This window comes from Schistocerca serialis, chromosome 1, assembly GCF_023864345.2.
Source record: "Schistocerca serialis cubense isolate TAMUIC-IGC-003099 chromosome 1, iqSchSeri2.2, whole genome shotgun sequence".
Classification (NCBI taxonomy): Eukaryota; Metazoa; Arthropoda; class Insecta; order Orthoptera; family Acrididae; genus Schistocerca; species Schistocerca serialis.
The window spans coordinates 961,346,927-961,419,015 of NC_064638.1; the positions used below are offsets into that span (position 1 = coordinate 961,346,927).

The 72,089-nt window shown below is 39.7% G+C and overlaps 1 protein-coding gene across 1 annotated transcript; it reads right to left on the minus strand.

Annotated features, from left to right (window-relative positions):
• Positions 1–17,861: 17,861 nt before the first annotated feature.
• Positions 17,862–19,836, minus strand: LOC126452302 (uncharacterized). Its single transcript, XM_050091065.1, has 6 exons — positions 19,828–19,836; positions 19,537–19,776; positions 19,348–19,452; positions 19,172–19,277; positions 18,760–19,109; positions 17,862–18,602 (listed from the first exon to the last, which is right to left on the minus strand). The coding sequence occupies exons 1-6, from the start codon at positions 19,834–19,836 to the stop codon at positions 17,862–17,864; spliced, it is 1,551 nt and encodes a 516-aa protein (XP_049947022.1).
• Between the last annotated feature and the right edge of the window lie 52,253 nt (positions 19,837–72,089).

Below are 72,089 nucleotides of genomic sequence, written 5' to 3' on the forward strand. Positions count from 1 at the left end.
ACTGGCGCTTGTTGTAATCAAGAAAATCCTCCTGATATGTTCTTCACTTATTTCAATGAATAAAAAATAGTTGACACTGTTATTCAATATAAAGTTATTCACGCACATATATGATACATAGAGCTCTCAATACTTCATATCTAGAATCGCACATCTTCATCGTCCTTCTACATACGAGAGAGAGTGTAAGAGTAAAAAAAAACTATACAAAAATTGAATGTTTTGTCTTTCATTCGTCTGCACCTTACTAAGCAATCATAATTAACGTCTAAGCAATCATAATTAACTTTCTGGTCACTCGTTTCCTTTTTTTTTTTTTTTTTTTAATAAATCTTAATTTTACAGCATCCTGGGGTCTTTCATCCCATACCTACACAACTGCCCCCAGACTGCATGTTGACATATTATGGAGATGTACAGCGTTTTTTTCTTTTTTTTGTTTGTATTTATATTTGCCGATAGGGGTCGATACCCATTATTGTCAGCTTCCTTTTTTATTTAATGGAATGGATATATCAGCTTACCCTGTTTATATCACAATTCTACAAGAAAGTCAAAGATTATGTACATAATATGACATTTCATTACATATTTGAAATTTAGCAAGCTAACAATAATATTCAGTTTGCTTCATTCTCGCTGCCGGGACAGATGCACTGGCCGATTTGGTGGCTAAGAGGTAGACGCTAATGTTTAACAAGCTAGAAGCTACCTTCGCACATGCATGTACTCGCTTTCTTAGTGTTGATTTCACAGTGAGCGTCATACTTTCACCTGAGTGTCACATGTTAAGGAATTGCTGTGGCATTTGTCTTTATTTCAAGTGCAGTGGGTGGGTGCTTATTGTTCAAAATCTGACGCTGTAGCAGATCTCCATTTTTACGGCCCAGGGGTCATTATTACCCGATGTACTCGCATTTTCAGTGGAGCGAACCCTGACTAACAACATCTGTCAGTGAGGTAAGTACCGGCTCGAAGAACTGTAGTTCACTTGTCAATGTGTCAAACGTTGTGAGCCACAATACTCAGAAGTTATTTCGTTCCACATGCGTGTTCATGTCACCACACTTCACTGTCCATTTGTTGAAAGACACATATAGCTGTCCAAAACGTTGTATAAATTGCTTGTCTGTAAATTTCATTTCTTCATATAGAGTTTGGTTTCCAATGAAAATTCATACAAGAATTGAGTTACAGCAATATACATAGCATGATAGTTCATACGTACATCTAACATTCCATCCATCACTTATATTATGAAAATAAATTTCTTAAGTTTTAAAACGTCATATAATTTTCATTAACTGGGTTCTGTTACTACAGTTTGTTTGTTAGTTCTCTTCGTTCACAACACATGTACAAATTAATTACACAACACATTATTATGACACAAATTAAGCATATGATACATTTACATTTCATTTTATAGATAGGCTTTTATGACTTATAGGAGCTCATTTCTTCCTTAGGTAGAAGAAGGAGAAAAACATTGGAAATAGAACTAAAATATGGCACATTACTGGCCTAACTATGTTTGGCGCGGCCTATTTTGTTTGGGAGGTGTAGTGCCTCGAGAATTTCGGAGAAAATTCTAGAGACACTCGTATTTTCACAGCCTCGAACACACTTCATTTTAGAGATAAGGATGGTAAAGTAGAACTATGTCTACTGCCCCACAATAAGTGTGTACAGGACGGACGTGTATCGGACGGGCCATTGGCATGAGCAAGTAGTCAACGAGCCCACATGAGAAGTTCAACATGCCGCCCATGGAGTAAACACATCATACCCTGTGAAATTAAAAAAACATTGTTGGGATAAAACATTTGAATGCTTTTGAAAAAAGAGACTTTTATTCATTCTCTCACTTAATGCCGTAAAGTTGGGACTCTTGTCTTGTTAAACTTGTAGAGATTTATAAACTGTATGAACTGAAATATGATTTTAATAGAGCCTGCCGGTCCGGAAGGTGTCGATCTTATGAAAAATGTTTAGTGTATGAAAAGTACTACATGTTATGAAAAATACGGTGTTCAAAGCAATCTCGAGTGTATCGATTTATTTAAAAGTAAAGAAAATTCCTCCAGAGTAGCATCTACTCTTCGGAGAAGAAGCTGAGCAGAATATTGCCGCCTGTTATCCTGAGAGAATATCGGTGAAGCAGCTCGAAGTAAGTTCGACAGCCAAAGGGGAGAGAGTGAGTCTTGTACATTAGTACCACACTGCCACCCTTAATCACTGGTAACAGCCAGAACATAGCGACCATGACACGACACGAAAAGGAGGAATTTTTTTGAAGAAGATCGAGATAAGAAAAAGTTGAGAGTTTCCATAGCAACCCATACTAACAAAATGAAGAAATAGCATGCACTAAACATTTCTCGTTAGATCGACACCTTCCAGACGGACAGACTCTATTACAATCATCTTTCAATACATACAATTTATAAATCTCTCCAAGCTTAACAAGACAACAGTCCCGACTTTATGGCAGTAGCAGAGAGTGAATAAAAGTCTCTCCTTTCAACAACCTTCAAATGTTCATACCAACAAAGTTTTTTTAATTTTACAAAGTACGATGCGTTTACTTCATGGACAGTACGTGTAACTTCTCAGGTGGGCTCGTTGACTGCCTGCTCGCGCCAATCGTTCGTCCGATACACGTCGATCCTGTACATACATAATTGTGGGTCAGTAGACATAGTTGTACTTTACCACCGTTATCTCTAAAATAAGATGTGTTCAAGAGAGTTAAAATACTAGTGTCTCCAGAACTTTCTCCGAAATTCTCGAGGCACTACATATCCCCCTCCTTATCTCGAACACACGATATTTTATACATGTTGATTATGTACAATATTATCGTATTTATACACTCCTGGAAATTGAAATAAGAACACCGTGAATTCATTGTCCCAGGAAGGGGAAACTTTATTGACACATTCCTGGGGTCAGATACATCACATGATCACACTGACAGAACCACAGGCACATGGACACAGGCAACAGAGCATGCACAATGTCGGCACTAGTACAGTGTATATCCACATTTCGCAGCAATGCAGGCTGCTATTCTCCCATAGAGACGATCGTAGAGATGCTGGATGTAGTCCTGTGGAACGGCTTGCCATGCCATTTCCACCTGGCGCCTCAGTTGGACCAGCGTTCGTGCTGGACGTGCAGACCGCGTGAGACGACGCTTCATCCAGTCCCAAACATGCTCAATGGGGAACAGATCCGGAGATCTTGCTGGCCAGGGTAGTTGACTTACACCTTCTAGAGCACGTTGGGTGGCACGGGATACATGCGGACGTGCATTGTCCTGTTGGAACAGCAAGTTCCCTTGCCGGTCTAGGAATGGTAGAACGATGGGTTCAATGACGGTTTGGATGTACCGTGCACTATTCAGTGTCCCCTCGACGATCACCAGTGGTGTACAGCCAGTGTAGGAGATCGCTCCCCACACCATGATGCCGGGTGTTGGCCCTGTGTGCCTCGGTCATATGCAGTCCTGATTGTGGCGCTCACCTGCACGGCGCCAAACACGCATACGACCATCATTGGCACCAAGGCAGAAGCGACTCTCATCGCTGAAGACGACACGTCTCCATTCGTCCCTCCATTCACGCCTGTCGCGACACCACTGGAGGCGGGCTGCACGATGTTGGGGCGTGAGCGGAAGACGGCCTAACGGTGTGCGGGACCGTAGCCCAACTTCATGGAGATGGTTGCGAATGGTCCTCGCCGATACCCCAGGAGCAACAGTGTCCCTAATTTGCTGGGAAGTGGCGGTGCGGTCCCCTACGGCACTGCGTAGGATCCTACGGTCTTGGTGTGCATCCGTGCGTCGCTGCGGTCCGGTCCCAGGTCGACGGGCACGTGCACCTTCCGCTGACCACTGGCGACAACATCGATGTACTGTGGACACCTCACGCCCCACGTGTTGAGCAATTCGGCGGTACATCCACCCGGCCTCCCGCATGCCCACTATACGCCCTCGCTCAAAGTCCGTCAACTGCACATACGGTTCACGTCCACGCTGTCGCGGCATGCTACCAGTGTTAAAGACTGCGATGGAGCTCCGTATGCCACGGCAAACTGGCTGACACTGACGGCGGCGGTACACAAATGCTGCGCAGCTAGCGCCATTCGACGGCCAACACCGCGGTTCCTGGTGTGTCCGCTGTGCCATGTGTGTGATCATTGCTTGTACAGCCCTCTCGCAGTGTCCGGAGCAAGTATGGTGGGTCTGACACACCGGTGTCAATGTGTTCTTTTTTCCATTTCCAGGAGTGTATTATATCATCGTAAATAGGAATTATGTATCATATTATTATCATATCATATTATGTATCACATCATCACGAATAGAAATCATATATTATTCATATTGTGTCATATCATTATAAATAGAAATAATATATTACATCATATTATATGTCATATCATCATAAATAGAAATTATATACCATATCATATTATGTATTATATCATCACACCCTATATTGTATCATCCACATCATTTTCACATTGAGACTAGAACGGAGCATGCTGCCAATTCATATATTATGATATATTACCTAATGCTGCAGCCTTGACTCAATACAACAACCAATTTCATTGCGGTGAGAGTGGAGCATGCTGATAATTCATATATTATGATATATTACCTATTGCTTCAGTCATGACTCGATATAATAACCCAATTCCTCATGGTGTATATACAACACGGAATTATAGTGCCCGTGAACCAAGTAAGACTGAGTATAATGATGAGACCATTTACAGCTACCTCCACAAGAAGGAATACGACCTTGATATCAGTGATCTGCTGCAATGCTTGATTGTTCACCCCATTAAGACAAGTTCTAAAGTTTATGATAGTATAATAGGATGGGAACAGAATACAGGATAGTATCAGACTTGAAAAGATCCGGTGTGGAAAAACGAGTAAGGAAGTAACACTGAACCCAACTCGGGATCTGACGGTCCTCACTCCACCTGTTAACATAGATTGTTAACGTCTCTGGGGAACAGATGTGACTCCACCCGGATCCCATGGATCTGATATTAACCTCACTTGAGCAAGTGCATAGCAGTACTTTTCGTTAAATTTTATAGAGTCTCCCCACAACGAAACAATCATCCCTTTACTACATAACACCACATTACAAAAAATTATTTCATGTTCTAATCCGCCCTGGACGAATTTGAATTCTTTCTACGAATCGTCTACAACCCTGTTAGTATCATCAAGTTCCGACACTAAACGTATTGGAACGTTATCTGTGTTTACCCTCTCGGCCACTTTACAGTCGATTAATTCAACTACTACCCTCTCGGCCACTTTCCAGCCGATTAATTCAACTACTCGTTCCTCCAGACCGCTTATATTTATAGTGTCTGAGGTTGGAAGTTTTTCCTTAAAATATCTCTCTACCACATCTACACGAGTTTTGACCCCTGCAATTTGCGATTGGACAATTGGGAACAGTTTGTCTTGTCGTTCAGTGAAATCATTTAAAGTATGTAACCTTTGTTGCACTGTGTCTAATGTAACGTTACACACATTTTGAAATGATTCTAATTTTTCATTAAACTCCGACTCTACACTACTACATTTGTCTTCGATGCCAAATTCTAGTTCCTTGGTCAAATTATGTAATTGTTTGTCCTGTCTTTGGTTAAATTCAGTAAATAATTGATTAACATGAGTATTTAAGGAACTGGACAGTTCACTCTTTTAATCTACTTTCAGATTCTCGACTTTATTATTCAGAGTATCAAATTCCGTCCTTATCAGACTTAAACTTCCATTCTGAGCATCTAATTTACTATTTAATTGGATATTCACTGAATCTAACTTAAGGTATAAATTCGCACTCAGTTCATCTTTCAAAGAAGCATTTTGTGCTTTAATTAAATTTACTAATTCAGACCAGTCTGGCATTTCTCTAGTCACCCTGATAGCTGTGGCCAGTTCTGTTAATTGTTGCTCCTGATTCCTACTCATCTTGCTTCTAGCTCCTGTTAGCATTAAAAAACATCGCCTCTATAAATAATAACCACCTTAGCTCACTTTCAAATAGTTATTATCTTGAGCTCACCTGGCAAAAGATTTTAGTCTGCGTCAGTGAGGTGTATGAACGGCACCGGGGAATTAGACGGGCGCCAGCAGCGTCACACGTTGGTCGCGGCGTCGGCGTCGGCGGGCGCAAAGTCGGCAACTCATGCGGCAACCAGAAATGATGGCGTGTTACTGTGACTGCGTCGGCGTCAGCTGGTTACTGCATCTGCATCGGATGGTTATTGCATCGGCGTTGGCTGGTTACTGCGTCGACTGGTTACAGGATCGGCTGGTTACTGCATCAGCATCGGCTGGTTACTGCATGTGTGAGGATTTTCCTCCTCACACCCAAATTTTCTTGATTGGCTCTTGCTGATTTATTTCTTTGTTTTGTTATTACTGGTTGCTATGGCAACTATTAACTTTTTCTTATCTCAATCTCCTTCAAAAAAATTCCTCCTTTTCGTGTCCTGTCACGGTCGCCACGATCTGGCGGTTACTGGTGAATAAGGGCGGCAGTGTGGTACTAATGTGCAAGACTCACACTCCCCCTTTGGCTGTCGAACTTACTTCGAGCAGCTTCACCGATATTCTCTCAGTACAGCAGGCAGCGATATTCTGCTCAGCTTCTTCTCCGAAGAATAGACGCTACTCTGGAGGGATTTTCTATACTTTAAAATAATTCGTTACACTTGAGATTGCTTTGAACACTGTATTTTCATAATACGTAGCAGTTTTCATATGCTGAACATTTCTCATAAGATCGATACCTTCCGGACCAACATAATCTATTACAATCATCTTTCAATACATACAGTTTATAAATCTCTCCAAGTTTAACAAGACAACAGTCCCGACTTTACGGCATCAAGTGAGAGAACGAATAAAAGTCTCTTCTTTCAACAGCCTTCAAATTTTTATACCAACAATGTTTTTTTAATTTCACAGGGTATGATGAGTTTACTCCATGGGCGGTATGTTGAACTTCTCATGTGGGCTCATTGACTACTTGCTCGCGCAGATCGCCCGGCCAATACACATCCGTCCTGTAAACACATAATTGTGGGGCAGTAGATATACACTCCTGGAAATTGAAATAAGAACACCGTGAATTCATTGTCCCAGGAAGGGGAAACTTTATTGACACATTCCTGGGGTCAGATACATCACATGATCACACTGACAGAACCACAGGCACATGGACACAGGCAACAGAGCATGCACAATGTCGGCACTAGTACAGTGTATATCCACCTTTCGCAGCAATGCAGGCTGCTATTCTCCCATAGAGACGATCGTAGAGAGGATGTAGTCCTGTGGAACGGCTTGCCATGCCATTTCCACCTGGCGCCTCAGTTGGACCAGCGTTCGTGCTGGACGTGCAGACCGCATGAGACGACGCTTCATCCAGTCCCAAACATGCTCAATGGGGGACAGATCCGGAGATCTTGCTGGCCAGGGTAGTTGACGTACACCTTCTAGAGCACGTTGGGTGGCACGGGATACATGCGGACGCGCATTGTCCTGTTGGAACAGCAAGTTCCCTTGCCGGTCTAGGAATGGTAGAACGATGGGTTCAATGACGGTTTGGATGTACCGTGCACTATTCAGTGTCCCCTCGACGATCACCAGTGGTGTACGGCCAGTGTAGGAGATCGCTCCCCACACCATGATGCCGGGTGTTGGCCCTGTGTGCCTCGGTCGTATGCAGTCCTGATTGTGACGCTCACCTGCACGGCGCCAAACACACATACGACCATCATTGGCACCAAGGCAGAAGCGACTCTCATCGCTGAAGACGACACGTCTCCATTCGTCCCTCCATTCACGCCTGTCGCGACACCACTGGAGGCGGGCTGCACGATGTTGGGGCGTGAGCGGAAGACGGCCTAACGGTGTGCGGGACCGTAGCCCAACTTCATGGAGATGGTTGCGAATGGTCCTCGCCGATACCCCAGGAGCAACAGTGTCCCTAATTTGCTGGGAAGTGGCGGTGCGGTCCCCTACGGCACTGCGTAGGATCCTACGGTCTTGGTGTGCATCCGTGCGTCGCTGCGGTCCGGTCCCAGGTCGACGGGCACGTGCACCTTCCGCCGACCACTGTCGACAACATTGATGTACTGTGGAGACCTCACGCCCGACGTGTTGAGCAATTCGGCGGTACGTCCACCCGGCCTCCCGCATGCCCACTATACGCCCTCGCCCAAAGTCCGTCAACTGCACATACGGTTCATGTTCACACTGTCGCGGCATGCTACCAGTGTTAAAGACTGCGATGGAACTCCGTATGCCACGGCAAACTGGCTGACACTGACGGCGGCGGTGCACAAATGCTGCGCAGCTAGCGCCATTCGACGGCCAACACCACGGTTCCTGGTGTGTCCGCTGAGCCGTGCGTGTGATCATTGCTTGTACAGCCCTCTCGCAGTGTCCGGAGCAAGTATGGTGGGTCTGACACACCGGTGTCAATGTGTTCTTTTTTCCATTTCCAGGAGTGTAGTTCTACTTTACCACCCTTATCTCTAAAATAACATGTGTTCGAGACAGTGAAAATACGAGTGTCTCTAGAATTTTCTCCGAAATTCTCAAGGCACTACAGAGGGAAGAAGGAAAATACTTATCTACTGGTTCAAGGATTTATGAGGAAATGTTACTCGTACAGTGATGACTAGTGGCCAAGAAACTTTTTTTTCATTCAAATAAAATGTACCGACTAATTACCCACGTAGTATCATGTTGTTTCTTCATGTGTTAGTGCTGTTTACTTGCATTCACGTGTAGCTTAGTGTGAAACATGACGTTTTAACTGTCATAGACTTATCTTTCTCAAATACCTGCCTTTCATGTGACACGATTAAAATTAACTAGTTTTTGTAAAATCTCATGCTTAAACGTTTGTGTGTACTCTGCAGCAAACAGCTACTGATAATTGTCATGGGGTCATACTTCGACTATGCATACTTCATTTTTCATTTACCTTATGATCTTTGTATAAATATCCTCATAGCTAAATTGTTTACTCAAGAGTCAGCCTATTTCTTCATTTGGTACCTGCTACTCTTGACGTAAATCTCTTCTTCTGCGCTGTTATGGTGCACTGATCGCTGAAAGAAAGATCTTAAAACTAACTTAAAACTAATTGCATTTTGTAGCTCAGTAGCCACTGATACATTTGATCATTGCATACGTCTGCAGATATTTCCATACTTTGTGTAAATTCTTAGACATTCGTTTATTCTGTTATCCATTATGATCATTTACACTGCAAAGAAAATTATTTGACATTTCTCACGGTATTTTGTCGTTAGTCCTTAGCTCGTATAGTTTTTCATATTGCTTCCTTTTGGTTGTAAATACATTGTATATAGCTTAGTATTTAATTAAATCTTTGTGTAAATATATCAATAGGTTCCTTAGTTCTTAGGTACTAGATGCATTTGCATAGCACTTCCGTTTACTTTGTATTTAAGTTACGTACATATTGCATTCCTATTTTGGTTACACCTTCATCCAGTCTGTCACGCTTGCACACAGGTCAATGTCCCCTCTCCTACTACTGACGTCAGCATGTATTGTTGAGTGCATGACAGCTGAGCCATAAGCTAATTTCGTTTATATTTTCGCTTCACATGAAGTGTTGTGTTATTTCTCATTGCTGTTAATTTTTATGCCTACGTGTACAAATCAAAAGAATTACTTATGCCTACATACATTACTTTATCCTAAATTACATTCCAGAAGCAAAATTATACTTACAATTATGTACACTACGTACAGTTATCTTGCAATAAGAAAAAACGTTACCATGCTTCGTCATGCTATAAAGGCTTTTATATCTTTGTGAGGGTGGAGACTCTTGTCTCTTCCTGTTTTCTCATAAACTAACCTGTACGTCCCAGAATATGGTATTTTGGAAATTACATATGGTCCTGAATAGAGTAATTACCACTTCTTATTTAATTTGCCAAATTTTGTCGACTTATGGTGCATCAGTAAGAGGACTCGTTGCCCTTCAAAAAATTGTGTAACGCATTTCAGTTTCTTGTTTTAAATTTTTATTCTATACTCGGCCATGTTTTCTATGGCTTGTTTGATTTTGTCTTGTAGTGTCTTTTCTGTAGTGAGTACCTTTGGTATGGGCGACTCCCACTCATTCGTTTGTTTTGTCCAGAACATCAATTCATTAGGAGTGAAACCTGTTGAAGAATGTGGAAGGTTATTGACCACTTGCATGAAAGGAGTAGCGTATTCTACCCATTGGGTGTGTTTGTGAGGGGTACATGTCCTAATACAATGGTTAAATTCTTTAAAGACGCGTTCTACTGGCTTGCTACTTGGTGGATTTATTATGTGCTTTATGACCTGTGAGGTCACAAATTGTTTCCACTTTTGCCCAACAAAATATAAAGCATTGTCAGTTAGTAGTACCTTTGAAGAATGAAGTTTTCACTCTACAGTGGAGTGTGCGCAGATATAAAACTTCCTGGCAGATTAAAACTGTGTGCCAGACAGAGACTCGCACTTTTTTCCACCACCATGGATCCTTGCTCCTTCCATCTGCATCAATACAAAAAAGTTCCCATATCTCTAGCCAGAACCCAATCCCACATACTGTACTTGTGTTGTTGCGTGGCTCATTGAATTCCCCAAAATGGCCTTATCATCAAATTACCCATCTCCAGCTGCCATCCCTCCTTCCATAATGACCTCCACCTGTTCAGATTCCGCCAATCCTTAGCCCTCACCAACATAGTCCTGCAAAACCTTATCAACCATGCCCAAATCTCCTTGCAGAACCTTCCCTCCATTTGCCAAATTCTCCTATGAGATCCCAAATTCGTGGAATCCATAACACACATCGAAACTCTTGCCCTCCAGGAACTAGGCCTACATGCACAATGCCACTTAGAAACCTCTCCACCCTGCTTACTTCTTGCAGCATAAAAAGCCCTCATTCCTCCATCACACACAGTCTTTTTACTTCTCTCCTTTTCTGCTATCCCCCCCACACCCCCTCACCACCACTCTACTCACACCATCTATCCTCTTGACTGCCTTACCCTCTTTCCACCACATCCCTCTGCACTCACCAGCAGCACATCACTGCCCATCATGCCTACTCTACTATCCATCCCCTTCCTCGCCTCAGCCTCCTCCTTACCCACACCCAAGCACCATTCCTAACACACACCAGTGCTGCTGCTCACAGTGTTGCCTCAAATTCCTAAGACTACAATCTAATGCATACTCCACACCAAATTAGAAAATACTTCCAGGATTGGGCCCATAGAAGTATTACACATAAAAGATTCATGTACGAGACTATTGTGCAAAATTCAACAACAAATGAGCCTATAAAGACAATAAAAGAAGAGGTATTACATGTGAAACCTATAATTACCAGTCTCAGTAGTGACTTGAAAGTTTTGGAAGAAGGTTTTCATCACAATCACAGAAGAGAGTCAAAAGAATTGTGGTAGAGTACACCCTACATTTGTTGCATAAATTTACTCAAACAATTGGGAATACTTATCATGCCATTCCAGTACATTTTCTCACTAATGTGTTTTGTGAACAATTATCATACAGTTTACAGAACAAACAGTAACTATCATCATCATGATACAAGAAGTAAATATTATCTTCGCAAAGATATAAAAAATCTCAGCATAGTAGGAAAAGGAGCAGGCTTATGTTAGTCAAGAGGAAAAGTATACAATAAACCTCCATTTCATGTTAAATCAGTCATTGGAGATAAGACTAAACTCAAAAAATAGCTAAAATTTCTATCCATTACAGGAATATTTTGATAATGTCTACATAGCACTGATATATCAATAGTTGACAGAAAGCTTTTAATATAAATTAGAATGTAAGCCATAAAATTGGTTTGTGTACCCTTCATTACCATAATACTCTTTGTTGTTTTAGAACACTTACATATGTTTCGGATTGTAAGCCTCATGACCATTTACATATGATTAGTGCAGTATTAATGGGACATGTTCTACATCCTAGTGACACCTGCATCATGGATCCATGGAACTAGAAAACAAATAAATAAAACGCTTGCCAGGGTCCTGCAGATATAAAAACCAACACCAGATTAGATAATAAGGAGTTCCATGACAAGTAGACCCGTCTAAAAGAACCAGAACGTTTGCTTGGAAGAAATGACAAAATTCTATTGTCAAACAGCGCCAACACAACGACATATTGTGAAATCAGGACAAAGTAAATTCGGTGAAGAGAAACCACATCTGTTTCAATAAGCTGTTAATGAAGTAATACAAAATAGTTCATATGAAGTTAATATGTACAATTCCATACAGATACAACATCCCAAGAGAAAACTACTCTATTTATAAGTTAAACAGCCAAACAGTGAATGCAGCAACTGAGCACGATCATGTTACATTAATTGATATAAACGCTTTCCTCAGCAGAAATGAGTGTACAAGGCATGGGCTGCATGTGGTGTATAAAGGAAAATTTTTTATTTTTCTAACAGACTGAAAACAGAACTGATGAGGGATGCAGAGAAAAATTCATCATCAAGATCAATAATCATATCCATGGAAGGAAAACAGTTATCCAACGTTTATCTGAGAACAATGACCTTAACTGTGAGGTGTCCATAGTAGGAATTATGATACCATACCAAAATCCAAAATCTGGTTCAGAAGAAGAATCACTATCACTGCAAAATTAATCCAGTAGACAAACCCAACAACAAACAGTTATTCTTGATGAGACTGAGCTGAATTGTAATGCATCTTCGATAGAAATGAAGACAGTAAATAAGATCCCAGAACCCTCAGCAGAAGGAGAGCACATATCACTGGAACTAAGTCCAAAAAAACAAAACCAACAAAGCTGATGAGCAGCAGCAACCAGCAGTTTCACACCGGAAGAAAGAAAAGCTAAGTGAAATTGTGCTACAAGACTTCCAGCAAGAAAAAGGATGGCATCTCAACATCTGCCCAGTGATTTTACAGGTACAGTCAAGGAATGAAAAAAAATTGGAAGTTGATATTAGTAGCAGGAAATATGACCATAGCAATGAAATAGATGCTGAGAATTTCATCATTAAGGAAAAAGAAATAAAGCTCAGAATTCTGTGTCAAAATATGCAATACATAAGCAATAAAAAATTAGAAGCAGATGTAGTTTCAAATGAAACATGTTCACACATAATGTGTATAAGTGAACATGGATTAAAAGAGAATGAAAAACGTAAGTATACTATAGCAGATTATGTTGTTACAAACTATTTCTATGGATCAGAATATAAGGGTGGAGGGCTAACATTATTCGTTAAAACAGCTGAGATTTATGATAGCAGTGTGAATGATACAAATAAAAATGTATCCAGAAGTACAGAAAAGATTTTGAAATTACAGGTGTTGTAGAGTATTCTATGAGTACTGATCACCAAGTGGCAAAATAAATACTTTCCTCAAAACAAGTCCAGTCTACTAGAGAAAAAGCAATGATTGTGTAATATGTGGAGATTTTAATATCGATAGGAGAGAAAGACACAAAGAAAGCAAAAATTTGAGGAAATGCTAATCCAGTACAACATGAAGGAAAATGCAATGGAACCTACAAGAGAAACTTTGGTAACTGACTCAATTATTGATAGTATTATCACTAAAATAAACAGCGACGAATATACAACAAAGGCTCTTCAGGTAGGACTTTCTCATTATTTTGAACAGTTATGTGCAGAATATGGAAATCTAAACTCAAAAACAGAATATAAGAATGTAAAAAGAAATATTAGGCTGTTTAGCTAACAAAACATCAAGATATTTACAGTAATATTAAGAAAAAAACATCTGGCAGACGTTCTTTAGGCTCTTGGAACAGATGAAAAATACAATGCTTGTCCAGAAGTCTTAACACATTACTTGAATGTAGCATTTCGAAAAACCAAGAGCAAAAGAAACATCTTTCAAAACAAGCAGTGGATCACAAAGGAAATAACAGAACAGAAGGTTATCTTAAGAGTGATGAAACATAGGAAAAGTACTAAAACCTACAAACAACACTAGACAAAGTACAAACAGTTGACAGGACATGAAAAAATCAAACCAATTAATGAGATTATTACAAAATCAAAAAATAAGATGATAACAGTCTGGGTTATAATTAACTCTGAGAGGGATAACAACAAAAGAAACACAGAAAACCAATGAAACAGAAAATGAAAGTGAGTAACAAAATCATTATAGGCAAAAAAGAAATTGCCAACCTCCTGAGTAATGACTACATAGATACAGTAGAAAACCTGAACAATGGACGCAATAACCAAGACACTCACCAGACCACAACGCAAGAAAGCCAAGCCACTCAATGGTTCTGAAACCAGTGACTAAAGAGAGTGTGATGAAATGTCATACTATCTAATCAAGCACATTGCAGCAGAAATAATTACACTACTGTTGGATAATATCAACTGCTCATTCCAAGAAAAAGTGTTTCCTGATCAACTTATATTAACTGAAGTTGTACCTGTGTACAAAAAGTGAAAGTCATGCTCCTAATAATTACAGACCAGTATCCTTAGTAACAGGCTTCTCCAAAAATATCAGAAATGCTTAGGCTCAACAGACTAACTGCTTACCTGGCAAAGCATAGTATACTAACTCCAGCACAACTTCAATACTAGAAAGGCATATCAATAGAAGCAGCAAGTGAATCATTAACAGAACTTAAGGTACAGGCCTTCAACAACTGGATGATAGTGTCTGGAGCTTTTCTTGACTTATCCAAGGTGATTGACGCAGGGAATCATGCAGTTGTAGTAAAGAAACTTGAGAATACTGGTATTTGTATACAATCTGCAGGCTGAATAACATCATATGTCAGTAACAAGAGGCAGTATGTAACCATTAACAACTTTTACAGATCAAAAGTTAGAAGCATTGAGTGTGGTGTCCTCAAGGATCTGTTATTAGACGTATCCTCTTCAACTTATTTGTAAATAATGTAAAACCCATGAAAATGCAAATAAAGTGCTTTGTGCATATGATATGACTGTGCTACATCTTTACAACGATTTTGAAGCACCTGAGAAAAACACTTTCAAATCAGTCAGTGATGCAGCACAGTGACTCTTGGACAATGAGTTCATTAATCAGAAAAAAGAAATGTACATGGTTTTCAATACTAAATGAAAGGAAGAACACATAGATGTTCTTCTACGTGAACATAACTTCAATCAGTGTTGTAGGCATAACAATAGACAGTAAGATAAACTTCAATCAGGAGATAAATATTGTACACAACAAGCTAAGCTTGTAATGAAACAACTGGCTCAGCGTGCACATCAAGACCTCTTGTGATTGTGTATCATGGACTTCTTGAGCCAGACAAGTGATATGGAATCACAGTATGGGGAGCTCAAACATTGCAGGAATGAAAAGAATACTCATACTACAGAAGAAAGGCAGTTAAACTATACTGAAATGAAGTAAAAGCATCTTGCAGATACTGCTTCAAAGATTTTAATGTTTTGATGTTTCTATCACTGTATATGTTCTATTGTATTTTGTTGTGGAAAAAACTACTTCTTCTCAATAAGGATCAGGTGCTGACAAAAAAACCATGAGTTTGGTTTTCAAATACTTAGATTTATTTCTGAATCTGGAGGTACTGTTTACAGAAGAAGTCACTTGACGAAAGAGCTTCTAAAACACCTAAGAGTAAAAGTGCGAGTGTTGTGACCAAAAATAAAAAACAGAGATAAACAACACATTCTGCTCATACATGATGCTGATTCTTGATTTAACACAAAACTTCTTTTTAAATACATTAATAAAAAGAATTTACTTTAACACTTTCCCTTGTTAAATAGAAATCAACAAACAGACAAACCCACAAAACAAAACAAAACTGAGTTTTACAACAGTCCCATTTGATTACACAATCTCTTCATATGTTTCTCCAGTAGAGCTTTAGTCATGATGTCCGCTACCTGCTCTTCAGATGGGATTTCATGAAGTCTAATTCTTCCTTCATAAAGTTTTTCACGAATAAAGAAATGCTTGATTGCTGTATGTTTGGTTTGGCGATGAAATTCTGGATTCTCTGCCAACTTCACTACAGCTGAATTGTCAGTTTGGACAACTGGAATTTCAGATAGTCTTGTTGTTTCTCCGAATAGACGAGTTAACGAAATAATCTCCTAGACAGATTCATTTGTGGCAACTAGTTCAGCTTCAGTTGTAGATGTTGCTACCAACGTTTGTTGCAGACTTAGCCATGATATCGCCCCTCCTGCATAGTTGATGACTACTGCAGTTGTTGATCTACCTGTTTTTGAGCAGCCTCCAAAATCTGCATCACTGTAGCATTCCAGAGTTGTGCTCTTTCCTCTTCATTTTTATGTGATTCCATATTCAGTCGTTCCTGATACATAACGAAAAACCCTTTTTACTTTTAATATGTCTTCTATGGTTGGATTCTCGAGAGATCTTGACAGAACACTTACACTGAAGGCTAGGTCTGGTCTTGTGCCAAGCATCAGATACATTAATGCTCCAACTGCTTCTCTATATGGAAAAGACTGCTCTACCGTATCATCCTTCTCTGACTGTGAAACATCTGTAACTTTCAACATTTGGGTAGAAACTACTTTACACTCTGAAAAGTTGAAATGTTTTAAAATTCGTTGTCCATAAGCCTTCTGGTGAATCTTGATACAGCCATCCTTGCCATGTTCAATTTGCAGACCTAAATAATAGTTTGCAGGTGCCATTGTAATCTTGAACTCATTTTGCAATTGTTGAAAGAAAATGCTCAAATCGTTTGAATGAGTGGCAGCTACCAACCCATCGTCAACATACAAAATTACCAGAACTTCTTAACCATTTTTATTTTGAATGTAGAAGCATGTATGTCAAACTCTGTTGATACCATCTTCATAACCTACTTCTTGTGTCATATAAATGGTTTCCTCAAGTTTTCCATACAGGAAGGCCTTTGACACATCAAACTGTCCGAAATACATTCTTTTAGTTGCAGCTACACTCAGAATAGACTGAAAAGTTGTCATTTTTGCTACTGGACAAAAAATGTGATTGCAATCTACACATTCTCGTTGACTGAAACCCTTGGCAACCAGTTTTGGCAACCAAATTTTTCGATCTGACCCTCTTCATTTGTTTCCAGTCGAAACACCCACTTACATGGTATTGCCTTGGCACCCTTCGGTAAGTCATCAAGCTCCCAGGTTTCATTTTCGATCAGAGGTTCCATCTCTATGTCAATTACTTCTTTCCATTTGATGCTGTCTGCGTGTCTAAGTGCATCCTTATAATTTTCAGGAACCTCAATTGTGACAAAGAAATCGTCTTTTATCATTGAGGTATTTTGGTCTCTTTAATGATGAACAATCTCTTAACTTCACTCCTATTTCCTCTTTGCAAGTTTCCAGAATGTCATCATCAGATTCTGTGTCTGAACTAGTTTCATGCTCCACTTTATCTTTGGAGTGTGTATTTTCCTCACTCTCTGATTGATTTTTAATATAATATGGACCTGCAATGGGCGTTTCAACATATTGAAATGGTAGTGTAACTTGTTCAGTGCAGCATCCCAGTTTTTCTTCAAATTGCACATCTCTGGACAGCACAGATGAATTACTTTCTTTTATCCAAATCCTGAAGCATTCATCACCATCATAACCAATGAGATATACTTTCACAGCTTTCTTGTCCATTTTCCTTCGTTTTTCACTTGGAATGTGTGCATAACATGTTGAGTCAATAATTCTAAGATGTTTAGTTCAAGGCCTTTTCCTTTCCCACAACTCGTAAGAACTGACACCTTCTACAGATGACTTCCCTGTCCTATTCAAGATGTAAATTGCTGTGTTAACTAGTTCAGCCCATATCTGTTCTAGATAAATGACATATGGATTTGAATACTTAAGTGTCCTGGCCATCTCAACAACTGTCCTAGTATCCTGCTTACAAATACCATTTTGCTTAGGAGTACAGGGAGCAGTCAATCGCTGTGTTATACCATTTGAACTTAAGATTGATATAATCTCTTTGTCAACAAACTTCTTGCCATTGTCACTCAGCATCTCTTTAACAGAGTACTCCAATGCCTTTGTATGTGAGAAAAAATCTTTGAGAATTTTACTCAACTCTGATTTTTCTACACCAAAATAACAATAGTGAAACTTGGTGTAATTGTCTTTGAACAAAACGAGGTAACATTTCTTCTGGAATGACTTATAAAAATGTCCACACAGATCAGTTGATATCAACTCAGCAGGCCTTGTTGACTTTTCTCTAGTTCCAAATGGTGTACGATGCACTTTCCCAAATCTGCATGGTTCATAAATCTCTGCCCCTTCCTTAACATCAATTTTAAATTCCTTTTTGAGTTTTGGTGTAACATGATACTTGTCTCGATGACTGCAGCTCTCATGATACAGTTGAAGTACATCAAATCTATCTTCCAGCGAAATATTTGCAGTTGCACCCTTCTCTGGCACTAATGGCTTAAATTCTGCATTCTATAAAGTGCCAACAACTTTACAATTTCCACACAGTCTCACTCTACCACCAATTGTCCAAGAGCATAGTGCTTGACTGAAATATACTATTTTTGTTACAATCTAGGGCAGCTAAAACAGAAAAAAGGTTTTTGGAAATTTTTGGTACATACCAGACATCAGTCAGGGTCAGCTCTTCACATCTGCTATCAACTGTTGACTGAATCCGAACTGATCCTCTTCCTGTTTTTTCTAGAGACTCTTGTCCAGGGGCCTTTATACAGCAGGGATTGTTGAATGCTTCAAAGCTGACAAAGTAATCAGAACTATTTGTCATATGTTTCGTTGCACCATTTTGAGTCCACCAATTGTATACACCCACTTCTAACAAACAAACCTCGCCAGAAATAGTAAACAATGCTACATTCGTTACTACAGTTTTGTCCATGTTTTTCTGCACAGTTGTATTTTTAGCTGTACTTCCATACCCAATCCACTTCTCATAATATCTGCCCCGGGGGTCCGATTCTTTGCAATAGTTACATTTTCCTTTAACTTAGAATTTGTTGGTTTTTATTTTCTTTGGACACCTGATTTGACTACTAATGCCTCTTGTTCGATTTTGTCACTACTCTGTGAAATTTCTGCCAAACATGGACAATTGTTCTTTTCATTCATCAACTGTTTTCTTATCATCTTTCGTTAATAACATCCAACTCGATTTAGACTCAAAGCTTGCAGGTAGAATATGTAAAACTTTACATACCAATATCAGATCAGGTATCACAGTTTCTCCCTTTGCTTTAAGCACGTTGTTTAGTTCATTCCACAGACTTGTTAACTTCGCTACGTGTGTGGAGACATCTTCTCCCTGAGTCCAATTAAATGCGAAGAAATCTGAACAAATCTAGAACAGCTGGTCCTTTCATGATTCTTCGAAATTCTGCTTCAGTGCCTCCCATGGTTCATGAGCCGTTTCTTTGTCCATGATCGTCTGATACACAGTGTCCGTAACTGCACTTGTAATCATCGACTTGGCATAACTGTTTGCTTTACGATAGAAATCTGACTTGGTTCTATGATCCTTTATTGCTGCATCATTAGCACCTTCAGATAGTGGCTCAGGTTTTACTGACTTGCCATCAATTACGTCTAAAGCGCCTTCACAATAGTCAATTAGATCTCGTATTTTTCTCTTCCACAATGACTAACCAGTTTAACTATTCAATGGCTTGATATGTTTTACCAAATACATTTCAACTCTCAAACCAATAACACACTCTCAAATACCAGTTTAAAAAACTGTATCTGTCCTTTTTGCACACGTTTTTACATACTTAACTGGGACCCACAACCCATTTATTTTGTTGAGGAAAAAAAACTTATTTCTTCTGAATAAAGATCAGGTGCTGACAAAAGGCGGTGAGTTTGGTTTTCAAATACTTAGATTTACTTCTGAATCTGGAGGCACTGTTTACACAAAAAATCACTTGGCCAAAGAGCTAAAAAACACCTAAGAGTAAAAGTGTGTGTGACCCAAAATAAAAAACCGAGATACGCTACAGTCGTAGGTTCGAATCCTGCCTCGGGCATGGATGTGTGTGATGTCCTTAGGTTAGTTAGGTTTAAGTAGTTCTAAGTTCTAGGGGACTGATGACCTCAGCAGTTTAGTCCCAAAGTGCTCAGAGCCATTTGAACCACTTTGAGAAAACAGAGATAAACAAAACATTGTGCTCATACATGATGTTGATTGATAATGTAGCACGAAAGTTTTTTTTTAAATACGTTAATAAAAAGAATTTACTTTGACATGTTCCAGACCATTGTGTCAGCATTACAAGATCCCAAAAAAATTGGAGACCAATGATACTGTCCATCCTCATAACACAATGAACAGAAAACAACTGTGGTGCAGTTCACATAATGTCAGATTTTTGAAAAAGGGCCTTAATAATCTGATAGTTGCCAAGGGACTTAAAAAACCTCAAAACTAAGAGGATGTTCCCTGCCTCCCTAAAATGTTTCTAGTAAATGAATTCTATAGTGTGGCTGAGTACATGAGCAAACAATGAGAAATTGCTCATAGAATGAGTGATACATGTTATGCGCAACATTAAGAGAACCTAGAGTTTCAAATTAGTGTAAGAGTCTAAACTAGGATTAAAACTACGGATGTACAACATAAGTTCCTTCTCTAGATTGTCGCACAGATGACAAAATGGTAGATATCGAAATAGACGACAGAGGGATAGAGAAACAATTAAAATCGCTCAAAAGAGGAAAGGCCTCTGGACCTGATGGGATACCAGTTCAATTTTACACAGAGTACGCGAAGGAACTTGCCCCCCTTCTTGCAGCGGGGTACATTAGGTCTCTAGAAGAGCGTAGCGTTCCAAAGGATTGGAAAAGGGCACAGGTCATCCCCGTTTTCAAGAAGGGACGTCGAGCAGATGTGCAGAACTATAGACCTATATCTCTAACGTCGATCAGTTGCAGAATTTTAGAACACATATTGTGTTCGAGTATAATGACTTTTCTGGAGACAAGAAATCTACTCTGTAGGAATCAGCATGGGTTTCGAAAAATACGGTCATGTGAAACCCAGCTCGCGCTATTCGTCCCGAGACTCAGAGGGCCATAGACACGGGTTCACAGGTAGATGCTGTGTATCTTGACTTCCGCAAGGCGTTCGATACAGTTCCCCACAGTCGTTTAATGAACAAAGTAAGAGCATATGGACTATCAGACCAATTGTGTGATTGGATTGAGGAGTTCCTAGATAACAGGACGCAGCATGTCATTCTCAATGGAGAGAAGTCTTCCGAAGTAAGAGTGATTTCAGGTGTGCCGCAGGGGAGTGTCATAGGACCGTTGCTATTCACAATATACACTCCTGGAAATTGAAATAAGAACACCGTGAATTCATTGCCCCAGGAAGGGGAAACTTTATTGACACATTCCTGGGGTCAGATACATCACATGATCACACTGACAGAACCACAGGCACATAGACACAGGCAACAGAGCATGCACAATTTCGGCACTAGTACAGTGTATATCCACATTTCGCAGCAATGCAGGCTGCTATTCTCCCATGGAGACGATCGTAGAGATGCTGGATGTAGTCCTGTGGAACGGCTTGCCATGCTATTTCCACCTGGCGCCTCAATTGGACCAGCGTTCGTGCTGGACGTGCAGACCGCGTGAGACGACGCTTCATCCAGTCCTAAACATGCTCAATGGGGGACAGATCCGGAGATCTTGCTGGCCAGGGTAGTTGACTTACACCTTCTAGAGCACGTTGGGTGGCACGGGATACATGCGGACGTGCATTGTCCTGTTGGAACAGCAAGTTCCCTTGCCGGTCTAGGAATGGTAGAACGATGGGTTCGATGACGGTTTGGATGTACCGTGCACTATTCAGTGTCCCCTCGACGATCACCAGTGGTGTACGGCCAGTGTAGGAGATCGCTCCCCACACCATGATGCCGGGTGTTGGCCCTGTGTGCCTCGGTCGTATGCAGTCCTGATTGTGGCGCTCACCTGCACGGCGCTAAACACGCATACGACCATCATTGGCACCAAGGCAGAAGCGACTCTCATCGCTGAAGACGACACGTCTCCATTCGTCCCTCCATTCACGCCTGTCGCGACACCACTGGAGGCGGGCTGCACGATGTTGGGGCGTGAGCGGAAGACGGCCTAACGGTGTGCGGGACCGTAGCCCAGCTTCATGGAGACGGTTGCGAATGGTCCTCGCCGATACCCCAGGAGCAACAGTGTCCCTAATTTGCTGGGAAGTGGCGGTGCGGTCCCCTACGGCACTGCGTAGGATCCTACGGTCTTGGCGTGCATCCGTGCGTCGCTGCGGTCCGGTCCCAGGTCGACGGGCACGTGCACCTTCCGCCGACCACTGGCGACAACATCCATGTACTGTGGAGACCTCACGCCCCACGTGTTGAGCAATTCGGCGGTACGTCCACCCGGCCTCCCGCATGCCCACTATACGCCCTCGCTCAAAGTCCGTCAACTGCACATACGGTTCACGTCCACGCTGTCGCGGCATGCTACCAGTGTTAAAGACTGCGATGGAGCTCCGTATGCCACGGCAAACTGGCTGACACTGACGGCGGCGGTGCACAAATGCTGCGCAGCTAGCGCCATTCGACGGCCAACACCGCGGTTCCTGGTGTGTCCGCTGTGCCGTGCGTGTAATCATTGCTTGTACAGCCCTCTCGCAGTGTCCGGAGCAAGTATGGTGGGTCTGACACACCGGTGTCAATGTGTTCTTTTTTCCATTTCCAGGAGTGTACATAAATGACCTTGTGGATGACATCGGAAGTTCACTGAGGCTTTTTGCGGACGATGCTGTGGTGTATCGAGAGGTTGTAACAATGGAAAATTGTACTGAAATGCAGGAGGATCTGCAGCGAATTGATGCATGGTGCAGGGAATGGCAATTGAATCTCAATGTAGACAAGTGTAATGTCCTGCGAATACACAGAAAGATAGATCCTTTATCGTTTAGCTACAAAATAGCAGGTCAGCAACTGGAAGCAGTTAATACCATAAATTATCTGGAAGTACGCATTAGGAGTGATTTAAAATGGAATGATCATATAATGTTGATCGTCGGTAAAGCAGATGCCAGACTGAGATTCATTGGAAGAATCCTAAGGAAATGCAATCTGAAAACAAAGGAAGTAGGTTACAGTACGTTTGTTCGCCCACTGCTTGAATACTGCTCAGCAGTGTGGGATCTGTACCAGATAGGGTTGATAGAAGATATAGAGAAGATCCAACGGAGAGCAGCGCGCTTCATTACAGGATCATTTAGTAATCGTGAAAGCGTTACGGAGATGATAGATAAACTCCAGTGGAAGACTCTGCAGGAGAGACGCTCAGTAGCTTGGTACGGGCTTTTGTCAAAGTTTCGAGAACATACCTTCACCGAAGAGTCAAGCAGTATATTGCTCCCTCCTACGTATATCTCGCGAAGAGACCATGAGGATAAAATCAGAGAGATTAGAGCCCACACATAGGCATACCGACAATCCTTCTTTCCACGAACAATACGAGATTGGAATAGAAGGGAGAACCGATAGAGGTACTCAAGGTACCCTCCGCCACACACCGTCAGGTGGCTTGAGGAGTGTAGATGTAGATGTAGATGTAGATAAGATTCGTAAAAATGTATTTTTAACAGTGGTATCTATATTGTAAATCATTTCTCTCAATGTACATACTGTGCACGCTATTTTAACTTTTTCGTGTCTAACCTACTAAACATATATTGTCTAAATGTAAGCAGAATGACATGTCCTATATTACATAGTGCATACCTGTACGAAACTTAATTTATGGGACCAATGAAAATCACAATCACAATCTCAATGTTCAATTATGTGACACAAATTTCACTGAATATTAAAGATACAATTCAGAAAATATTCAAAATCTTATGTGTACTTACAGTACCATTCTCTAGAGTAAAAAAGCTTTGTACTGATGGTCAGAGTGTGAGGGTACAGAACTGAGCTGAATTAAATATAGAATTTCTCCCATAAGCTTTAAGATGAGAAATTGTCTGTGCACTTGTCATCTAAGATGAATTGGTGGGTCTTCAACTAATTTTATTGTAAAGTTTATAATAGTTATACACCACAGATGTGAATTATTTGTCGGATATGCTCACTGTGTGGTGTTCAGCAGCTGAAGTTCACCAGCAGACATCATTATCTCATAGTAGATGCTGCATGAAGCTACCAGAACCAAGCACCAATAAGGACCTCAGAGAACATCATCATTCTAGATCTCCATGGATGTAAAAAGCAACAATGGAAAGAAGAGAAAGCAATCTGTGTAAGGGCATTTCATATTCTAAGAAAGAAAATGTGGGTCTAACAGGCTGTAACATTTATTGACCATGCTAACAGCTAATTTCTTCCATTAGTTAAAGAACTTATCTCAAGCATGAAGCATCTCATCACATTAGACTAAATACCCAGTACATTTGTAAAACCACTCATCACTTTCTGGTGTGTGTGTGTGTGTGTGTGTGTGTGTGTGTGTGTGTGTGTGTGTGTGTGTGTGTGTGTGCGTGTGTGTGTGCGTGTGTGTGTGATATTGAGGCTGTACATCCTGAGGGCAATAATGGATTAGAGGGTTTCACACAATGTAACTGTATCATCTGAAGCAGCACCCCTCAAACATCAACTAGGCTAGAACAGACTGTGTTCAACTACTCAGACTGACAATAATCTGATCCATCTCACTTAAATTTACCATGTCCAGAAATTTTAACTTAACTGGAACCAGGAATACTCTACTTTTTTCAATTTGGCTGAACATTACATTCAAAAATGCAAGTAATTGCCCAAAAACTATAACATTACAAATAATCACCCATTAGCAAGAATGAAACATATTGCCACTTTTAAAATATCGTCCTAAACAAACTGAATAACTCATGGTGTATTTCTAACCATTAATGCAGTGGCTGTTAATGCACAGCATGTAAAATACATTGACAGAGCACAATAATTCGTACAAGATTGAAGACAGAACAATAAAACATGCAAATGTAGGTAAACACTTACAGACTACATAAATTAAGAAACATTGGCTATTAAAAACGAATGGAAAGAAGCCAACACAAACTCTTCTGAATGTTATTGAAAATACAGCTCAACAGTATTGCAATATGTTCATTTATAATTATGTAAAATGAATGATCAATAAACATTATTGTTGCACCGTTATAAACAGCTTGTACATCACTGACTAAAATGATATAGTTCATCATGCCTCTTAGTCAATTTTCTTTCAAAACAGTTTCTAATTAGCTGATGCTGCTGGTGAGTCATGAACATCTTCATTGTTAGTCCATGACCCTTGAGCATGAAATTCAATAACTGGTGTTGTTTTGCTGATTGAGTGTGAGTGACAGTTATGGATGTAACAGATATGCTCAATGTTTGCAGAATTAATTCCAGTCTATGTATATGCATGCAATGACAAGAATATAACATGCTTCTTTCCATTTACATGTGATGTATTGCAATATGTAATAATGTTTGTTACAAGCTCTAGCCACAGTTTTCAAATTTATGGTTTACAGTCATGATGCAGCACATTCCAATGTATCCATCTGCACTTTGAAAATAAATCAAGTCAATTGTACTTGTGATTTACTCATAACAATAAGTACTGTGCACACTGTCTACACAGTCACTTCAATCTCATGGTGACCAGCACATTCATAGTTAAAGTTCTTTGTATCAGTATACGACATGTCAATGTGCTACCATACTTCCTGTTTCAATTCACAGTCCATGGTATGTGCTAAACAGTTTGTGCTCTCTAAAGTTGAAAACTGTGTCTTAATGGTATGCATATAACTTACCAGTCTCCATATCAAAGTGTTATACTTAATGAGTCAAAACACTGTTCCAGCTAATCAGCAATGTGACATGTAAGGTCACTGATTCTTTAATCACACTGAGATCATGGAAATAGTACTGTCCAAACAATGATATTTTTCACTAGCCATGAACACAATGTGTAGCAGTACATATGCAGGCATGACAATCACCTCCACTATATTCTTGTCACTCCCAACTCTTTGTTGATGCCTCCTCTTTCAACCTATTGATAAGATTCTACTTTGCTCACACACCTCACTTCATATAACCTTTTCAAAGATTCTCATTACATCAATTTAGAATTTTACACAAAATTACTATTTTACATCTCTCTGTCCATAAAAAATGAATTAAAGTAAAGTGTTAACAAACAAGAAAGTATACAACATGAGACAAGAATTAATTTCAAAAACTCATTTCAAACAACCTATTCAATGTACGATGAAAATAAGGAAGGAAATAAATAAAAGAAAATGTACTAAAAGGGAAAAAATTTTATGTCAGTCTGTAGTAATATCTTCAAATGTGCCGCCCTCCCCCCCCCCCCCCCCCCCCCCATATTATCATGTGATTCTCTCTCAGACCTCACATGATAAAATGGCTTGAACACAGATGTAATATGTTGTTTGTGTCCTCTTAGTATTCATGTAAGTCAACATAATTTAAACTACCATTCCCATGTTTTGAGCTTAGGCCAGAATCACATACAAATTCTCATCATGAGAAATACTTGTCAGAATGACTTTTTCATTACTCCTAAATTCTTATATTATCCTACCAATAATAGAAACAACGTGAAACACTTTACACCATCATTGGCATACAACAAAACATAATTCAACTGATAATTTATGTAGAACCCATAATAATTATATCTAGCTTCTATTGTTTTCAGTCCTTTTATATGAGTTTTCAATTCTAGCTCCTCACATACAAAGCCCTCGTTTCTGTATATTTATTCCTTTAGCAACAAGTGTTGTGGAAATCATTGTTGTTCCTATGTTTCATGATACAAATAGCCTTTCAACCTATTTCTTATGATTAATCTATGCAAACTACTGTGCTGATAATCTCGGCATTGAATGCCCGTAAGCAAACTACAAAAAATACATACTTTTACAAATACCTATTCTGTTTATAACTTGACATAACTTTTGTCTATTACTAGTTTTCCTAGTGTTATTTCTCCCTTTACGTGTTGTAAACAAATTCAGAAATATTGAACTACTATTAAATAAACACTCATCATGCTATGAAATGTCCTTTACCTTAAATGTTCTAGCAAACTGGTAAAAAAATTAAAATTTTCCATTTATACTTAAAAAAATATACACTTCCTACACTTCCATTTCTTTTGCATCATAGATAACAAGTATCACAATGGCCATTTATTGCACTCATGGCATTCACCTTTATTATTTGTGTTGACCTCTTACAGTTGCAAATCCATTATGTTCTTAATAACAAATTTCTGCTTTGACTTTGGGTGAACTAAATCGAATGCATTCATGTGGGAAATACTCATTACCTCAAAAGGACATTTGCATGTAACAAAAATTTTTCATATCTCATTATTTATTCTTAGGATTTTTCATACGTCTTAACTAACAATAAATGTCAACCTTCTTTATCTTCTCATTATGTCTCCTCTTTCTCACCTCCAGTTTCCTTTCCACCAACTCCCTTAATTAAGGCTCCAATATTGGGAATGGGTCCACCATCTGGATCACAAGTACCACGTTCATTAACTACCACATTCACTGAATTCACATTCTTTGTCATTTAAAGGAAAATTTTACACTTTACCTCAACTAATTCCCTCTGGACATGGATAGTGGGCAAATATATTTATTTCTGGGCAACATTAAAAAACATTGTCTTATTTAGTTTCTGAGTTCATTACTATGTTACTTTTTTAAATGCTGTGTATATTTTTAATGTTTCATTTTAACTATGCCATCTTCAGTTTCTTGAGATGCACCACACTACATTAATCATCACTTTCCACATCGTTTGCTGTCCCTACAAAAAATATTTCATAATTATTCTACTTTTTTACTGAATTCAATCATTCCTCTTCACTACGATGTGGTAAGGCCCTAACAACTTCAACCTATAATGTTTCTTACTTTTCCTACTATTTTATCGCCTTTTTCTCTATTTCTCTTTATCTCATATTTCCACACTCACCATTTCTCATCTTGCATTACCTACTTTCTTATTAACTATTGTTCTCATTTACTCCTTCTTGCTTTTACTAATTATCTAAGACTTTTCCTTACTATTTCCCATAAAAATTAATGGCTTCATCCAGCAGTCACTTTTTTCTTTTTTTTTACGTATACTTATCAGCAAAACCGTCACACTCATTGACTACTCTCGTTCACATGCCTAACATGCATCATTAAATCCTTCCTATCTACAATCATTATTCCTACAAGGCAACAAAATACTCAAAATGCTTTGGTATTCTCGTTCAAAGTAAAAGCCCTAACCAATTTTAGCTGTTCAAATATTGCCACTCTACTATGCCAGTCTTGCTGTTTAACAGTACTCCTAAATTTCCTACATAAAGCTCTCTACAGATGTTTAGCTTATTCTTATTGTTTTCAGTTATCATTAATTCATCTATTCATCATAATCAGGACTGTCTCATTTTGGAGATTATTGTGATACCCAGTTATATCTGCTCAGTCCTTATTCTAGATAGTTTGATAACTGAACAGTTGTTTTGCCAGAGAGAAAGCATTGTAGAGGAGTAGGATGCAGTGCAGAAAAATAAAGAAAGAAATAGTAATGTAACAGCCTGGGGCCCTATGCGCACTACTGCACATATTCATTAATGAGTAATAAACCCACTAGTATTTACTTTGTCACAATTGACCACTTCTCTACCATTCCTCCTGGGTCCCACAATTCATGGTCTTTTTCAAGTATTCATTTCCCTTCAGACAACAGTCATAGTGTCACTTTCCAACATCTGTCACTCTGTGCAATATTCCTTTAATCTATAGCCTGACCTACCACCCTAAATCTCTTCTGGTAACGCAGATTCTGTACCAAGAATAAATTTTTTAATTTGGTAAACATATCCTTACTGTGTCCATTAACCATTGCATGGGCATGCCATTTCTCGTAACACGAGTGGGTGCAAGGCGCACTGTTTACATATGTATAGAATAGCTTTCTTTGTTACCAAGGTAAGTCATGTATGATCAAAATCACAGTTTAATCTTAGTTTGTTTAAACAATGAGAAAATAAACTTACATAATATGAGCTAAACCACTGATTTATTAAACCTTAATGAAATAAACTTTCATTAAACACTCTATAGCCCAGGACAGGTGTTACAGAGGCAGTAATGACCCACTAGAAGCATTAAGCAGTTGCAGTTGTATCAGATCCCAGCCAGCAGCTTTTTTGATCACCATTTATCTCATAGACAACTGCTAGATTATGCTGCTAGTTTATAATCGGGGTATTTTTTTTTTTTTTTTTTTTTTTTGCACAGACCATAAATTTTTTCTCACCTACTGTACCGACACATGGCACAAAATATTAAATCGTTCAACGGCAAGTCAGACACAAAACAAAGTAAAATGAAAACTATAAAAAAACCCTGAAATTGCGCAAACGGTTAGCTGTCACAACGGTAATTTATAATGAAATGAAATAATAATAGTACAAACAGACTCTATACGATATAACTGTATAGGATATTTGCGGTAATTAATTGTTCTTTTACTTGCTGGTAAAAGGAACTAACTCTCTGTTCTAGTCTCGAAGTTAATGCACGCTACAGCGGTCAATTCCCATTGGAAGTTATAAATTTTAAATAACATACGGTAATTTATGCTGTTCGTGCATTTTTCTTACATATGAATATTGACCTTCATGCAGAAGTAAACATATTAGTTGTGAGGTTTTCAGTACGCTGGATAATTAACAAGAATGGCTGAACAATCGACCATTCTTGCCAGACAGCTTGCTTAGAATAATTTCATTATAATTTCATTGTGTTTCATCAACAACAGATTCTTTGAAGGACTTGCACCATAATTATTAAGAAAAAGAAAGTGAATATATTAATTTATGTCGTATTAAGGTAAAAATTAAGAACATTCAGGTAAGTTCAGGCATTGGCCAGTTCTCAGCAAGACGGAGATTATTGTGTTTAAAAAAGAAAAATACTTTCTTTCATTAAAAGGTTTAATGTGATAACACGAAATACAATCCCTGAGATTATGTTTACATTTTTTTCCAGTATGAACGCTCCATGTAGACATCAGTTTTAACAAATTCTAAAAGCGCCTTACATACTCCTATATTAAAAAGGCGGTGAGTTCACGACCTGTTAAATAATCAGAGCGCAGAGAATTATTTTATGAAAATATAGGTTCCGGTCCCCCATATTATCATGATTATTTCTTGTGTCTGCTCCTCTAAATAAGTGATCTATTCATGCTCTTCCTGGGCCTAAATATCGATAAAGTTAGGCGATAAGATCTTCTTACACTCTTTTCATCACATTCGTTTAATACACCTTATGTATACTTCAGACAGTGTCTGGACTGGGGCGGTAGTGGTACAAATGTCACTCAACTTGGGGCTCGACTAAATAGATATTGCTGCTCAGTATACAACTTACAGATCAGAAATATTACTGTTGTGAATACAACATTTATTGAAAAATTAATTATACCAGATTATTTCTATGTGTGTATAATAACAATTTTGTACAGTTTCTAATTCTATAAACATTTTGTTCCATGTAGTTATAACAATTACAATCCATTACTGAGCACAGAAAATAAGTAACTCAAGCTGCTGGACTGGGACAGACTGTAGCTGCCATAAGATTATTGTACAAAATAGACGTCAGAACCCTGATCCGAGGCAACCATTAATAGAGATTGCTTACCAAGGTATGGATACGACTGCATGAGCTCCCAAGTTCAATATTCGAATCATTGGGTAACCGGGGCCCATGCAGATTGCTTACTGATTAAATAATGTGTGATATTCAGAACTTTGATTAGTGCAAACGGCTTCAGTAGTTTTAAATTGTCTTTGTTTGACTGCAGTGCTAAAGTTCAAGTGTAGCCACATTCTTTTAATTGACACAGGCATTTTGTGAGATAAACTTCACAATCAGCTGTATGGCTATAGATTGTTTAAAAGTTACATTCAAGAGTAATTTTAATTTTTATTGCAAAGGTCCTGCGACCGAGTTCTTCAGTGGAAGTTAAGTTGGTTGGGATACAGCATATTATCGTGTGTACAGTGGATTTGTTAGTTAGAGTAACTCATGTATTTTTGTGTATTTTGTGGCCTTTGGGGGGTAAAAGTGTTAACAAAATTATCGTTAAGACCCGCAAAGAGAGAAAAGTAGGCACGGACGACACAACAGAGATTGATGGTGAATGTGTTTCAGCACTCCACAATTTGGAAACTGAACAGGGGAATTTAGAGGAAATATTGGCTGCTGCTAGAAGTCACAACTGGAACAGCACACAAGCGTCAGCTCAGCTGACGACTCAAACAAAACAACATCAGTTGTAGACACAGCTGATCAGCTGCCTCAGCCAGCACCGACGAATACTTTTCTAGCTGTGTTGCTGGCAAATCTTGAGTTGAGAGAATGGGAATGAGAGAAACGTGAAAAAGAGGAAACGTTTAGAAAGGGAGAAACACGAAAAGGAGGCACGTTTAGCAAGAGGGAGACGCGAAAAAGAGGAGCATCTCGAAAGAGAAAAGCATTTAATAGCTCAAGTGAACGGGATATTGGAAGCAGAACGCTTAGAGAGGGAGGAAAGAGAAAAAGCAGAATGCTTGGAAAGGCAAAGGAAGAAAATGGAACGTGACGAACGTTTAGTTGGTCAGCTAAACCAGATTTTAGATGAATGAGATAAAGTCATGGTCTGACATCTTAAGAGAGAGATAGATGGTCTTTGGGATCAAGTTTCCGTATTGGTGGTACAAAGTAAAGGTATTCCAACGAATGTCCAGAAACTTGACGAGAAGGTAACCAAAATCGACAGAGCGCGACAAGCACTGGAGGGTCAGCTGAAATTGCCAGCTAAAAATCTAGATCAAATAGTTGAAAATAGAAACAAAAATAGAACAAGAAGTGATGAATGCGTTGCAGAGATTAAATGTAGGTGTTAAGTGTGAGAGCCAGGACTCAAACACACATATAAACCCTGAACTAAGTGAGAAGCAGCAGTGCACTTCCACTTTAGAAAGGGAAAGTAATCGTGGGGTACATTATAGCTCACCACACATAAGTAACTACTGGCAGCAGGGGTAGCATTGGCCCACTTTTCCACAATATTTGACATGTTAAGCTCTTGGTGGCTGACAGAGTACTGGTAAACTGTAATACAATATTTTTTGAATCATCTATATTCCATGTGTGACCAAATCAGTCTAGTGTTACTATATTTTAGAAACTGTTTTTTTTTTTTTAAACTGGGCCAATGTTACCTTTTCTTCGGGTGACTTTGTCCCACATATTCAAATCTGTCTACATAAACCTAAAAAAATGCAATGAGCCAATGTTCAACCAACCAAAATGGATCATATAATTATAGAATTGTGATAGGATGACCAGAACAGGTGACGTGGTCAGGGTTGTAGGGCGTGGCTGCGTAGAAGAAGGTGGTTGTTTTTAGCAATCTTCCTCAATCTTCCTCTTTATTGTTGGTTTTCCAATACATTCTCCGGTAGCTCAGCCCTACCGATCGTGTCATGGTGGAGACGTGCTGATGTGCGCAGCCCAGGGAATGCGATGCCATGCTTGGTCACCAGCTGCGCAGGCAGTAGGAGGTTAGCAGCACGGGGCCTGGCATAGCTCGCCTCCTGCAGATGTGGCGGCTTGTGACAACGCTGGGAGTCGCTGGCACAGTAGCGGGCAACGTCTTCCGCCGGCTGGTCCTCGGGGATAGCGACACTGATGACAACGACGTAACAGTGACCGAACGCCCACTCTGCCAAACCGATGCCGACGCCCACCTCTGACGCCCTTAAATAGTGCAGACCATTGCTGAACCCGCCGGTTACGCGGCGGCATTTTTATTAACATGTTCTCAATGAGTTGGCTAACTCAACCGCACCACACGCGGCCCGCACCTGCGTAATTCTGCTAATGCTGTGTTCTGGCTGTTGATGGCTGCCGTGCACGCACACACATACCTTTGCTCGTTGTAAAACTGTGTCACCTGAATAACGCGCCGGCCAGCCTTCATCCGCCGTCTGCCATGAGGCTGGTGCATCGCGCACTGAAACACACTAAATGACAATTTCGCACCATATTTCCTAAAAATAACCCCTTGTCCTCTACATAATGTTACTAAACTTCAATAAGTCATTTAAATCCCAAAATTGAGCTACATAACTAACATTTAAAGAGAGAGAATGAGAAAGGAAATACCAATTAGTTTATTTTCATTTTATTATTTTATGTAAAAGCTGAGAACAGTTTAAATATTGCAGAAATTGGTTAAACAAAGTTGTCCAATCAGGAACTGAATTTTTGTTCCTTTTAGATACCTTTTTGGGTTCTTTTATTTTGAACGACACATCTTTCCGAGAATATAACATTGAATCTGGTCTTTTACGCCACCTCCAACACTTAAGTCTCTTCTACATGCATTCAACAACACAGCCCATCTCTTATTTGTCCTGGATGCTTTTCCCCACTGAAAAGGACAGTTACAAAGTCATTTTCAACATACTCGTAATCCTCACTACAGTTTGATGAACACTCCTCAGGCACTGAAAATGTTTCACTTGATTGGCTGTTTTTAGCAATCTTCCTCTTTGTTGTTGGTTCTTCCAATACATTTTCCGGTAGCTCAGCTCCATCGCTCGTGTCGTGGTGGAGATGTGCTGATGCGCGCAGCCCAGGGAACGCGACGCCGTGCTCTGTCAGCGGCTGCGAAGGCAGTAGGAGGTTAGCAGCACGGGGCCCAGCCTAGTTCGTCTCCTGCAGATGTGGCGGCTCATGACGACACCGGGAGTCACAGGTGCAGCAGCGGGCAATGCCCTCTGCCGGCCGGTCCTTGGGGACAGTGTCACTGATGACGACGATGTAACAGCGACCGAACGCCCAATCGGTCAAACCGATGCCGACGCCCACCTCCGATGCTCTTAAATAGTGCAGACCGCGGCTGAATCTGCTGGTTACCCGGCGGCGTGTTTATTAACATGTTCTCGATGAGTTGGCTAATGCAACCGCGCCACATGTTGCCCGCGCCTGCGTAATTCGGCTAATGCTGCGTTCTGGCTGTTGATGGCTGCCGCGCACGTACACACATACTGACGCTCGTTGCAAAACTGTGTCACCTGCATAACACGCCGGCCAACCTTCATCCACCATCTGCCGTGAGGCTGGTACATCGCGCACTGAAACACACTAAATGACAATTTCGCACCATATTTCCTAAAAATAACCCCTTGTCCTCTACAATTCCCCCCTTGTATGAAAAGAATTCGTCCCCGAATTCAACCAAAAAGTCAAAACAACTACAGTTCGCTTCACAAACACCACAAAATGCGATTGATTCACTATTTATAGTGTTCATTCACCTCTATCCTCAGTCTAATCTTTGTTCATAAACATTACTCAGTGTTCTACAGTGCTTCACAACTGTTCAGTGATTTTGTCTGGACCCTTAGGATAAAGGTTGGAAGGGGTGGGATTTGGTCTACCTTCCTCTTGAGCCAATAGTACACAGGTGGCGGTGGTTGATGATCCAATAACTAGCAAGCGTTGCTTATGCTCATTACGGTACTCTTGCACTCGTTGAAAAAGATGTTCCATAGTTATACGTCCATCCTGAGCTGCTAGCATCCGGTCCAAAGACGCGAGCAAAGTCGGGTCTAATGTGTTATTCAAAAGAGTGAAATTTTCTTTCATGACGAATTGCACCGGTTGGTCAGGTACAAAGATCAATGTGCACCATTCATTAACAGTCCCTGCCCTTGCAATTCTATTCTTTCCGTACTCCCTTGCTTACCATGCTTGTAACAAACGCAAATAACGACTGTGTTTTCCATTACTGAAAATACCCAACATGGACCCACTTGCTGAAAGAACTGCACCATGCCTGCTATAATTTCCTTATGGCACTCCCGACTGGTTCTTGAGAGCAGAATATAGAATACTCACAAGATTTGGGAACAGTGTGTAACAATTTCGCAGGGCAGATGGCAACTGAACCTGTTCGACAAGGCAGCAGGTCTTGTGCAGTGAGGAACACATGAGCTTGTCTGTTACGTGCCACGAACAGTATTTCCCGTATGGTTAATTGTACGAATTTCTGCAAAATTTCCCACTTCACTGGATACGTATGCAAGGCGTAGCATTAAAATCTACTATCCTTACATGTTAATGGTATTATGATATGAATTCTCAGCAGGGTACCCGCCGATGTACTGGTAACAGTGGCCATTTTGTAGTACAGAGGTAAGTGTTCGTCTGTTAATGTCGTCAGTAGCTCCAGGGATGCGGGCAATTTCGATTGTACTTTCCATAATCCTTCCCGAAGTTGTTCTGAAGGTAACAGTACCGGGGTTAGGTGCCCGCGCATTGCATGCAACAAAGCCTCCTGTAGTTTCGTGGCTTCTGTGTGTGCTTCCGTAATACTATCAGCAAGAAAACGGAGCAGCTTAGCGATTATCAGCTGTGAATCGATGTTATCCATCCGGTACTTGATTATACCCAAGTCGTGATTGGTTGTGTCAGCTGTGGCCTTAATGTGAGACATCAAGGCCGCAGCCAAAGCTCGCAATTGGCGCGTATTATTAACTACATCTTTCTTCAAACTCTCTAATTGGGTTGTGTGAAGATCTAGCATTCCCTGGTTGCTATTCACATTATCCTGTACCTGCCATAGAGTTTCATTAATACTTTTAATACGTTCCCAAAAACAGTTTTTAGGATACAGCCACCTGCGTCTAACCATACTCTTTTCCTATGGATGTGCGGGATTAACTGCAGTTTGCCGCAACTTAGCTTATAAGCGTGCAGAATCTGATCGTAGTAGCTGATATTCCCCCTGTGTGTCATTAAACCTTGACTGATTAGCCACCATGGAATGAAGTTCATTAAATGTATCCTCTAATTTACAGATTTCGTCTTCAACTGCCCAAATATTACAATCCACCCTTAGGGTCCATTGATGTCTGGACATAATTACGTCCGCTTGTCGTGAGAACAAAACACCACTTGATATAGGATGTACCTTCAAGGCTTCAGCTAAGTTGCAACAGAAAAACAGAATAATTATGCTGAGAGATAGTGCACACCTTTCCTCTTCCCTCTTCAGCACAACCCATGACTCTGGAACTGCTGGTCTTACCAGAACGTCACGCCTCCTGGGAAACAAAAGAAAAACAACTCACATTAGCTCTTCCTTTTTACGCGTGGCCTAAGAGCATAATAGCATGTCTGATCGCTTCCACAATTAACTTGTTTCTCTTGTTTATCTACTCCTTTCTTATTCTTTTTCTTAGATTCATCTTTCTCTCCACTTGAAGTTACTAAAGACAAAGAAGGAAGTTCCTCAAAATCCAATTGAAAGGCCTAATTCGGCTCACATGCACAATAGTAGGGCGAGTTGGAAGCTGTAATTTTAGATTCACTGGCGGTGTCATCTCGATCACCTGGAAAGGACATTGATAGCGGGATACAAATTTTTTCGTTTTGCCTTTTTGCACATACGGATTGGTCATCATCATTCATTGTCCTACATGATATTTGGTTAAAGCCACCTTTCTATTGTGTTTGTCCTGTCTCTCTAACGCTTTAGTGTTCATTTTTTTCACCTGCCGCCAGATTGTTTTAAACTTTGTGGACAAATCCTTAACAGCCAAATTATCGGTTCCTGGTGGGGTCTTGAGCAATTCAAGCAGAGATGGCATCTTCCGACTGAACAGTACTTCATACGGAGACAGTCCTGTACTTTCATACACTTTTGAGTTATACGCCACGGTTACAAACGCCAATAGGGTATCCCAATTGTTGTGTTGCGAATTTACATAATAAATTAACATCTTAGCTATTGTACAATGAACTCTCTCGGTCTGACCATTAGCCTGCGGGTGTAATGGACTCGTTCTCAATTTCTTTACATGTAGCAACTTGCATAACTGTTTCATCAAATCGGACATAAAGTTCGACCCTTGATCTGTAATTATAGTTTCAGATGTTCCAAATTTCAATATCCAATGATGTACCATGGTGTGAGCCACTGTTTCGGCTTGCTGGTCTGGAATAGCTGTCATAGGCATATAGCGCAAAAAACGATCTATTATTGTTAAAACATAGCGATTACCTGCTGGTGTTTGCACAAATGGTCCCAAGACATCTAAGCCAAGTAATTGAAAAGGACTATCCGCTTCCAGTAGTTGTTGCAACACAATTTTCTGATGACTCAATTCCGCCCGTTGAGCACATGGAATGCAATTCTTTACATACTGATCGACATCTTGCGTATGTGTTGACCACCAATAACTCTGTGCTACCCTCCTGTCCGTTGCTCTTCGACCCGAATGTCCAGAAAACATTGAATCATGTGCTTGCCTTAAAATTTCGCTTCGCAATTTTTCTAGTACAACTATGTGTGAACCATTCCTAGTTTTATGGTACAGTATCCCGTCTTATACGACGAAATGTCACTGTGAGGTAAGTGGTTGACAATCTGTGTTGGTGGTTTATACCTCCTCCCATTCGTTCTCTTTTATTTGTGTGCATTCCATGGCACATACTTTATGACTCAGACCATCCGTGTTTCCATGCGATTTACCCAGTCGATGAATCACTTCAAAATCGTACTCACTAAGACGCAAAGCCCACTTAGTTAATCTACTCATTGGGTCTTTAAGCCCTAACAACCACTTAACTGCTGCATGGTCAGTAATCACCTTGAAATGTCGTCCATACAAATAATACCAGAAATTGGTTATTCCGAAAATTAGTGCCAATAACTCCTTCTTGGTTGTTGAGTAATTTTTTTCTGCATTGTTCAGCTGTCTGGAAGCATATGCTACCGGGTGTTCCTGCCCATCAATTTCCTGAGATAATACAATACCCAAAGCAAAATTGTTAGAGTCACAAGATAATATAAACTGTTTACTAAAATCTGGAAAAGCAAAAACCGGACTAGATGTTAACAAGTTTTTTAACTTTTGAAAAGCCTCTTCGCATTCTGCTCACCAGTGAAATTTTGCTCCCTCCTTCAACAACTGCATGAGGGGCCTTCAAATTTCTGCAAATTTTGGACTATACCTCCTGTAAAAATTGGCGAGACCTAAATAAGACTGCAACTCTTTACTTTTGTAGGTGTCGGAAAATTCATTACCGTCTCTACAAGTTTTGGATCCGTGCGCTCACCCTCCTGTCCTATAATATGATCTAAATAACGGACTTCTTGCAACTAAAAATGACATTTTTCCATATGAAGAGTTAACCGTGCTGCTATCAGACGATCGAAAACTTCGCGCAAATGGCGCACGTGTTCCTGCACGTCCTTTGAGACAATTATGTCGCCCAAATGTACCATACACTGATTAGGTTTCAGCCCTCGTAACACGCCATCTAGTAACCGTTGGAAGTTTGCCGAAGCATTTTTGAATCCGAAAGGCGTTCGCCGATACTGAAAATGACCTGTAGGTGTTGAAAAAGCTGTCTTCGGTCGGTCTTCCGGGCGACCTCCAACTGGTTGTACCCGCTTCAAAGATCTAAGGCCGTGAAGTACCGACACTGACCCAAATCATCCAGAGTTTCAGTGATATTAGGCATTGGGTATACATCTGATACAGTTTTTTGATTCAGAAAACGATAATCACAACAAAAACAATATGCCTTGCCCCCATCAGTTGATTTGTTACCCGCTATTACTACAGGAGCGGACCAGGGACTACTACTGGTTTCTATTATCCCATCCCTAAGCTGTTGATTAATAAATTCTTCCATGACAGGCTGTAAACTTTTTAGAATATGATATGGACGTTTATACGTGGTGCTTCATTCCCAGTGTAATGCTGAATTAACAGTGTGGTGGGCAGTGGACCATGAGAATTAAATAACTGTTTATATTCTGTCAAAAGGTTCTCCATGACTTCTCTCTCTTGCCCTACTAAATGTGCTACTTTACCCCTCAATGCGGTCTAGCAGACAGACTCTCCTGACATTGTGTAATCTGTTGTGAAATCCTTATCCAGTTCGTGGCCAAGTGGTTGTAGGCGCTACAGTCTGGAACCGTGCGACCGCTATGGCCGCAAATTCGAATCCTGCCTCGGGCATGGATGTGTGTGATGTCCTTAGGTTAGTTAGGTTTCAGTAGTTCTAATTTCTAGGGGACTGTTGACCTTAGAAGTTAAGTCCCATAGTGCTCAGAGCCATTTGAACCTTATCCAGTTCATCTTCCCCTGTTATCTCCAGATTCGCTATTACGGTACCCCATGCTAACTGCACCTCTTCAAGGCCAAAATTATCAATACTGACAAGCACAACCTTTTTACCTTCTATCTCCCGCACGTAGGACACACTATGGCGCGTAAAACAATTCATATTATCCAGCGGCTCATTCTCAGACAAAGCTTCAACGACACACAACGAATTTACTGGCGCGCTAGCTCCAACATCTGCCCAGATTATTTTCCCTGTACCCTTCGGTGTAGTATCCAGCGAGTACCCCTAAGGGACCTTGGACGCAGTTTAGGTGGCCCACCCCATGTCTGGGCAGTTCCTTGCGACAGTAATGGTTTTTCGGCCGCAGAACCTAGGCGAAATTGTATTCCGTCCATTTCTACTGTATGCCTTCCAGGTTAACCTTTGCGTGATACGCAACCAGGAAATCCAATTCGAGTATGACATCATAGCTGTTGCCAACAACTGGAAGAACTTCTATCTTCACCTGGAAGTTCCTCATTTCCACTCAGAAGTTTAACACAGCTGATCTGAGTGACTTCACCTGTCCCTCACCCACGCCACTTAACTCTCAGCATGGTGGTTTTGATTCTACTTTACCGAGTACATTTCTACTTGCCATAGATACCTGAGACCCGGTATCCAATACAAATTTGCACAATCTGCCCCTCACCAAGCCGGTCAGAAAAGAGTCCGCCACTGATTCTGCACTAGCATTAATCCTCACCGGAGGTGTTGCACAGTGGGCACACCACCCCCTCCCCATTTAACTGAGCGGGGTGAGGCCCACCTCGCGGTTTCCTATCATGTTTCTGCCAGGACTGATTACAATTACGCTCCCAATGATCCCAACATCTGCATTTCCTGCACTGCACTTCCTTGCAATCGCGTCTAATGTGTCCAATCCGCCCACATCTGAAACATTTTATTTCTGCATTAAACACTGCTTTTCTGTCCTGCGTCTTTGTTACTGCTTGAAGTTCATTGATGGGCGACTCCATGGAGTGTCCTATGCACCACGACCATATAATGGGTATACTTGGAAGGAGAGACAGCATTGGTCGTATTTTTTTGTTTTATTAAAATCGATTTTGCGTTTAATAAAACAAAAAAATACGACCAATGCTGTCTCTCCTTCCAAGTATGCTTGAAGATCCTCTAAAGCCACTGCGATTCCGACTGCCTCATTGAGAGTCTTAGGAAATTCCATCTTAATCTTGTGGGAGGTTTCGGGTTGTATTCCCCGCAAAAATGCGTCTAGTGCCCTCTGCTCAGCTTCCTGCAGAATGGCTTCATTAACCTTATCAGAATCCATTAGCTCATAGGTATTAACATAAATTTTTCGAATTCGATCTACAAAAGCTTCTATTGATTCCCCATTCCTTTGATACATTCTATTCAATTGTTCCCAATAACATCTAGCTGTATTTTCCCTCCGATACCTTTCCAGCAACCCTGTTTTGAATACGTCAAATGTCCAAGCATCCCTTATTCTTTATGGCATGTAACGTACACTCTGGCATCCCCAGTTACTTTCAACTTAGCCACATTCCAAAGTGTTTCTGCACCCCAATTTCCCAATTTATCGGCAGTGCTAAGGTTCTCAAAAAAATCGTTACATCCTCCCCAGCTTTTCCCGAGAAAGTGGTGACCAAAGACGCAGCATTAGTGTCAAGATTTACTGCATTAACAAGAAACCGTTCCTTGCTCACTTCTTTAGACTGAGCAAGCTCTATCTCTAATTCCGACACTCACTCAAGTAGCTGCTGAATAGCCACCTCGGCTGACACAGACTGCTCCATCACTACCAGCTATCGAATCAAGACTACAGTAAGCCCAGAAAGAGGAATAGGAAGGGGAGACGGACTATGCTACAGGTTCAGACAAACCACCAAACGAAAAATTGGCACTTACTTGTCATGTTGCAGGAGTTGCTGATCCATTGTTGCACTTCTCAGGTGCCACACATCCTCGTCGATTACCAGCCACAATTTCCTCCAAATGCAAGGAGAAGACCACTACTGTCACCAATTGTAACAGGAATGTGTGATGTGCAGGTTGCCCGACTGACACTTGTAATAGGATGACCGGACCGGGTGACATGGTCAGGGTTGTAGGGTGTGGCTGGGTAGAAGAAGGTGGTTGTTTTTAGCAATCTTCCTCAATCTTCCTCTTTATTGTTGGTTTTCCAATACATTCTCCGGTAGCTCAGCCCTACCGATCGTGTCATGGTGGAGACGTGCTGATGTGCGCAGCCCAGGGAATGCGATGCCATGCTTGGTCACCAGCTGCGCAGGCAGTAGGAGGTTAGCAGCACGGGGCCTGGCATAGCTCGCCTCCTGCAGACGTGGCGGCTTGTGACAACGCTGGGAGTCGCTGGCGCAGTAGCGGGCAACGTCTTCTGCCGGCTGGTCCTCGGGGACAGCGTCACTGATGACAACAACGTAACAGTGACCGAACGCCCACTCTGTCGAACCGATGCCAACGCCCACCTCTGATGCCCTTAAATAGTGCAGACCATTGCTGAACCCGCCGGTTACGCGGCAGCATTTTTATTAACATGTTCTCAATGAGTTGGCTAATGCAACCGCACCACACTTGGCCCGCACCTGCGTAATTCTGCTAATGCTGCGTTCTGGCTGTTGATGGCTGCCGTGCACGTACACACATACCAATGCTCGTTGTAAAACTGTGTCACCTGGATAACGCGCCGGCCAGCCTTCATCCGCCGTCTGCCATGAGGCTGGTGCATCGCGCACTGAAACACACTAAATGACAATTTCGCACCATATTTCCTAAAAATAACCCCTTGTCCTCTACATAATGTTACTAAACTTCAATAAGTCATTTAAATCCCAAAATTGAGCTACATAACTAACATTTAAAGAGAGAGAATGAGAAAGGAAATACCAATTAGTTTATTTTCATTTTATTATTTAATGTAAAAGCTGAGAACAGTTTAAATATTGCAGAAATTGGTTAAACAAAGTTGTCCAATCAGGAACTGAATTTTTGTTCCTTTTAGATACCTTTTTGGGTTCTTTTATTTTGAACGACACATCTTTCCGAGAATATAACATTGAATCTGGTCTTTTACGCCACCTCCAACACTTAAGTCTCTTCTACATGCATTCAACAACACAGCCCATCTCTTATTTGTCCTGGATACTTTTCCCCACTGAAAAGGACAGTTACAAAGTCATTTTCAACATACTCGTAATCCTCACTACAGTCTGATGAACACTCCTCAGGCACTGAAAATGTTTCATTTGATTCTTCCAGAGATACATCATCAGGATCATCATCACCTGAGCAACTTGACAGTCTGATTCTCTTCTGTATTTCCTTATTTTTCTGGGAAAATGGTGAAGAGGCAGGTATCTTGGCAGCAAGCGGTTTCGGATCGTTAACCAAGATGCTTTTCCCAGCAGGCACATCTTGCTTTTTTCTTCTTTTCTTAGCATCAGTTGAGGAAGTTAAATATTCACTTCTTTGTCTCTCTAACTGTTCTAGGAATGCCTCTTCTACCATGCCAACTTGATTTTTATTCATCAGCAAGCATTTATAATCTTTTCCCTGTTTAATGGAAAAATTCCACACTTTTCAAAGTCGAATATAAGATTTTTGAATATGTTCACTTATAAGCCATCCATTAGTTCATAGAGGAGCACAGGAAACATGTCTTTTGGCACTGTAAACTTGGAGCTGGACTTGGACTCTTTCCACTTCCTCAAGATCCCCTGTCATAGTTTCTTCATTGGAGCAAAAACTGCAACATCCAATGGTTGTGTGACATGACTGGTGTTAGATGGTAAATACACAAACCTAATGGCATTTTCCTTGCACACCTGAAGCACTCGTTAGTTAATATGGGAAGATAGGTTATCACCAATGAGTACAACTGGTTGTTCTTCATGCTTCACTGTAGGGAGAAAGGGAGATAAAAACCAACCTTCAAATGTCATTCAATCAAACCAGCCACTTTCGATTCTGTTGTATCGACTGTGCAGAGGTCTGTTTTCTGTCCATGTGGACCAAATGTGCTCAGCTTTATACACTACGTAAAGTGGCAAGTACTTGCCCTCAGCATTGACACAGAACATTATAGAAGCTGAGCTCTTACTAAAGTTACAAATGTTTTCTACATATTTTGCACCTCATTTGCAAATCACCTTCTTACTTCCTGGGTCATCATAGAGGTTCGTTTCGTCATAATTCCAGATTTGGGACGATGGAACATCTTTCACTGCTTCACTTAAGTTATCCAGATAACTGTTCAAGTGTGCTTCACTGATTTGAGCTTTTACCTTTTTGATGTTTGAACACATTCTAACAGAAAGTTCATTGTGACGTTTCGAAAAGTATTTTGTTCACTCATAACCAGGCAAATTATTCTTGAACACAGGAATACAGCCACCCTTTTATGTAAATAACTTTTGACAGCCACACGAAAGTCCAGTTCAGCAACTGGAAATCCAAAATCGCACAACTTTATGAGATGGTGTTGAAAGGAAAGTTCTTCCTCATCTGAAAACAGTCAAGATCGACCCGTATTTTTTGAATGCTTGACAGTAAGCTTGTTTTTTATCGTCGGTCTGGGTATCCCAAACCTTTTTTCTCCTTCACGTTGCATCATTTGATATGCACGAATTGCTTCTAAACATTCTTCCAACTTCTCCAGTGAGTAATTTGCGTATGATCCACAACCAAGTTTCTTCTTGTGTATTTGTGGAATTGTCTGTAAAGTAAGAAGAAAAACATTTTTCAGTCTCATTGAGAAGAATTCTTTTCAAAAGAGTAATGAATCTTTAAAATAATTGCTGATAGATAACGAAATAAACGACCTGGAAGCCTAACATCGTTAGGGCCAAAGTAGCCCCAAAACATGGGCCAATGTTACCCCATCGTGAAATACAATATTTATTTCTTACTTATTGGAGAAATTGACATCTCTCTATTTTAAATCTTAATCTAGACAAACGAAGCGATAACAAAAACTACTTACCGAAAATTAAATCACCTCTGTAACTGAAACTTCCTGGCAGATTAAAACTGTGTGCCCGACCGAGACTCGAACTCGGGACCTTTGCCTTTCGCGGGCAAGTGGTAGAGTGATTTCTTTTATAAGCGGAGATGCAGCTCTCTGGGCTATGGAGGCTGCAGAGAATTGTCAGGTATAATCAGACTTTGAGAAGATGTTTTTAGCTCACTTCTGGTCGTCATGTGTACAAGAACGACTCAGAAAGCTGGTGGTAGAGCACTTGCCCGCGAAAGGCAAAGGTCCCGAGTTCGAGTCTCGGTCGGGCACACAGTTTTAATCTGCCAGGAAGTTTCATATCAGCGCACACTCCGCTGCAGAGTGAAAATCTCATTCTGGAAACCTCTGTAACTGCTAACCAAATGAAAGTTGGAATCACACTAATTTGCCACGAGTTACAGACCATAACAAAACAAGTGCTGCTGCAGTGGCAAATTCGTGAACTATAAAAACAGTGAACAATCAGTGCGGCTGATGCTGCCACCTATCGTTTAAGACTAGAAACATGGATATTCGTTGATGTATGTATGAGCTGCGAGACATGAACACTTTGTTTTTCTCTGGGCCAATGTTGCCTGCAAAGGGCCAATGTTACCCTAGCTGACGGTACTCGGTACAGAAATGTACCTTTGAATATGTCAAACGGTGGGCAGTTGCCTTGCAATAATGCCAAGCAGTATAGCATGTGCAATTATGGGAGCACTGTTGGTGTGACAGATGTGGGTGCAGTGCCAACTGTCGCACAGGTAAAACATGAGGAGTCGCTTATTCAGCACAAGCAGTTCCAAACATTCACTGAAGAATGAAAGTCAATCCACCCAGCTATATTTATCAAGAGTTTTCGAAATGTTTTACCTCTTTCATGGATAGAGAAAAAGAAAATATAATTTATGATTTCTTTTATAAGCGGAGATGCAGCTCTCTGGGCTATGGAGGCTGCAGAGAATTGTCAGGTATAATCAGACTTTGAGAAGATGTTTTTAGCTCACTTCTGGTCGTCATGTGTACAAGAACGACTCAGAAAGCTGGTGCTGGAGCTTTTAATCCCCAGCAAGGCAATCTTCGAAAATACTTCGAAAGATATTTAAACAAGATACGATACTGGGACAAACCCATGCTTCCGAGAGATGTATTGCGCATATTAAAGGGCACGTTACCAATTTCAATCAGGGTAAAGCTTGTTCATGTGCCTGATACGGATCTCGAACAATTTATGGCCACCATAGATTCGTTAGATTTAATACAAATAGACGCCAGGCAAAACGAACTGGACAATTGTGGGTCAGGTTCGAACAGTAGTAACAATAACTAAAGACGTCCGAGTGGAAACAGTCCCTGAAAAGGTGGACAGAATAGAGAAAGTGATTACCACACCGATCACAGTAGCAACAAACAAAATAGTCACAGTGGTTCGGCTGGCTACCAATACAATGGAAATAGTAACCATTCCTCTAATAAAAACGGAAACGGAAATTTTAATAGGAAACAGAGGAACTAAAGAAATTTTAACACTTCCTTTGCTAACATAAATATGTGAACTGCAAATGATCAGTGGCACAAATCTGACCCTGCAAACTGGCAGACACAGCATGCTTCCGACGACCAGGACGTGCCAGTGAATAACACAAATTTTATACCAATGCCGCCGCCACCTATGCAGCGGCATTGGACTCCACAACTGCAATATGCCCCAAAACACCAACAATAGAAACAAAATGATACAGTGCGCATTGTGGAAGTGGTTGAAGAGCCGCAACCCGGATATTCGGGAGCAGTAAACTCCAGCCCACCTATGTAAGCCTTCCACATAGGGTCGGTATGTCGTAGTGCGAAGGCAAAGTGTGCAGACATTCATGTTGAGATATAATGAAGGTGAAAACCTCATGGAGGAAGTAATTGCTGAACCAATACTGGCACAGCAACAAAAGACTGAGTTGCTTTTAAGGCTCAGATAAACGGAGTACCCTTAATTGCCATTATTGATACAGGAGCAGGTGCTTCAGTTATAGATTATGAATTCTATAAATGTTGGAGAAGGGAATTTGCTACTCACCATACAGTGGAGACGCTGAGAGGCGATAGGCACAGCAAAAAGATTCACACGATTATAGATTTTGGCCATTAAGGCCTTCATCAGCAACGGACACTCATACACACACACACTCACGCAAACGCAACTTGCACACACATCTGCAGTCTCAGATAACTGAAACCACACTGCGAGCAGCATCACCAGTGCATGACGGGAGAGGCGACTGGGTAGGCAAAAGGAGGAGGCTGGGGCAGGGAGGGGAAGCGATTGTATGGCTTGATGGGTGAGGACAGTGACTCATGAAGGTTGAGACCAGGAGGATTATGGGAACATAGGATGTATTGCAGGGAAAGTTCCCAACTGCACAATTCAGAAAAGTTGGTTTTGGTGAGAAGGATGCATATGGCACAGGCTGTGAAGCAGTCATTGAGATCAGGGATAACATATTTGGCAGCGTGTTCAGCAACAGGGTGGTCCACTTGTTTTTTGGCCACAGCTTGTCGATTGTCATACCTACATAGAACGCAGCACAGTGGTTGCAGCTTAGCTTGTAAATCACATGACTGGTTTCACAGGTAGCCCTGCCTTTTATGGGATAGGTAATGTTAGTGATCGGACTGGAGTAGGTGATGGCAGGAGGATGTATGGGACAGGTCTTGCATTTAGGTCTATTACAGGGGTATGAGCCGTAAAGTAAGGGATTGGGAACAGGGATTGTGTGAGAATGGACGAGTATATTGTGAAGGTTTGGTGGACGGCGTAATACCATCGTAGGAGTGGTGGAAAGGATAGTGGGTAGGACATTTCTCATTTCAGGGCACGACAAGAGGTAATAAAAACCCTGGTGGAGCTTGTAATTCAGTTGCTCCAGTCCCAGATGGTACTGAGTTACGAGGGGAATGCTCCTCTGTGGACGGACTGTGGATTTCAGGAGGTGGTGGGAGTCTGGAAAGAAAAGCACGGGAGATTTGTTTTTGTACAAGGTTGGAAGGATAATTACGGTTAGTAAAGGCTTCAGTGAGACCCTCGGTATATTTTGAGAGGGACTGTTTGTCACTGCTGATGCGACGATCATGGGTGGCTAGGCTGTATGGAAGGGACTTCTTGGTATGAAGTGCATGGCAGCTGTTGAAGTGGAGGTATTGCTGGTGTTTAGTAGGTTTGATATGGACGGAGGTATTGATGTAGCCATCTCTGAGGTGGAGGTCAACATCTAGAGCATTCCCCTCGTAACTCAGTACCATCCAGGACTGGAGCAACTGAATTACATTCTCCGCCAGGGTTTCGATTACCTCTCGTCGTGTCCTGAAATGAGAAATGTCCTACCCACTATCCTTCCCACTCCTCTTACTGTGGTATACCGCCATCCACCGAACCTACACAATACTCTCGTCCACCCTTACACAACCCCTGCACCCAATCCCTCACCTCATGGCTCATACCCTTGTAATAGACTTATATGCAAGACATGTCCCATACATCCTCCTGCTACCACCTACTCCAGCCCGGTCACAAACATTACCTATCACATCAAAGGCAGGGCTACCTGTGAAACCAGTCATGTGATCTACAAGCTAAGCTGCAACCACTGTGCTGCATTCTATGTAGACATGGCAACCAATAAGTTGTCGGTCCTCATGAATGGCTTCTAACAAACTGTGGCCAAAAAATAAGTGGACCACCCTGTTGCTGAACATGCCGCCAAATATGATACCCCTTATCTCAATGACTGCTTCACAGCCTTTGCCATATGGATCCTCCCCACCTATACCAGCTTTTCTGAATTTTACAGGTGGGAATTTTCCCTACAATACATCCTATGTTCCCGTAACCCTCCTGGTCTCAACCTTCGTCAGTCACTGTCCTCACCCATCCAGCCCCCTCCATGTTACCATCAGAGCACTACACAGCCGTCATTTCCCCGCCACATCCAGTCTTTTATTTCTTTTTATTTCTCTCCTTTCCTTTACTTGCCCCCACCAACCAATCTTCTCTCCTGCCCCCCATCTAAACCGCAGAACTTAACTGTCCGCCACCCTCGCCATGTTATCGCTCCCCCTCCCCGCTCCAGCCTCCTCCTTACCTCCATCCAGTCGCCATACCCATCATTCACTGGTGATGCTGCTCGCAGTGTGGTTTCAGTTATCTGAGACTGCAGACGTGTGTGCAAGTTGCATTTGTGTGAGTGTGTGTGTGTGTGTGTGTGTGTGTGTGTGTGTGTGTGCGTGTGTGTATGTGTGACTATTACTGACAAAGGCTTTAATGGCCGAAAGCTACAATTGTGTGAATCTTTTTGTTGTGCCTATCGTGACTCAGCATCTCCACTATATGGTGAGTAGCAACTTTCCTTCTCTAACATTGTTACATTCCACCCAGGATTTTCCATTGTTTGAATTTTATAAATGCATAGATCAGGTTAAGATAGTGCCAATTTTACCAGTGCAAAACTGTAAAATTGTTGGGGCCATACATGGCCGGGTGCAGATCATTAAAAATCAGGTACAGAACGTCCTAGACATAGTAAAAGAAGCGATGAAATGCTCATTCTTGGTCATTAGAAACTTAGCGGTATCCTGTATCCTGGGGTTCGTACGTTGAGTGAGAGGAATGCAAAGATAGACCTCTCTCATGCGACATGCACCTTGAAAAGTCACAATAAGGTTACTGAACTGACACTGATAAAGAGTGATGCCACATATAACAATTGCAGTAGGCAGGTTCAGGTGGATGTCTCTGACCAAAAGGCACTGCATGTAGAAAATGACTGCTACAGGGGGACTTACAGTAAGATAGTCCATGATACTGAATCTGAAACATAAGAAATAAGACAAGGTGTTGAAGCAAATGTGTCAGAATCGAGTTACCTCGACCGAAACCAAAAGAATGAATTGACTCACCTGTCAGGTATTCTCCGAGAAACCTGGTATAATAGGTGTATACACTTACTACATGCAAATTAATCCACATGATACGTTTTGCCGCGCCACGTGTTCCGTGCCATGGGCTAAAATACGAGCCATAGCTAAAGAGATTCAATAAATGCATAAATGGCAAATAACAGAACATTCATTGTCGACATATAGCAGCCCTCTGCTCGCAGTTGCGAAAGCAGATGGAAGTATGCAGTTAGTGCTGAATGCCTGAGACATTAACAAAATCATTATGTCTGTAAAACCCAACCTGAAATGAAGATGACGAAATAAAAGTAGTTACAGTAGTGCAAGGTTATCTCATTAGTTTTAGGTTCATTCTGTTGTTGTTCTTATGTGTGTACTGTAAATATGTGTCTAACTGTTTATGTATGTGCACATTTATGTGTCTGTGTATGAAAGCAGGATATCTGCATGAATACATAAGAGAGCATGTGAAGAATGGCAACAAAAAGTTTATTACTTAAGAGGACAGTACACTTAGTTAGTGGAAATTTCATAAAATCACAATGTGAGTAAGGAAATGTGGGCAATTTGCATGGTCCCTAGGTGACTAATGTATGCCTGTAAATCACAGACCAACATCAAACAATTTTAGAATAACCTTACTGATAGAACTGCCAAACATAAGTATTGAAATTAAACTTCTATCACAGTGGAAAGTATAAATCCTTCACACGTTAGATACTTGGGAGTAATGTGCTTGGATCCTGTTGTCAGAAAGAAAAGTAGACACTAGAGAATGAATCAGTGTTGAGAGCAAATATAGTGGTTAAATATAATGAACTGAATAGGCCAAGTGACCAATTGGTCGAACTTCCTGCATGAGGGGACACAGGCTACACGAATCCTACCGAAATATAAAGACTTTTATTGTAAAATATGTACAATGTGTGCTACATAGTACAAAAGTGAAAGTGCTTACAATGGACTCTTCACACGTACAATGTACAAACCGTGTGCGAAAAGTGCATTTTAAGTGACGAACAATCTGAACCCTAAAGTAGCGACAATGAAAGCTTAAAACCTTTAAAAAACAAGAGACAAATCGACAAACTTCGTAGGTGGAAAAAGCAGTGAGCGCAACCACAGCAAGGAATAACTGTGATACACAGTGTGCAAATTTATGTTAAAAAATATATACACTACTGGCCATTGGCTAGAGTGCCGACAAGCAGGACTCCATTGTCCTCAGGCGGCACCGTGCGGCGGGACTGAGAGATGGAGCAGATACGGGAAAGGTCAGCATATCGTATCTGGTTCGAGTCCTGCAGCCGAAACCGTGGATGAGATGGGGAAAAGTCAGTCTGGAGAGCATCTCCTGAATTTCCATGGTGGAAACTAGCCAATCTGTTTCTTCGAAGTTGATGTGATCCATGAATTCGACTCTCACTAATCGTTTGCAAGTTGGTGAGTGTCTGGTAAGACACTGGATCTGGTAAGGCACTGGACTCGCATTCGAGAGGACGGCGCTTAAATCGCCCGCCGGGCATCCAGACTTTGGTTTATACACTACTGGCCATTAAAATTGCTACACCACGAAGATGACGTGCTACAGATGCGAAATTTAACAGACAAGAAGAAGATGCTGTGATAAGCAAATGATTAGCTTTTCAGAGCATTCACACATAGTTGGCATCCGTGGCGACACATACAACGTGCTGACATGAGGAAAGTTTCCAGCCGATTTCTCATACACAAACAGCAGTTGACCGGCGTTGCCTGGTGAAACGTTGTTGTGATGCATCGTGTAAGGAGAAGAAATGCGTACCATCACGTTTCCAACTTTGATAAACGTAGGATTGTAGTCTATCGCGATTGCGGTTTATCGCATCGCGACATTGAGCTCGCGTTGGTCGAGATCCAATGATTGTTAGCAGAACATGGAATCGATGGGTTCAGGAGGGTAATAAGGAACGCCGTGCTGGATCCCAACGGCCTCGTATCACTAGCAGTCGAGATGACAGCCATCTTATCCACATGGCTGTAACGGATCGTGCAGCCATGTCTCGATCCCTGAGTCAACAGATGGTGACGTTCGCAAGACAACAACCATCTGCACGAACAGTTCGACGACCTTTGATGCTGCATGGACTATCAGCTCGGAGACCATGTCTGCAGTTACCCTTGACGCTGCAACACAGACTGGAGTGCCTGTGATGGTGTACTCAACGACGAATCTGGGTGCACGAATGGCAAAACGTCATTTTTTCGGATGAATCCAGGTTCTGTTTACAGCATCATGATGGTCGCATCCGTGTTTGGCGACATCGCGGTGAACGCACTTTGGAAGCGTGTATTCGTCATCGCCATACTGGCGTATCATCACTCGGCGTGATGGTATGGGATGCCAATGGTTACATGTCTCAGTCACCTCTTGTTCGCATTGACGGCACTTTGAACTGTGGACGTTACATTTCAGATGTGTTACGACCTGTGGCTCTACCCTTCATTCGATCCCTGCGAAACACTACATTTCAGCAGGATAATGCAAGACCGCATGTTGCAGGCCTTTCTGGATACAGAAAATGTTCGAATGCTGTCCTGGCCAGCACATTCTCCAGATCTCTCACCAACTGAAAACGTCTGCTCAATGGTGGCCGAGCAACTGGCTCGTCACAATACGCCAATCACTACTCTTGATGAACCGTGGTATCGTGCTGAAGCTGCATCGGCAGATGTACCTGTACACGCCATCCAAGCTCTGTTTGACTCAACGCCCAGGCGTATCAAGGCCGTTATTACGGCCAGAGGTGGTTGTTGTTCTGGGTACTGACTTCTCAGGATCTATGCACCCAAATTGCATGAAAATGTAATCACATGTTAGTTCTAGTATAATAATTTGTCCAATGAATACCCGTTTATCATCTGCTTTTCTTCTTGGTGTAGCAATTTTAATGGCCAGTAGTGTAATATAATTAATTAAACAAATTTATTTTTTTGCACTGTTTTCATTTTGATTCCTTATAGATTTTCAAGCGAATGCAGTGTCTTTCACTTTTAACTTACATCGTTTCCTATATTCTCTATGCTGTTGGGATTTACGCCATTTGATAATATTTGTCTTCTTCCACCATAAGTATTTCACATTCTTCATCTTGGATACAAAAAAGATTTTTAACTGGATTTCCTCTTCTGATGCAGGCAGCTGCAGTGACATGGCATTTGGATAATACGCGGAAGAAAAGAAAGCTTTCATGGTTTTGCACTAAATGAACTCTCACATTCATACTTTTTATAGGTTTATTATTCAGACAACACATTGTATCACAATAAATACATCTTGTGGCCATGAGAACTAAAGACAGAGTCTCTCTATTAATTGTCAAAAAAAAATTGAAAAATGTTTCCATCATTTGTCCTTCGCCTCTGGCACAGCAAAATATCTCTTTGCCGACGCTTACAGTGGCCACACTAGTGTTTATTGGTAATAACTTTTATCGTAGTGTGTCGGGGCTTTCCCTTTATTTATCAATACAATTGCCCCCACACTGTGTAGTGACATGCAATGGAGGTGCACAGTGTTTTGTATACACTTGTACAGCTTAAATTTAAATTTTGCCCAAAGGGGTGCAATGACCTTTATTTGTCAGAGCATTTTTCTTTGTATTTTGGGTTGGAGATTTCAGCTTGTCTTGCTTACATATTATCTTACAGGAAATACATAACTTACATACAGAATGATAGTTCATTAAGTATTTACATGAGAGCACTGCTAGAGCGACTACTTGCCCTTTTGGCAACATTGGCAGTCTAAATATCTTTGTTGGCTGTGCAAGAGCCGTTAATTCTCCAAGCATTATTGTGTATGGTCGTTCGAGCTTCCACTCACACTTTAGTGTCACTTTCACACTGAGTGCCGTACTATGCATCGAATAATTTGCTGTGGTGTGGTCTTCCATTGTGAGTGCGATGCATGTGTGTTTACTCTCCAAGAACCAATGCTGTGGCATTCACCTTTGATATGGCCCGGGAAGGATCTTCTCCGTCGTATTCACATTTTCAGTGGGGTGAATACTGCACATCAACACCCGACGTCAAGCCAAGTGATGCTTGCACAATTATAGTTTGCTGATTCATATATCTGACGTTGCGTCGCATGACATTACCACAATTGATTCGTTGCACTATTGCACACGCGTTTTGATACCACCATCAATTTCGTCGTTCACTTTGGCGTGAGAATTGTCTTTAGTCCTTGAGGTTTTTTCTTTTTTGTTAGTTTTTCAAGTTCATCTTTTACATGTGGCTGGATATACAATTAAAGTTTACATAAACATTTTGACATAACAATGCATATTACAATGGCTTACATCTAAGGCTGATATTCCACCCATTATTTGTATCAAACGTAGAAAATTCTTAAACATTAAAACATTACAAAATTCCTTTTTCAGTTACAGTTGCTGGTTAGTATAGTTTGTTTGTTAGCTTCAAAAAAGTTCCTTTGTAGATAACTACAAATAGCTTATTTCCCTTCCATCGCACATGTTACCATGTATACATTTAATGCAACCACACTTTATTTTCCAGTCATGCATACATCAGTTATGCGAGTTTAATATTTTCATAGGGAGAAACAGAGAAAAACATTTACATCAGGATTCTATATCATGCGTTGCTGGCTTAACTACGTCTTGGCGCCGCCTCCTGCATTGAGGAAGGAATACTATTCTACTGGTTTATGGATTACTAAGGAAATGCTATTCGTCCTTTCTTAAATCACTTATCAGGGAACTCCTTTTTCATGGAACTGAAACGTATTAACGACTCTTGTACTATATACCATTGTGTTGCTTACAGTTGTTTACATGTAGCTTTGTGTTCATAATGCAAAAGTTTTTGCATTACCTCATGCTTATCTCTTTACGATTATAAGGAAATGCTGTCGTTTATATTCGCATGTGTCACGATATGAATTGATTAGTTTTATTTGAGGTCGCATGCCTCCCTGTTTGTGAACACTTTGTAGTAAATGTTGTGTAGTTGCACTGCGATGATGTATATTCTTATTCTTCATTTGTCTGATGATCAAAATATACACATAGAGATACTAATAACTAAATCATTTCTTTGAGGTGCGGCCCATTTTTTCATTTGGTACTTATAACACCCGTCGTAAATCTTTTCTGCGCCGTGTCGATGCAGTGGTCGCTGCAATATAAAAAACTTATAACTAACTTAAAAACTAATTGTGTTTCGTACCTCATAGGCCACGCATTTACTCGGTCACAACATTCGTTTGTAGACGTTTTCCATATTTCGTTCTTATTTGTTTATATATTTATTCACTTGCATTTTTATTCTTTCTATTCATTCACCCCGCAAAGAAAGTTACTTTGACATCTCCTACGGTATCTTATCTTTTTGTTAGCTAACACGTCCTGTAAGTTTCGTTGTAATGATTTCTTTTAATTCTAGTTACAATGTATGTACCTTAGTATTGATGCAACTCGCATGTTTATATAAATGTAATATTATACTCTTTCATTCCCTAATAGCAAATATAGTTGTTATGTGCTATTATTTATTTTGCAATTGAGTTTGATACTTGTGTAGATTCTCCTTTCTATTTGGTTGCGCCTCGCGTTAGGCTGTTGCACTTGTGCAAGGTCAATGTCTCTTCCCTAGTACTGATGTAAGCATGCATTGTTGAGCGTACACAGCTGAGTCGTACGCTGCTCCAGTTTGAATTTCGCTTCCCGTGAAGCTGTGTTTTTACGCTTCCTTCTTTTCAAATGTTTGTCTTTGCTTACAAAATAAGTAAATTACTTAAGTCTATACATATTTAATTCACAAATGCACATAATAAAATTTTTTAAATTATGAAACTATGACACTACTTATAAATATATTTCCAGATAAGAGAACTGCTGTAATATTGGGTCACTACTCATGAAAAGCTTTTAAATCTTTGTGAGGGAGGAGACCTTTGTCTCTCCCCATTCTTTCATATACCAACCTACAAGTTCCAGGATAAGGTATTATGCAGTAATATAGGGCCCTCAGTAAAACAATTCCCACTTTTCATTTCACTTACCGACCTTTGTCGATTTGGGATGTGTTCTCAAGAGGACTAGTTGTCCTTTGTAAAAATGTGTAACTCGTTTTAACTTTCTGTTGTATATTCTCTTTCTGTATTCTGCTCTATTCTCTAGTGTTATTTTGCTTGTTTGATTTTATCCTGTAAAGTTAACTCTTTAGTAGGTAATTTTGGTATGGGTGATTCCCATTCGTCAGTTTGCTTTGTGTTAAACATAATTAGGAGCAAAACCTGTGGAAGAGTGGGGGAGATTGTTTGCTATTTGCGTAAATGGAGTCACGTATTCAATCCATCATGAATGCTTATTATGAGCGTATGTCCTTATAAATCTATTCAATTTTTTAAACATCCTCTCCATGGGACTTGCTTCTGGATGGAAAAAGCTTACCAAGATGTGTTTAATGCACTGTGTATTCATGAATTGTTTCCATTTTCTTTCTGCAAAATAGGCTGCAATGTCTGTTAATATTACTTTTGGTTTCCCTACTCTTCGTAAATAATCCTCGTCAGTTCTCCTTACGATGCTGCTGGCTGTAGTGGTTTTGATAACATATAGTTTGATGTATTTTGTGAAAATATCATAAAGAGCTATTATGTATTTGACACCTCCTTTTGCTCTGGGATATGGCCCTGCCATATCCAGAGAAACCATTTCCAGTGGAGCTTTGGTTAGTGTGGGGCATAGTTCTGTAAACTTTGACATATTAGATGGTTTTTTCCTTTGAGAAATAGCACACATTTTTAATATTTGTGAAACACGTCGTCGTAAGTTAGGAGAGCAAAAAAGTTTGGAAATCCTGTCTGTACATTTAGTTACTTCATAGTGTCCCCATACTTCATGTGTGTGTTTGATAAATTCGCCGATATATTCCTCTGGAAGGCATACACACCAACAGTTAGAACTTTCGTGCTTCTGGTGAAAGAAAACGCGTATGTATAACTGATACCATTTACTTACCTTATGGTTTGTATTCTGGTTGAGATTTTGTATTATCTTTTTCCACCTATTGTCGTGGTGTTGTATCATACCCATCTGTTTCCAAAATTTTTTGTAGTCTGATTTTTGTGTATTACTTTGCATCAATAATGTTCAGATTTCTGAATCGTGTTCAGACAATTCACTGAACTCATCTAGTCCCTGCAGTAATCTGGATAGTGCATCTGTGATAATATTCTGACTGCCTTTTATGTGTATTATTTCAAAATTGAATTACTTCTGGTACAAACACCACCTTCCTAGTCTTCAGTGTAACAGTTTACATGTTAAGAGAAACGATAATGATGGCTAATCACAATACACCGTAGTGTTTTTACCCCAAAGAAAATATTCTAATTTCTTAAGCGCCCAAATTACTGCTAAACTTTCCAGTTCTGATACTGAATATGATCTTTCTGCCTCTGATAAAGTTCTACTGGCAAAGCTGATGACTTTGGATACTCTTTTACCTTCTTCTTCTTATATTTGGAACAAACATGCCCCCAGTCCTTGAGACGAGGCGTTTGTGCTTAAACAAAAGTCCTTAGACATGTCAGGATGACTCAAAATGTTTGCTGATATTAATGCGTTTTTTATTTTGGTAAAGTCCTCCTGGCATCTCTCAACCCATATCCAAGGTTTATTCTTTCTCAACTGGTTAAGCAGGGCATCGCTATTCATAAGCTGTTGTGGTATAAATTTTTCGAAAAAAAAGAGGGTAGTTTCAGACATGGTTTCCATTGTTTTTGGTTCTTTGGGGGTGGGCAATTACGTATGGCATCTAGTTTCTTTGGATCTGGTAATATACCCTGTTCTGATACGATTGTCCTAAAATTTTACCTGTTCTTTGTCAAAGCTAGATTTTTTAAGATATGCTTTTACTTTGTAATCTGTAAATCTCTGAAATACTTTTCCCATTATACTGATGTGTTCAGCCGAAGCTGATGTGGCTATTAAACATATCGTCAACATAAATGGTAACTTTACTGAGCAATTATGGTCCTAAGACCCTGTCCAAAGCTGATATAAATACGCCTGTGCTAATGTTTAAGCCAAGGAGTAGAACTTGAAATTCATAACTCCTGCCACTGCAGACAAATGCTGTGTGTTTTCTACTTTCCTCAAGTAATTTTATTTGTCTGTCGGATTCCTTTCAGATCAAGGGTGCTGAAATATTTGATGTTATGAACTTTTAGCAATTGTTCATCTAATTATCTGGTATTGTTCTTACTGGTACTAGGATTTTGCTTACGCCTCTAGCATTTAAAACTAGTCGTGCTGATTCATCAGATTTGCTAAATGGTAGTATTGGACTGTAATATGGTGAAAATGATGGCTGTATGATTCCCCATTCACACATTCTATTGATATCCCGCTTAACTTCTTCACACTTTGCCCATGGTATGGGGTAAGACATAACACAAAATGTTTCGTGAGGATAGATATTAAGTTTATGTTCATAATCTTTGATCAATCCTGAATTCTTATCGAAAAACATTTGCATATTTAAAAAGTAGGTCAGAAAGCTCTTGTCGTTGTGTAGCATCTAGAATATTTGATTCATTCAATTTTTGTTCTACTAATTCCTGGTTAACTTCAGTGTCAGTCTCGTGTTCGTTATCACATATGTTCAAAAAATACACGGCGGGATATGAATACTGTACAGTGACATGGGGTTCTGGGTTAACTGTGTCATGCCTCTCCAGTGTGCTAATCGGGCTGATAGAAAATCTTTGGTCTTTCACAAAGAAATGGCACTTACCACTACCTATGCCTGTTCGAGATTTGTGGGCTCTAAATGTGTCCCTACCTATCAAGCAGTTGACTATAAGTTTGTCTATTATTAAAAAATTACACTGCACGAAAATTGTTCAGTGTGCACGATGATAAGAGCTTGGTGTTTTACCAACTTGGTTCTGCTCCCGGTAGCAATTTATACTTCGCAATTTTGTACTGGCAGAACAGGAAATTTATTCCGTCTTTTTAATTCAGTGAAAAATGATTCAGTCATTGTATTAGTCATGGACCCTGTATCAAGTATTAACTGTATATCTATACCAAAAATTTTCACTCTGATTACTGCTTGCACTTGTTCTTCTAGTGTATTTTTCGCCGATTCTAGTTCATGTCGGTAAAGATATTCTTTTATGTCTCCTTGCTCATCGAATCGTACGAAACATGTTTGATAATCTAATTTGCTCCCATCGCTTAAAAAGTCTATAGTATGGGGCTCAACTACCACCAATTCGGGTTTTCCTGTGGTGTAGTCTGATCTACTTCAGTACATGTGACATTTTCTGTCAGTTGTACTGTGTGATTATTTCCCCAGTGTGTATCATTTCCAGTTCGCGACGTGCTTTCTCATGTGTTCATTTGGCTGTTGTGGAATGTTACCATATTGTGATTTTAATGGGCAAAAGTTGGCTGCGATATGGCGCGCGGCATGGTATTGTTGTGGCCTCGCGCCGGCCTTTGGTATTTTATTTACAGGCGGTGCATAGTTTTGAGAGGAGGGATTGAAATTAGTGTGTGGATGGTAATCGTTCGTCTTATGCGGGAAGTTTTGTTTAAATCTCTTGTTCCTGCCATTTCCATTCCCGTATCCACTACCACGGTTAATGTATCCTTGCAGTTGCGCATTCCAGCCTTGCTGTATGTTCACGTCTGGCTTTTTGTATTGACCTTTCCTATTAAGATGTTGTGATGTTTGGCTGTCTGACGCCCTATTTGTTATTACTTTCTCCTCATATATGAAGTCGAATGAATCTAAAATTGATAGAAAATATTCTGTGACGTGCTCTGGTGTAGTAATTACAGTAATTAGTTTTTCACGAACGTGTGATGGCAAACGACTTTTTAAAATTTTTAAAACATCAACATGAGAAATACGATTCGTCCAATAACGTGTTTTATTCAGATACTTCTCAAAATACCCTCACAAGCTACCCTATTTGCTATTAAATGGGGCGGCATTAAAAACCTCTCGCCTAAGTCTCTCCTGTATGGCTTCTGACCAGTTTTCGTCAATAAATGCCCCTTCAAATTGTAAATATGGCACAACACTCAGCTACCTCGGTCGCCCACAAAAGTACATCGCCTTGCGTGTACTCAACATCACACCTGATCTTTTGTGCTTCGATCCAATTTCTAGAAAACACATGTCGAAAATCACTAATAAATACAACAGGATTCATCTTCTTACCTTCACTTGTAAATGTTGGGAGTTGACGGTGTCTTAATAGATCTTCTTCAGTAAATATAGTGGACAAGCTGTTTGCATTTTGTGTTGTGATTACATACCTGTCAGAATTATTTACATTTCTTGTAGGTACTGGTTCCGGTGTTACGCCCTGTAAACTAACAATCTGCAGTCTGTCATTAATACTAGCATTGTTTGTAGGATTGGTAATTATCTGTTGCATACATCACTTTGATTTGCTGTGGCTGGCTCTTTGCTTATGTGTACCACTTGTGTCCCTGTAAAACTTTCACCTAAGTAGTTGCATGTCCAGTGCTCCGTAGCTTGCAAATTGGTGTTCACTTTGTCAATAATGTCATTTTCCTTTTGCTGGATAACTTTTCGAACTAAATCATTGATCAATCAACATTCCTTCACTATCTATTCAGCTGCAGTACTGTTTTGTCCAAAGTACCTGCTTCAACTAGTGAAATTACATCAGATAAATTTTCACAAATTTTATCTCTTTCCTTTTTGGCTCAGACTGATTCGATTTCAAGTGATGATACTTTTAAAGTGAGTTTATCAATAGCTATTGGTATATTTTCGTAATCATTATGCTGTTTGTTCACTACGGTAGAGATGTTCTTTACTGTGGAAGTTAATTGTGTTTGTATAGCTTCTAGGTATGTGTCTGTGTCTTTAATCGCCATTATTTGCTGCTCTACTGCATCATTCTGCTGGTTAAGAGTGTCTAATTTCTGCTTTATTTCCGTAATGTCACTGTTAACTTCAAAAAGTACATCTTTTTTAGCTGTTTTCCCATGTCTCTAAATTTTACATTCTTTTCTTCGTGAAAATTCTTAGTCAAATCACTGATCTGTTGAGTTACTGTATCCTGAAAATCTTTTAAAACGTGTTTCTGCTCTTGTTCTATGTTGTTTATGCCTTCTATGACTATGGTAAGGTTTTGCGACAAACTGTCAAGCTTTGTATTTGTGTCCGTTGGCAAATTGATGTTTATATTTTTTATGTCTGCATGCAAACTGGTGTTCATACTATAGTGTTTTTGAAGTATAGCGGCAAGTGCGTCATTTTGGTTTTTGTGCAATGTACTTTGGTTGTTAACAACTGTACTTTTTAAATTGACATTTGGATTTCGTATGATAGGTGATGGTAAAGTGTAATCAAAAATCATGTTATCTTCGCTTTCCATGTTTTCCTGGGCGAGAAGAATGTTGCTCGTGGAGATACGTGATGTAGTTTCATCTATTGTCATCAACGTATTATCAATGTTAGAACTCTGTCAAAGCTCACTAGCACTTGTTACTTCGGTTATGTTCATCGCTGAACTACTTAATACTTGGGAGTGTGGAAGACATAGCGCAAGTACTTCAGATGTTCTGTCTTGCAATTGTACACCATCTTGGCTCATTGCGTTTTTACCATTGTCAACAATAATGGAAACTGATTATTGTGCCATTTTGATTGAATATTAAAACCAAAATTTTAAAAAATAGAAAATTGAAATATATTATTTGTAGAAATTTAAACATACGATTTACGTGTCGTCAAGCGTTAATTGGCTACTTTTATGACACACGAAATGTTGTGACACAAAAACTTCAAACTTTTCTCTCGCTAATCATTACGTAAAATTACTGAAAGATTCATTACAATACATTCAGAAAGGAAAATTATGGAAAAGGATGTCTAATTACTACGCAGGAGACGCTACTTAAACATAGCTAAGCAAGTGGTTGCATGGCGGTCCTGCCTTTGCTGCGTTGAAACAAACAGTGTATTTCCAAAATTTTCCGAAAATTCCCGTTTCACTTTTGATTCCTTTCTGAATTGGTTACTTCATCCACAAAAATTTTTGGTTCTAGTTATTTTGCTCCCAGTCGTGAAATTGCACACGAAAATTTGAAAATAATTAGTACATGCAAATAATGTTCATACGATGTCATAAATAATGTTGAATAATTTACACAACTGGTTTAATGGCTTTCTCAATGTCATGTCACCAGGTCGCCAGTTGTGCAAATTTATATTAAAACAAATGTAATAGAATTAATTAAACAAACTGATTTTTTCACTCTTTACCATTTTGATTTCTTATAGATTTTTAAGCGAATGCAATGTCTTTCACTTTTAACTTACATCGATTCCTATATTCTCTATGCTGCTGACATTTATTATACTCGTCTTCTTCCGCCATTTCTCATTCTATACCGTGAATACAATACAGATTTTTAGTTGGACTTCCTTCTCTGACACAGGCAGCTACAGTGACATGACATTGGGATAATGCGCGGAAGAAAAGAAAGCTTTCATGGTTTTGCACTAAATGAACTCCCACACTTCATACTTTCATAGGATTATTGTTCAGACAATACATTGCATCACTAGAAATACGTCTTCTCGCCACGAGAACTAAATAGCTGTGAAAAAAACTGAAAAAGTTTCCATCATTTGTCTTTCGCCTTCCAGAGTAGCAAAATGTGTCTTTGCCGACGCTTACAGTGGCCGCGCTAGTGTATGTTGGTAATAACTTTTATCGTAGCGTTTTGGGGCTTTTCCTTTATGTACCTATACAACAGTAAGGACTGTGAATCTGTAAATAGTATGTAAATTTATGGCCAAAGTCCGTAGTGTGAGGAAATGTCTAAGTATTAATGTGAAGTTTCACGTACAAAACAGTTACATGCAGTGTACAAAACTGTTGAAATATCACATGCATAAAAGTGTTAGATGTACTGTCAAACCGCGGATTCCACATGAGGCAGTGAGTAACGTGAAAACTCGAGATATCTGAACGCTTGAAGTGAGAGGTGGACCAACATACAACAGAAAATCCTAACGGAACACAACGACTGTATGAAGGCTCTAGGAAGTGCAAATTCAGTGTGTGTGTTTGTGTGACGGGAGGTGTTGACAAGTTATTAACCAGTAAGATAGTAGAAGTCTAACCTTAAATGCTGTAAAGTTCTGGACTAGTGACATTCAAAACAAAGTACATGCAGAAACAACAAGACAGTGACACGTGTGGCTGAAGAGTTACTGTGAACTAACCAAAACATCTTCTTAGCTTATATGTGCATATATCTTCATTATAAGAAAACTGATGCGCGGTGGACTTGTTATATGCTTCGCTTCGAGGTGGCGCGACGACGGAGCCGGCCTGCCGCCCAACAGCTGATGAGCACGCGGTGGGAGGGACACGCTACCACAACAACGATGTGCAGCTGTCCGGCGTTCTTCGACCAGCGGCAGGAGGCAAGTTCCCGATCGTTTGCCCGGCATTCCAGCGGCACCAAACAACGAAGTCAACCGACGAGAGAACCGTCATAGTTTCTTATAAAAACTATATTCAGTTCTGTAACTCTAAATTATTGATATATTCTGCAATATTGGCTGCGAGAGACATGAATGAATAGGTTTTTGTGCTGTATGTATCTCCTAAAAACTATGTTACATTTGTAAAGAGAAGTTCATTGAAAGTTGATGCACAAGAAAAGTGAACGAACTTCGTAAAATTAACCATCAATCGCATATTTTCATATTGTATGCCCGATAAAATGATTTAAATATGTAACTTGTAAATATTGTATAAAACTGTTTACTGTAAGAAAATAATCCTCTACAGATCAAGGTAATCAAATGATAACATCATTTACAATGAGTACTTGATAGTAACGGGAGTGTGAACAGTTTAAAGATTCCGGGTGGGAGTTTTTAAGCCGGTTTTTTTCTCGTCGCTCATAACATAAACAGGGGAGTAATGCGATTTTTTACAGGGATTGTTCAGTCATACCAAGCTGTTCTCACCCTTCGTGTAGTGTAAGGGCGAAAGGTAGAGCAATACCCACAGTCGAAATAGATGAAACCTCGTAAAAAGGGAAAATGTTCTTTGTAACGAAATGAATGCAAATTATCAACCATTGTAAAGTGATATATACTCTATATATACGCATATGTGTAAAAAACAAAAGAGACGTAAAATGACGTGCAGTGTCTAAAAAATATACGTGTGAGGACATTTGTTAATATAAAGGTGTATGACTGTTCGCAAACCACAAGAGTTTTTGGCCCATTCATACTAGGGGGCCCTTGTACCAATAAACGGCACAAAATATTAAATTGTGCAATGACAAGTCAGACACAAAATACAGATAAATGAAAATTGTAAAAAGCTCTGAAAATGAACATGCAGTTAGCTGTCATAACGGTAATTTATAATGAAATGAAATAATAACGGCACAAACAGACTTTATAAGATAACTGTATAGAATCTTTGAGGTAATTAATTGTTTTTTTATTCGCTGGTGACAGGAACTAAAAAAGACCAGCATTATTACTCACTCTCTGTTCTAGTCTCGAAGCTAACGCACGCTACGGCGGCCATTTCACATTGTTAGTTGTAAATTTTAAATAATATATGGTAATTAATTCTGATTGTGCATTTTTATTTCATATGAATAGTGACCTTCATGCAGAAGTAAACATATTATTTGTGATTTTTCCAGTACACAGGAACAGCTGAACAATCAACCATTCTGTCGAGACATCCTGCATAGAAATAATTTCATTATAATTTCATTGTGTTCCATCATCAACGGATGCTTTGAAGGACTTGCACCATAATTATTAAGAAAAAGAAAGTGAATATATTAATTTATGTCGTATTAAGGTAAAAACTAAGAACTTTCAGTTAAGTTCAGACATTGGCCACTTCTTGGCAAGACGAATATTATTATGTTTAAAAAACGGAAATACTTTCTTTCATTAAAAGGTTTATTTTAATAAATTTTCCCTACAGCAAAGATATCCTGCGCCATATTTTAATGTGCTAACACGAAATACAATTCCGGAGACTATGCTTACATTTTTGTCAGTATAAATGCTCCACATACACATCAGTTTTAACAAATTTTAATCCGCCTCATACAATCCTATACTAATAAGGCAGTCAGTCGTATGCTGTTAAATAATCAGAGCTCAGAAAATTATTTTCTGAAAGTATAGATTCCGTTCCCCCATATTATCATGATTGTTTCTTGTGTCTGCTCCATCAAATAAGTGCTTTATTCGTTCTCTTGCCGGGCATAAATATCAGTAAAGTTAGGCAGTAAGATGTTCTTACATTCTTTTCATTACAATCGTTGAGTACACCATAAGTATACTTCTGACGGTGTCCAGACCAGGGCGGTAACGGTACACCCTCACTTTGTATTTTTTGTTAATGCTGCTCACTTGGACATATGACATCACAATTTATTGCTGTTATACCTGAAGCAAATAATGAAGGAATAGATATGGATTTGCAGTTGTGAATCAACAATGGAACAGCGCAAAATCATTTTATTTTTGGTTGGCGCACTTTATACACAGGCGCACCTGCTCGAGGGTTAACGATTTCTTGATAACCATCATAATCTGGAAACATCTGACAAACTTTCATTACATCAGTCTGCCTATCAGGTGACCAATACACATCCAGGAATTATGTGGAAAGTTCCTTAAAATATTTGTACCTCTTTGGAGCATATGCCCACGATTTCAACCTTTCCCTTTTGAAGCTCGCACATCCTATTCTCAGCTTATTCTTTTCTGAGCTATCAACTATAACTTGACTCCTAACAGTATTTACAACAAAAATTGAATTTAATTCTACAATGAGATCAACAGCTATGTTGTCAGTGTTATTGCCACTCTGTACCTGCATTACTTAAGATTCTCGCAATTTGTTTTTGTCCCCAATGCCGTCTTCTGAATCATCAACCTTATTCTAGGTTTCAGAGATGTTTTTTTTATCTCTTCCACTTCTGCCTCATTCTTCCTTTTACATCCCTAGAAAATCCGATCACATTCACTCTCTACTTCAGCTTTCTCTTGTTCAGCCTCAACAGTTAGGGTTTCAGTCTTTTTATCCAAGCATTCTACCTGTTTATTTCGAATCCATTTTTGAATCATCTTGTTTTGTAAACATTTTACTTTTAATTCCTATAAATGTCTGATGTGTTGGTTTACCTGGCCTCGTGTTTGAATAATCCGTCTTTCTGCTAATAGTTTCTATCTGCACACTCAGTTGTTCCTTCAGTTGTTTCTACCCTCATGCAATTTTTTCTTTCATTTCCTCCTGCCCTTCTTTCGCTCTGTTCTCTTCCACTAACCACAGTGCCAACATACTTTCTATTCCATACTTCTCATCTACTTCCCTTTTGATACTTGGTTCCAGTTTAATGGATGAACCTTACTCTACATTTTTCGTTACAGGTCCCGTATCTTTATTTACTGCCTAAACACTTCCTCATGTCTGGAAACTATATACTGATGCATCCTCTTTAATCATCATTTTGAAAAACTTAGTGAATACAGAAAAATCAAAATAAATTATGTTTTCAACAAAATTTCGAACTTCAATTCAAGAATTAACAGATTCTGTCAGGACAGCACTAAAACGCCACTGCCTTGTCACAACACAGTCGACATATTTGGTGATCAGTTCATTAGGTATCCCAAAATGTAACTGTACCATACTAAGCAGCACTTCTTGAACCTCGACTGGTCTACAGTCGACCACGTTCAACTACTTGGACTGACAATATTCCAATCTGTCTTCCCTAAATTTACCACACTCAGAAATTTTAAGTTAACTGTAACAAGGAATACTCTACTTCTCTTCAATTTGGCTGAACATTATATTAAAAAATGCAACTAATTACCCAAAAACTATAACATCATGAATTTAGGGGATCCTATACAGCCCGAGGGCTGTTGATTGAGTTTAAACAGCCGGAAACGTGAGATAGCTGATTCGTTTTACCCCAATACTGAGTCTAGTAGGATTACCAATAAAAAAATAATAAGCTGTAGTAGGGTAGTTCAGGTGCTCATTAGCACCACAGATTCAGAACTCAAATTTTGGATTTTATTCCATGGTTCTTGGAACATTAGGTCAGAAGAAAACTAATTTTGATAGTAAAAAAAAAACATGCACACACAAATAATCTTCTACACCAAAATATTTTGACCAAGCAAACCCTCTAATCTAGAATGTTTGTCTAATGTAACAGCTACAGCTATTGTGTAGCTTGCTGTACTGCATTACATATGGTATAGCGTTTCTCTGGAAATGTTTCACAAGTTACATTTATTCATACCAACATGAAATGCAAGGTCTGTTCAAAAAATTCCGTAACTTTGACCACAAAATTGTTCTCTGCTGACCTTTTACTTATTGTGCATGGCCTCCTTCAAAATAACCTCCTCCACAATTGATACACTGCTTCCAACGCCATTTCCAATTCTGGAACCAGTTTTGGTACACCTCTTGTTGGATCTCACGAAACACCAGCTGATAATTTTCTTTTATCTCGTCCATCGTTGCAAATCTTCATTCTTTCAATGGGGTTTTCATCTTTGGAAATAAAAAATGTCTGCAGGGGCCAGGTCTGGAGAGTATGAACGATGAGGCACCAAAGTGATTTCATATTATGTCCAATTGTCATGCACCAACAGGGATGAATGTGCAGGTGCATTATCGTGATGCAAGAACCATGAATTTCCACCCATATCCATCTCACATTTTCTCACGGGTGTTGCAACACATCCCAATGGTATCATCGATTAACAGTATGGCCCTGTGGCACGAATTCATGCTGAACTAATCTTTCAAACTCAAAGAAAACTATCAGCATGGCTTTCACAATTCACCTGACCTGACAAGCTTTTTTGGTCTTTGAGGAACTTACCCAACCCACTGTGAAGATCGAACTTGGTCTCAATATCATAACCATAGACCCAAGTTTCATCTTCAGTTATGATTACCTGAATGGACATCTCATTTTCATTTGCATGATCCAAAAGTTCTTCACAGATTGTGAGACAAAGGTCTTACTGGTCTTGACTTATGCAATATGGGTAACATGATGCATTTCGAGATGCAGTATCAGGATTTCATCACATGATCAAACTGAAATGTTACATACTTCTGCAATCTCTGGGAGAGTCATCTTCAATAGGCACACAAAATTCCATTGACATTCCTGACATGAACATCTCTGGTAGATGTCGAAGGGTGTCCTGAACGAGTGTCTTCTTTAACTTCCATCCAGCCATTGTTAAACCATATTAACCATCCAAAACACCAATTAAGGCTTAAGCACTCGTCACACTGTAAGCTTTCTGCATCATTTGTTGTGTCTCTGTAAAGGTTTTCTTGAGTTTCGCACAAAATTTAATGCAGATGCATTGCTCTTCTATCTCTGCTGTCTCGACATTTGCCAACTGTTCGATAGAATGTTCTACTCAATACAGCACTAAACAATAACTAACGGACATACAATAATAAAACTCCTGGCAGTTAACATTAAACACAAATGTGAGCATGGATGCCAACTGCATTTCACTCCAAGACACCATGGGCGCAAAATTACGAATGTTCCGAAATTTTTGAACAGACCTCGTATTTGTAAACAACTTTTGGGAGAAGAAATCTGGTAATCAGTAAATTTACCATTATTTGTAGTGGTCAAGCAGAATTACAGCATTGGATGGAAGGAGTTCAGCGCAAGTGAAATTATTAGCCTTCGCTCAATGTTACCATGGGTTTACAAGTCGACTTCACAAGCACGCAACCATACGCTTTTAGGTAAGAAGAGAGAACAATGTACATGATCATGAAAATTCAAATTCTTTCATATACCTGTTTCTTCTTAGAATCTGATTTTTTTTCCAGATTACCTTTCATCATACAGTGGAGGCGGTTATATTACAAATCTTGGCCGTACAAGAAATAACTCCCTTACGATATTGCAATTTTTGAATGAATTCAAGTGGTTTGATGAAATGACACGATCTACAGTAATTGAATTAACAACATATAACATCAATCATTACGTTTTTAATGCGGTCTCACTTTTGACAGAAAGAGAGAGAACGGGAATTCACATCACATACCCTTCTGTAAGTTGCAAGGTAGTCACCTATCTTTTCTATAATTCAAGACCAGCTTAACAGGAAACAAGTGCTACTGTTGTGCTTCAGTCAAGAAAGACACACAAACACAATATCAGATTTCATGAACACATTTTTATTTAAGAATGATTTATTCTTCGAATATGAAGAAACCAGTAACAAAATGGGTCAATAAGATTTTTTACACGATCTGGGATATTTAGGAACAGGGAAGAGCACATGGATTACAATGAATCCTCAACCACTTTTCCTCATATTGTTACACTTCCTCCAGAACAAAAAATCAGTAAAACACATTAACTGAAAACTTACTGCTTGCCTTATTGTACACAGGCCACTGCTTGTAGCGTATTAAACAACATTTGTTTTAGCAGTTTTTTCAGATCAATAAACAGGTTCTTACCATCAGTGCGTTTCAGTGAAGTGCTGGGTAGTATACAATGGCTTTTTATATCTTAACACACTAGTATTGCCACTGTAGAGTTAGAAACTGTTCTAGCATTTCATATTTTTTAGGTAGTAAATGAAGTAACAAAATTAGCTCTTTGACTTCTTGACTTACTCAAATAATTTCTGACTGTTATGGATGTGGTCACTACTCTCATCAACTGACTGGTCCCTGATCTTATTCCACCAGAGTACTTTGTCATAGTTACGGTTTTGTAATGTCTTGCCTCCTTGTCAACAGTGAAATTTGAATCATTGTCAGTTATAAGTTCCTCTTTTCTATTAGATGATGCCATTGATTACGTGTTTTTCAGATTCTGAAATAGTTGTTCAACTTGATTCCAATGATTAGTCTTTGTTTTCTTTTCTTTAATGCGACATGTAGCTTTATTTGCTTGGAAAGTGACACATGAGAAAGTTGCAGAACAAAGAGATAAAATATTTTTGCAATAATAGATAGAAGATAAATTTGTTTTATTTCAGTTGTTCTGCTTACATCCAGTGGGAATTGAGGGAATATTGGACTCTGCCACTTCAGATCTTGTCTGTATTTGTTTTGTGTGCTGCTCTCAACATTACCACTCCACATTTATACTACTTTCCTTTTATGCCAAGGACATTGTTGGAGTATTGAATTCATACAGTAAAGTGTCCTCCAAAACAGAAGATTTTTTCTGGGCATTACTAGCACCATTGCCATTATCTTTATACAGGAATCACATGCTCCCTCAGTTGTGTCATTTGTGTAAATATAATTTATATTAACTATTTTAATCAGTTAATTTAGTGCAGGCTTAACGTAAATAAGTAAATTGAAGGTGTAGAGGAAGAAAAGGAAAGGAAATGGATTACTCATGAATTTACATACAACTTAATATAGCTGCAGATCGCATGTGGTATCTTTTCTTTCAGACATGTCTGAAAGAACAGACACTAAGCATTTATATTATCTGTAAGTTTTGCACAATAAGTCAAAATACATCATTGACAATTATAAAATACTTCTGTTAAAATCATCTTTCTTTTTATCAGTTAAACTTTGTCTGAAAGCACTTAATTGGTATCTGATTGATTGCTCCCAACCGAAATCTCTTTGACCCTTATAAACTAAATCTTCACATAGTAAAAGTTGGTTTTGATGTAACATAACATACACTTTTTGGTACAATATCAAACTGCTTGAAATTAATCTGAACTGTAACATATCCAAAGTAGAAACGAAGACAGTAATTGAAAACCGAAAAGTGGTAAATTTTGAGAGCTCCTTAGTAGATATGATAGAACCAGTTCAAAATCCAAAATATCCAGCTCTATAAAAAGCAATATCATTGCAGATTAATCTGAAAGGCCAAACTATTGATGAAGAGCAAGAAAAAGTAGCTAGTCCTAATGAGACTGAACTGAACTGTAACATATCCACAACAGAAACAGGACACTACATAAAAGCCCGAAACCCACCGCAAAGAAGAGCATATATTACTGGAACTAAGTACAAAATTCGAATGCAGTAAAGAAGAAGAACAGTTGCAAACTGCTGCTCAAAGGAATAAAAAAAAGCCTAGTAAATCAGTGCCCACAAGAACTTTAGTAAGCAGAAAGATGACATCTTAACATTTGGGAGATGATTTTTTATGGTACAGCCAAGTGAAGCAAAAAACTGGAAGTTAAATATTAATGGCAAGAAACATGAACATGCTAATCAAATAGAGACTGAGAATTTTATTAGTAAGCAAAAAGAGATAAAGGTAAGAATTCTGCATCAAAATCTGCAATACATGAGTAATATAAGACTAGAAGTAGAACTACTTGCAAATGAAATATGCCCAGACATATTGTGAATAAGTGAAAATGGCTTAAAATAAAATGAAATTTGCAGTCTTACCATAAAAAATTATGTTCTTGTCAACTATTTCTGCAGATCAGAATATAGAGGTGGAGGAGTAGCTCTATTTGTCCAAATAACAGAGAATTATGATAGTAGTATGAATGATACATACAAAACCTTACCAAAATGCAAAGAAAAAATTTTGAAATTTTGGGTATGGTCTACAATGAGTTAAGAGTATTCTGTGTGTACCGATCGAGTGGCAAAATAAATCCTTTCCTCAAAAAAATGTCCATTCTACTATGAAAAAAATAAAATGAAAGATTGTGTAAAATGTGATGATTTTAACATTGATATAGGACACAAAGAAAGCAAAAAAATTGAGTAGCTGCTACTACAATACAACATGAAGACAACTGTTATGGAACCAACAAGAGTGACTTCGGAAACTGAGTCAAGTATTGACAATATTATCACTAATATAGATAGCAATGCATATACAACAAAGGTTCTACAAACAGGAATTTCTGATCTTTTGGACAGTTTTGTAAAGTATACGGAAATCTGAACTCACAAAAGAGAGACAAAAGTGTAGAGACGTTAGGCTTATCAGCCAACAAAATATCAACATCTTCAAAGTGATGTTAAGAAAGAAACAGTGGATGGACACACTTCAAGCCCAAGGAACAGATGAAAAATACAGTGCTTTCCAAGACACCATAACACATTACTTCAATTTAGCATTTCCAAAAACCAAGAGTAAAAGAAAAAACCTTGAAAAAAAACAGTGGATGACGAAGGCATTAATAGAACAGAGACCTACCTTATGAGAAATGAAACAGAGAGAAAATATTGAAACGTACAGGCAGCGCCAGAAGAAATACAGGCAGTTCATAAGACAATAAAAAGCAAAATCAATTAATGAGACTATTTCAAAATCAACAAATAAAATGAGAGCAGCTTGGAATATAATGAATTTTTAGAGGGACAAGAAAAAATACTCACAGAGAAAAAATGAAATTGAAACTATGACAGTAAATAACAAAATCATCACAGATAAAACAAAAATTGCCAACATTCTGCATAATAACCATACAGATGCAATAGAAAAACTAAAGCATGAATATAATAGTCAAGGAACTGAGCAAAGTGCTATGACAGATAAGCGAAGCCAATCTATGTACCTGAAACCAGCGT

Coding starts and splice junctions, on each gene's coding strand:
- LOC126452302 (XM_050091065.1), bottom strand. Junction 19,278..19,347: donor TGATACCTGATCTGATATTG/GTATGTAAAGTT, acceptor TATTAACGAAAG/ATGATAAGAAAACAGTTGAT. Junction 18,603..18,759: donor AAGAGCTGACCCTGACTGAT/GTCTGGTATGTA, acceptor GGCACTTTATAG/AATGCAGAATTTAAGCCATT.